This window comes from Ochlerotatus camptorhynchus, unplaced genomic scaffold, assembly GCF_037179485.1.
Source record: "Ochlerotatus camptorhynchus isolate MF236.1 unplaced genomic scaffold, CSIRO-AGI_Acam_v1.1 ptg000082l, whole genome shotgun sequence".
Classification (NCBI taxonomy): domain Eukaryota; kingdom Metazoa; phylum Arthropoda; class Insecta; order Diptera; family Culicidae; genus Ochlerotatus; species Ochlerotatus camptorhynchus.
Window position 1 is genome coordinate 1,408,656 of NW_027040572.1, and position 72,089 is coordinate 1,480,744.

Here is a 72,089-nt window from a genome sequence, read left to right on the forward strand (position 1 = left end):
AAGTTCGTTCCACATTTGTCAGCGCAGTTGAGTTGTTTGTATGCTTTATTGCGAAAAGACACAAGGTTCAATTGGAATGATAAGTGTCAAAAATCATTTGAAGAAAGTAAAAAGGCATTATTGAATGCAAATTTATTGGAATTTTATGATCCAGCTAAACCGATTATTGTTGTATCAGATGCATGTAGCTATGGACTTGGAGGAGTAATAGCGCATTTGGTTGATGGAATAGAGAAACCAATTAGTTTTGCATCATTTACATTAAACTCTGCACAAAAATCGTACCCAATTCTGCATCTAGAAGCTTTGGCATTGGTATGTACAGTTAAAAAATTCCATAAATTCTTATTTGGACAAAAATTTATAATTTACACAGATCATAAACCACTCCTAGGAATATTTGGAAAAGAAGGTAAGCATCAGCTATGTGTGACTCGTTTACAGCGGTATGTTATGGAAATGTCCATATATGAGTTTGAAATTCGTTACAGGCCCTCGTCTAAGATGGGAAATGCAGACTTCTGCTCCAGATTTCCCCTGGATCAAAGTGTTCCCAAGAAGCTTGACAGTGGTTGCATCAAAAGTATAAATTTTTTTGATGAGTTTCCGTTGGATTATTCTTTAATTGCAAAAGAATCTAGATTGGATTTATTTTTATCAAAAGTGCTAAACTATGTGGTTAATGGATGGCCAAATAAAGTCGAAAAAAGTTGGCAGCCCATATTCTCCATGCGTAATGATCTCGAGATGGTAGAAGGATGTGTGTTGTACCAAGACAGAGTATTTATTCCGGCATCCTTTAGAGATAATATTTTAAAGTTGCTACATTCCAATCATAACGGAATAGTTAAAATGAAGCAAGCCGCTCGTCGATGTGTGTTTTGGTTTGAACTGAATAAAGACATAGAGAACTTCGTAAAGCAATGTGAGTCATGTTTGAAAATGTCAGCTGTCCCAAAACCTGCATGTAATACTTTTTGGTTTCCCACAACACGTCCTTTTAGCCGCATTCATGCTGATTTTTTCTTTTTTGAATCAAAAACGTACTTATTAATAGTAGACAGCTACACAAAATGGTTAGAAGTTGAAATAATGAAATATGGGACAGATGCTAGTAAGGTCATTAAAAAGTTCACGGTAATGTTTGCACGATTTGGTCTTCCGGACGTATTAGTAACGGACGGCGGCCCACCATTCAATTCAGCACACTTTGTTTCATTTATGAAACGTCAAGGAATAAAAGTATTGAAAAGTCCCCCATACAACCCAAGTAGCAATGGGCAGGCAGAGAGAATGGTGAGGGTTGTAAAAGATATTCTTAAAAAGTTTTTATTAGATCCCAAGACGAGGACATTGGATGCAGAGGACCGAGTTACTTTTTTCTTGGCTAATTATAGAAATACATGCTCAGCTTCAGATGAAAAATTCCCATCTGAGAAGCTGCTAAGTTTCAAACCTAAAAATCTAATCGATCTTTTGCATCCCAAGCGCAGTTATAAGGAATATATTAACGTTAAACCAAGTAGGGAAGAACTTGATGTAGATAAGAATTTTACGCCTCTCCCAGATCCATTTCTCAACCTTGTGATAGGAGACAGAATTTTATATAAAAATCATGACAAGCAGGTGTTTGAGAAATGGATAGAGGCAAAGTTTGTCAAAAGAATTTCACTTAATGTATTTGAAATTTCTTTTGGTAGATACAATTGTAATGCTCACCGGAACCAACTAAGGATTATCCCGAAACAGACCAGCACGAAGATTCAAATCCCTATACAAAGAGAAAAGCGAAGAAGAGAATTCTCCGAGTCTGATGAGGAGGAATTTTATGGATTTCCAGAGGTTTCAACGACTCCCAAGAATTCAGATATTGAAAGTAGGCGTTTCAAGTATGCGAGACGTAGTCCGATTGCAACGCGCAGTTATTCGCGGGAAAAGAAACAAGATGTTCAAGCAGCAGAAGATCAACGGAAATTCCAGCAGAAATTACAATAGCCGTATGAGTCCTGGGATTCGTTCGAAAAAAAAAAAAAAAAAAAAAAAAAAAAAAAAAAAAAAAAAAAAAAATAACAAGAGAAAAGTGATACAATCAAATATGCTTCGCTAGCAAAATTACAACTTATCAGGTTTTTTGCTTAATGATTTATAAATTAATTAAATGTTATTAGTTAAATGTTATCAGAAAAACTGAGTTCAGAATTTAACTTAAATATGGACAGGAAATAATGTGGTGTAATGAGTTCGAATGTAATAAGTATAGAATTTTCATTTTGCTTCTATGTAAGAAAGATTATGAATATTATTGTCAAGACTAAAGGAGGAAGGATTGTTGTGTTCGATAAAAATGTCGGAATCCACCGTGACAGTTCGAGTAAGAGAACATGTATGAAGAGAGAGATGAGAGTTATCGTTTTATAGCAAACGAGTTGATTGAAATAAAATCGAGTACGAATCGGTCTCTTAGTCTTGGATCGTGAAAGGTGATAGACGTGTTTTTTTAAAGCTATAATCCGAAGTGGGGATTTGGTGGTAATACATAATAGCAGATGGTAATACTTAATACGTTGGTGGTAAAAAATGCCCATCTTAACGATCTCATCGCAGATCTGGCTTCGCTGGGCGTTAAAGCCGAATTCAAGTTGGGCAGAGTCGGCACCAAGGTTATGCTCCGCACGAAAGCGGAGTATGACTTGGTCGTTGCCCACCTGAGGACTACCAAGGTGGAATTTTTCACCCACGACATTCCCGGCGAGAAACCATTCAAGGTCGTCATCAGGGGTCTACCGAATTTTGACCCGAAGCTGATAGAAGCGGAAATCAAGAACCGCTACAAGCTGGCCCCAACTGCCGTCTTCCGGATGACAAGGAGGGACGAGAACGTCAAAAGGTATCCAGATTGTCTTTTCCTGGTGCATTTCCAGAAGGGTACGGTGACGCTCAATGCGTTGAAGGCTATCCGCTCCATCAATTCCATCATTGTCCGATGGGAGCCATACCGTGGCGGCCGTCACGACGTCACCCAGTGTCAACGTTGCCTGAATTTCGGGCACGGCACCCGAAACTGCTTCGTCAAGCCGCGCTGTGGAAAATGCGCCCAAAACCATATCTCCTCCGAGTGTGTTGTCGACGAGTCGGAAGCGGCCAAATGCGCCAACTGTAATGGCGCTCATCAAGGGTCCGACAAACAGTGCCCCAAACGCGAAGATTTCAAACGGATCCGAAAGCAGGCGTCCACAAGAAATCAACCAGGACGAAAGAAGGAAAATACGCCGGCATTCAGACTGGAGGATTTCCCGCCTCTTCCTGCTACGCAACACGGTCAAGCAAATCCACGGGTGCAATCCGGCCCCCGCCAAGAAACGTCTGGTGCCTCAGCTGGACAAAGCTCTCCATCCCCCCCTGGATTCTGGAGACAACCACCAGCACAAAACGCCAATCCCGATCTCTTCTCTGCGGATGAGCTGATGAAGATTTTCGTCGACATGACCAGCGCTCTTCGCCAGTGCCGCAGCAAGCCCGAACAGATCCAAGTGCTCGGTAAGTTTATTATTCAGTATGGTGTCTAAACCGATAACTGTCGTCACATGGAACGCATGCTCTGTAAGAGCAAAAAGACTCGAGCTTGCTGACTTCCTCCGCAAGCATAGTATCGACGTGGGCCTCCTAACAGAGACCCATCTTAAATCCGGTGACAGCTTTTGGTTGCCTGATCACCACATTATCCGGCTTGATCGTATTGACTCCAGGGGGGGTGGTGTTGCGATCATCATCAAGAAAGGAATCAAGTTCTGCACGCTGCCGCATATTCGCACTTCTATCATCGAGGCCCTTAGTGTCGAGGTGGAATCACCAACCGGAAACGTCCGGTTCGTCGCCGTATACTGCCCTCGTCAGTGTGCTGCCAGTAATGGATTAGGCATCCAATTCAAGCATGATCTGACCACCATCACTCGCACGAGCTCACGATTCGTCATTGGGGGCGATTTAAATGCCCGCCACGAAGCATGGCGGAACTATCAGCGGAATCAGAACGGACGTCTGCTCTTCGACCACTCGCAGCATGGGCTGTATACAGTGAAATTCCCTGATGAACCGACATTCATCTCTCCGGCGGGAAACCCTTCCACGTTGGACTTTTTTCTATCGAACATTGGACTATCCAAACCGATGGCGATCAACGATCTCAGTTCCGACCATCAACCGGTGGTGGCTGAAGTCGGCACCCACGTGGAACCTGCTCAAAGCCTGCGCAAAGACTACCATCATGTCAACTGGGTGCAGTTTGGGCATGTGGTCGACAGAAACATCGATGAAAATCCGCCACTTGACACCGTAGAGGACATCGACCGGGCACTGGAAGGGCTCCACCAGGCCATATCCGTGGCTGACGAGACGTGTGTTCGACAAGTTCCTGTGAGGGGTAAGTTTGTTTCCATTGATTCCCACACCCAATTACTGATTCGCTTGAGAAATGTGCGTAGACGCCAGTTTCAGAGGACTGGAGATCTAGCGAGGAAACGTGAAATGGCCGATCTGAACAGGCAGATTGCTTCCAGAATGGACTCACTCCGAAATGAAAGTTTCGGGCGTGTTGTCCAGAATCTGGATGACCGCTCCCGTCCATTCTGGAAGGTAGCCAAGGTGCTGAAAACTCATCCCAAACCCGTTCCACCTCTCAGAGTCGAAAATGATGACGATCGGCTTTTAATAACCCCACAGGAGAAAGCAAATGCGATCGGCGAGCATGTCGCTTCATCGCATTTGCTTGGCTCGTCTATCCAAAGTCAGCTCGAAGATCAGGTTGCGCAATGCGTTCAAAACCTAGATGCCTCCCCTTGTGTCGTGCCTCCGGTGGATATGATTACAGTACAACAAATTTGCTCAGCGCTGAAATGCACCAAGAACATGAAGGCCCCCGGGTTTGACGGCATATTCAACTTGATCTTGAAGAGACTCAGCATGAAAGTGCAGTCTCTTCTAACCGCTATCTTCAACAGATGTTTGGAACTGCACTACTTTCCAAACATCTGGAAAGTAGCAAAAATCATACCAATCCGCAAACCCGGTAAGGATCCAACATTGTCTTCAAGCTACAGACCAATCAGCCTCCTTTCAGCGCTGAGCAAATTGTTCGAGAAACTCATTCTCAATCGTTTGCTCAAGTTTGTGGAGGAAAGCAACATTCTCCTTCCGGAACAGTTTGGATTCAGAAAGGGGCACTCTACCAATCATCAGCTAGTACGGGTGATGAATAACATCCGAAGTAACAAAGCTGTATCCAAGTCCACAGCCATGGCCTTGTTAGACGTTGAAAAGGCGTTTGACAATGTTTGGCATGACGGACTTGTGTACAAGCTTTGTAACTTCAACTTCCCATTACATCTGGTTAAAATCACCCGTAACTACCTTCAGCAAAGGTCGTTTAAGGTATCGTTGAATGGTTGCCTTTCCGACACGTTTTCCATCCCAGCAGGAGTCCCGCAAGGCAGTCTGCTGGGCCCCTTGCTTTACAGCATTTACACTTCCGACATTCCTCCCCTTGGAGACGGTTGCGTGTTTTTCCTGTTCGCAGATGATACCGCAATAGCCGTCAAAGGAAGGATGCCTCGCGAAATAACGAACAAACTTCAACGATGCCTTAACGCCTTTGCTGATTATGCCACCATGTGGAAAATCAAAATCAATGCCTCCAAAACACAAGCGATCATGTTCCTCCATCGGCAATCGCCCAAACTGAAACCGGCTCCATCTTGTACTGTAATCATGGATGGCACAAGGGCTGAGTGGTCCGCCGAAGTAACCTATCTCGGGATGTTGTTTGATGAAAAGCTCCTCTTCCGTTCGCATGTAGAGAAAACAGTAGTCAAGTGTTCTGCCTTGGTTAGGTGTCTGTATCCGCTGATTTGCCGCAGATCTCGCCTCTCAAGGGTAAACAAACTGGCCGTCTACAAACAAATCATAGCACCTGCGATCCTCTACGCAGCTCCGGTGTGGGAATCATGTGCACAGACTCACAGGAACAAAATTCAGGTCGCACAAAATAGAGTGCTGAGGATGGTTCTTGATCGTCCTTTCGACACTAGAATAACAAATTTACACGAAGAGGCAAGAATTGCCAAAATAGATTCAAGAATTAACGAAATTAAGACTAAATTTGCAGAAAAATGTAATTTATCAGAACATGCTTTGATAAGCAACTTGTATATAGTAGGTTAGGTGCATATAGTAGTTGTAGGTTAGTTGTAGTTGTAAATAGTAGTTATAAGTAGTCTCCTTTTTCCAATTCAAATCAAACCAATCCCACCAAGGTGGTCATACTTTAAAATAGGCCTGATAGGACTAGTAACTGTAAATAATAATTAAAATCTCAAATGAACTAAAGTTGAAAAGACGCATCTGTGTCACTTGAAAAAATTCATAAATGTAAACCACACAAACACAAGAAATAAAGATCATTTTAAGTAGTAAAATAAAGTTCGTAGGTTACTCCAGATTCTTCATTTTTGAATCCGAAAGAACTTTCGGCCTAGAAGCGAAACCTTTTCTTCTTAACCGGAGAAAAAAGTAGCTGCTAGAATCAAAAATCGGTGTCTGAACCAAAAAGCGAAAGACTCTCTCTAACGGGAGAAGAAAGTAGCTTTTGTCCGTGACAATATAAGAATTTAATTTATTAATAATCCTCCTGAAGTGATTATTACACGCGTTACCTGCAAACTATCTCAATGCAATCGTTCAAGACGAAGTAGACTTGTTGCCAAAAACGGAACATGCGGAATGTGCTGAAATCGGAACGTCCAAAAAACGGAGCACTACTGTAATGCACAACTGTGCAAAACAAATGTTAAAGAAGTTGAATCTAGAACCGTACTACCGTTCATATACTAGCAACAACGCTCTGATGAGACAACGAAATCACACCCCAAGCCTCAATGTACCCCTATAGCCACGGGTATGCCGCGAGTATTCGGCCCAACTCCTATTAGACTCCAAAAAATGAACAATGAATTATCGACTCCGTAAAGCTAATGATCAAGCCTTTCTCACGCAAAAAAAAAACCGTTCCGATATTCGTGAACAAAAAATCACGATAATCTGAACAACTAGTTCTTTCGAATTTATGACTTAGTTCGCATAAACGTGAACGTGACGTTTATTTTGCGGACAACGTTCACGATTTCATGATTTTTATTCATGGTGTACTTTCGTAAACGAAAAATTTGACCGATAAAAACAAAATCTTTCTTTTACAAGCGAGGTAAGAAGGACCACCAATAGGGTAAGACGGACCATGATGGATTTGTTCCGTCCAATTTTATGCAATGGTGCCTCATGAATGGTACTATGGGCACAACTAGTGCCTCATGAATGGTACTATGGGCACATAGATCATAAATGAATATCTTTGGAATCGGTCATCGGTTCCATAGATATGGCCGGAACAGGTTCCAGTGACCATAAGTACAGATCTAGAAGTGATCAAAAATGATACAAACCTATATTGTGAAACAAAAAATCGCAAGATGATTAGAAAATATGTTCAATGTGAGTCATATTCTGATTCTACACCCTGACATGTTCCGGGTACAACCGGGGAAGTGGTCAAAATCATATTAAATCGAAATCCATCATCAAATCACATGAGAACTCTAAAAAAATTAAATTGAGTATGGTGGACCACACTCACGGACATGTTCCGGATATCACCCGGAAGCAAAACAAAATTTATTTTATTTTGGGAATATAAATTAATAAGAATAGTCACATCTCACCATATATGTATAAATGAATCCAGGTATTTATTCTTGGATATAGCTAAGAGAAACGAATGTCACTTACTACTTGATCTGGAAAACATCAATTCAGTTTTAAACAAAGTCACTACGCGAAAAAGAAGGGTGACGCTTTTACCCCGTTAAAAGTGATCCGTCTTACCCCTGGTTTACATTTTTCACAATATGGTATATTTTCACATGTTTCATGCATTTTTACATAACTTTATCTACCGCCACAGAAGCAGTACAACATACTGAAGGAAACAGGTACCAACAAACGTAAGAAAACATCGTTTGTTCATCAAAAAGTATCATACTTGTTGATTTCAAAATTAGATCCTGAGAGCCTCATCGAACAAGTAGTTTGCTTTTATTTATTGTTTTGAAGCTTCATAAGTTTGGGTACTACTAGGTGTTTCAGAATGATAAAAACATGTTGTTAATCTTTTCTGTATTGAGTATTGGTAAGAATCTTGAGATTTTCATATAGAACTAGCTGTGGTCCCTCTTACCCAGCCGAACGATCTTAGCGCGTCTTCCCCTAACAAGCTAAATGAAACCAAAAATGAACCCCAAATGAAACCAATACTCTGGAGAAACGAAGCCTCCAACAAATCACAATCACCACGTCGTATCCACTATGTGACGTCAAGTCAACGATGGGACACCAATCCGGAGCGGAATCCAGACTGACGCGTACCTTGCCTGTCCCTCATCATCCGTCAAGCTACGACCCTAATATGCTTGTATGGTTATTTTGATTAACGACGTGTTCGGAGTATCATCCAAATCATTTGTGAAATAGTTCTATAATTTGGGTTATCGTTCGTTTATGGTATTTTTTGATTAGGAGAACGACCAAGAAGTTACAACTCCGGAACGTAATCCGGACCGCATTGAACCTGCGGGACCGCTTCATCGGAGCGTAATGCACGATTGCCATTCCACATTCTGCTGAATCGCAAACATGCTAGCCAAACAATCGTACACCAACTTGCAACATCCTTACCGCCACTTCAGACTCCGCTGGACCGCAAGCTACCTGCGCTGACATTGCGATATTTGATGGACAGACAGATCAAAGACCACCAACTAGTACCCAGGGTCCAGACACGGATCGCCTACAGCTTCTACTTAGCCAAACCGGACAGCGCTGTACGAGCAAACCCCTTCAGTTCAGACTTAGACAGCCAGCAACGCTTGCACGACCTACCCAAGCAACCTCATGTACAATGACATGGAGGATTCCACACAAAGACGAAGATGAATTACCATTACAGAAATGATCCAGTCACCACGAAGAAGAACAGCAACTAAGTTGAATCCCGAAGAGATTCAAGGCGGGGAGTATATTCACGCTGAACGTGAACCGTATTTCGCTGCAATTATTTTGACCACCATGACAATCCTCCTCAACCCAGAGTGTCGTTTAATTCGAGGTATCTCGGCTGTAGCACCGGCACAGTGCACAGCTGATCGCAGTCTAGACGGTGCGAAACAATAGTTTTCTCGTCTCGGATAGTTCTACGCATTTTCGCACCAGACTAAACCGGCTGTGTAACCATCTACGGCAGCAGCTCATTGTTCCTCCATAAGCCAGATGATCTCAGAATATCCTTTGTCTATCCCACTCTTTCCTTCATACTTCCAACGTAGCAGCAGCAGCATCAGCATTAGAACCGAACAGTTAGTTTGTTGACAGGCGAAGCAAACGGTCCTCTTCTGCACAGACAGACTCCGGGTAACGCGCGCGATCGCTCACCCTGTCGCACCTGTTTTCCAAAAAGTGGTGATGGGTGCAGTTGATATACTACAAATGTTTGTAAATATTGTAAAAACACTTGAACTATTGACGTTATTTAATGTATTTTTCGTCTTGCATTTATCGAAAATGAAATTCACTATCAGTGACACTGTTCACGAATAGAATCCTCGCGTGATTATTTCTAATTACCCTTTCGTGTTAACTGCATCCCGGGTCCTGAGTATCGGCCAATCTATCCTGGCGTCAATAGAGACATTTCTTTATAAAATCCGTAAGTAGCAAATTAACGACAAATCAAGAAATGATTAATAATGTTAGGAGTAAATATTAAAAAATATATATCTTAGATTTTTATTCCCCGATTCAGAATTATGAGGCTCAGGTTTTTATTTACCTGGATGACATAGTCGTCACCTTTGAAACGTTAGAAGAACACTTGAAATTATTGAAAATGGTAGCGGAAAGACTGAGTAGAGCAAACTTGTCAATAAGTGTGGAAAAGTCTTAAAAAATCCATAAACGTATTTCCTATTTAGCATATATTTTGTCAGAGATCGATAGATAGTTCAAAACTAGAACCGATTCTTAGCTATCCCTCGCCAACAACGTTAAAAGAAGCATGAAGATTGATGGGAATCGTAGGTTCTACAAGCAACTTAAACAAAACTACAGTACCGTCCTGGCACTAATCACGAACCTAATAAAAAAAAAGTTGACAACTAAACTTATTGGGCCTGAAGAGGCAGACAAAGCATTTAATGAAATAAAAAGTGTACTCACTTTTCCACCAATCCTGAAAAATCCAGATTTCAATAGAATCTGATGCTTCCTTAGTGACCTCATTCTTTTCAAATTTGTTTCATCAGCTCAGAAGAAGTATTCTGCAACGGGACGATAATGCCTGGCTGTCAATTTGGCCATTGAAAAATTGCGCCATTACGTAGAGGGTACTCATTTATCACCGGACGCGCAATCCTTGAAATAGTTTAATTAAGTAAGCGTTGAGGGCAACTCAGCACGACTTGTTCCATGGGTCCTTAAACTGCAGCAGCATGATATAGTTCTAGAATACACAAAGGGAAATTAAATATTTTAGCACACGCGTTATCAAGAGCAGTAAATGAGGTAGATGTACTTACGGTGGACTTGAACATCAAAGTCAATTCTGCAAGTCAGCTGCACTTCAAAAGATCCTCGTTTTGAGTTGATATGCCGCCAAAAGCTGATCCTATTCAGATCCTCGACGACGAGCACAGTGTAACCCACTTTGGGTACTACAAAACGATGAGGGAAATCCGGGAAAAGCACTATTGGCCGCGTATGTGTGAGGAACTACAAAACGGCGAAACATCCACCTCAAATTGGGTCGTCCGAAGATAGCGTCGATGCCTTGGCAAGTTGTGTCCATCGACTATATGGGTCCATTCCCACGGTCCAAAAAAGTGAGTCGGGCTTTGGTGCAGCGATCAGAACGTACCTAAAAGAAAAAAAAAACAAACAGATCAGGATGAGAACCTACAGAAAATGCTTTATTTTTGTCAATTATGGAAGGAACTATATTAGCTCCGGAGACAAATAATCAAGAATGAACGAATTTGGAGAGAATGTGAATAATGAACCAAAGGAATTAAGTGATGAACAAAAGGAAATCTTGGAAAAAGCATACGAAAAATACGGGAAGTATTATAATTTGAGATCCACTGTAGAACCTATCGAATTTAAGGTGGGGAAACTGTATTGAAGAAAAACTATTTCCTTTCCAATAAAGCAAAAACTTTCAACGCAAAGCTGACAGACACGTATTCTCCTGCAAACACTATTATTCCTAAACTAGGTTCGAATTGTTATAAACTGGAGGATGTAAACGGACACAAACTAGGATTGCACAGATCAGCTGATCAGCAACATCCGGAATTAAAACGACTAAATCCTCATCACATTTTAACCACTAGGAATTCCGGCTGATTTGTAGATTCTAATAAGTACTCACCAGCAAGCACACTCCTGGTAAAAAATCACCTGACCTGTACAAGGAAGACCTCAACCATCCTACACCATTGTCCTTTACATTTTTATCAGTGTATGATGCGTCGTGAAAAAAGTTGACATTTCTATGAAGAAGAAAACATGCACGCCTACGTTGATCAAATTTTCCGATTTTCACGATTTTCACCCACTGCGCATCCCTTCCATAGTCGCTACCATAGCAACACCCTCGTAACCAAATTTTCACACGCCAGAAGTCTATATAAGGAAGCCTGCTGCTAAAAATCGTTAAGAGGCTTCTGAGGTGAATTCAAAGCGGACGTACGTTTGATAGCTCTCCCAATTTCTCCAATCAAGGCGGTTCAAGAAAAAATGTTTCCCAGTAAGATGAAAAATGGCCGCGATGCTCGGCAGACCCGGTCCAGTCGGAATGTTAGACCGGTGTCTTTGCCGGATTTCATGCGTGCCGACCCGGATGGTAAGCTAACGGCCATTTACCAGCGTATAAAAGCGGCTTCTTCAAAGCCGAAGCTGCCAAAAAGGCAGGATCGCTGGGAAATGCTTAAAAACTTACCGGTAACCGATGAGTATGACAATGTAAGGTCATCGGTCGGTGAGTATATCCGGGGGCCGTTTTTAGCATCTACTAGGAAACTAATGATTGGTGAGGGATTTGAGAGGAGCGGAATTACCCAGAATGCCTCAATCGCGGATAATGTTAAGGAAGATTTAGGTGATAATTGTGAGAGAGTAGGGTTAGAAATAAATGATGAATTAGGAGATAAGGTGGAAGAAAAGAAACTAAATTTTTGTGAGGAATTTAGGTGCAACAGAGCCGATGTAGATTCGGTTCTGACAGCAGGAATAGCCAGGGTACAGCAATGTACGACAACGGTAGCAGTGTTTGAAGCATACGCCAAGACACACCATGAACTTTTGGAGCGTGTGACGTATGTAGCGGACACTGCTAACGTTTATACGCAAACTACTTCTCCCAAACTGCAGCGTACTCAGTTGAATTTTGTGTATGCTGGATTTTGGGAGCACTGTACCCTGCGAGAAAATACAGGCATGCAAACCGAGGATGATCAAAATTTGACAGTTTCAAAGCAGCCTACTGTGCTGCTTGAAAAAATTTCCAGTGGGCCCAACCCAAATTTGGTAAAGAGAATGTTTAGCTGGAAATGTTTAGGATTGACTTTTTTGGTTTCGGCCATGGCCCTCGGTTTAATGGAAATTTCAAATTTCGTCTAGTAGTTTGGTATTCTTTTTTGTTATCAGATCGAGCTCACTGGTGGTCCAACGAATTTCATTAAAATTTCTTAGCTTCTCCGAGGTTTCCTGACGAGTAAAGGTGTTGTAGCCGGGTACTAATGAATACCTCGAGCTACCATTTTTACTACGAAGATTCCTCGGAACCCATTGACACCGGATAGGGCCTTTTTGGTGAATAAAATTCGTTTAGGAACCGTGCTTTCGAGCAAACCAATCGATGTGGCAGAATGCTATCATCGAAGATCTTTTTGTTTATGGAGTTCGAAGGACCACTACCGTGAGCTCGATCGTTGCATTTCAGAGTAGTAGTGATAGGGTTTAGATATAGTACCATATTTGTAGAAAAAAAATCAGTTAGATTGATAGGAGCTAGGGCAGGAGCACATATGTGATTGGCAGGGAATGTGGTGGGAGTTTAAAGGTACTGAAAAGTCAACCCTTTTGATGATTTTGATTGAAACTGAAAATCAGTTTCGATCGAAATTAGTAATAGAGGTGACTTTTCAGTACATTTAACGGGGCTTATCACATATGTGCTCCTTTTAGCTTGTTAGTTAGCTACCTCAAAATTTACCATTCACTTATAGTAGCTAGCTAGTAGAAAGAGTAGTATCATATTTCCCGGATTTTAATTTGAGATTGGGCCATTGATCAGTTTAACGTTTTCGGCAATATTTTCGTTTAAGAATTTTAAAAATAAGAAAGCTTTAAAAAATATATTGAAATGGGAATAATTTCTTCTTTGAGTGTTGATTGCGTTGTTTTATTTATTTTTTGTTTTTATCTTTTTTGTTTGCTTATTGTTGTTTTTTTAATATGATATTTGAATAAAGAAAACAATATTCCCATTAGCAAAATTTTGAATAAAGACATAACTTTTTCCGTTTTGAAAGCACATGATTTCATACTTTCATGTAAATGGTCCATTTTGGAAAATTAAGCTCCGGGAAATGTGATACCACCCTGAGAAGCATTTTTAATCAGTTAGGAGCTAGAACAGGAGCACATATGTGATTGGCAGGGTTTGTGGCGGGAGTTTAAGGGTACTGGATACTTTGTTCAGTACTTTTAACGGGGCCTCTCACATATGTGCTCCTTTATTCTTGAAACAAAGGATAGAAAGTAGATAGTTTGAGTGAAACTGTATTTAGTAGAAAAGAGCTAGGGTCGGAACAATAATTTAATGAGCAGGAAATGGAGTTCCATTTTTTTTTGTCGTTGTCAATTAAAATTTGTGCATTTCAGGGTACTATTTTCAAGTAAAAAATAATCCCATCCCATCTTTTGTATGAATGAAAGTGTATCAATTAAGCGGTGTTGCTTAATTTGGTTGAATTAAGTGTTTAAGGCTTCAAAAGATCCTGTTGACAAATGATAATTCAAATAGTATTACAAAACTAAAGCTAACCAAGACACCATTGTGGAATGCTCTTCGGCAGGGGAACTATGCCATTAGCGCGAAGCATTTTTAAACCACTGATGCTGGCGCCAACTAGTATTGTCTTTACTATCTGGTTATCACTTGGTTCAATAGGATCAGATCCACCGTGATCACAAGATGGGTAAGTGTGTCAGATTTTGATCAGGAGGTAAGATCGATTCTACGTTTGATCGCATTCTTACTGGAGAAAATTATAAACATGGATTGCCACTATATCTTGTTCAGACCTCATACCAATTTGACGCTATACATCAGTTTAAGATAAATCCAATAAATTTGAATTTAACAACATTAAATTTCAGATGACGACGTTTCGTTTGAGCTTATTGTCAAAACCATCAAACCCAATCTCGTAAGTTCAATGTTAAAACTGGTGCACAATGGCAATGCATAAAATCGGTGAGTAAATAACCTAGCTCTTACGTGAAGAAATGGAAGGACGAATGTCTAAGGTCGCACCTTTGAAACAAATAACTAAGCCCAGATTTAAGCTTTTCGTAGCACTAGAGAGGGTCTAGGATAAGAAAGAAGCGGACTGGTTGATTTTAAGCCAACCCAACTGTCAAAGCCAGAACCAATCGAGCAACGCACATTTTGATTGAAATGACAGTGTTGGTAGAAACCACTTAGGCATAGGGTGCCAAGGTCGTTTGTTTTGAATACGTTTCTCTCTTATCTTAAAACCCCTCTCTAAGTAGCACCTTTGGCTGTTGCGCTATAATAATAAAGGAACTCGTACCTTCGTCAGTCAAGATGCTGTTTAAACGAGAGATGCTCCGGTTCGACAGTCAACATTGTTCGGGTGGCTTGAATGTCCAAGTTCTGGATCAGCTTCAATGAACTTCAACTGGAAATGGAGAAGCGTTTGATCGTTTAGACAAGACTTGGTTGTAAATTTTTTTTATCTGAAGGTGTTTCCTAGCATTATATAAGAATTTAATTTATGAATAACCCTCCTGAGGTGATGATTACATGCGTAACCTGCAATCCAACTCTAGTGAGTGTAGGGTTACCATATGGTTTCCTAAAGGAGGACATGTCCTACTTTTCCAATAATTTTTCTACATCCTCCTTTTGCACGAAAATGTCCTCCTTTTAAATCCTTGCATTTTTTTTCCAGTAACATATTCATAAAATTGTTTTCAACGAGCGTTATTTGCAGAGCTTATTCGTTTAATTATGCCACAACCTCATCTTATCCAGCAAAAGCCATTCGGGTATATAAGACCTATTTTGATCTCACTCGATCTCTTGCGATCAATACCACAATGTACCCTTCCTTATCATTAGTCTTCGGATAACGAGAGAAGAGAATTTTGAATAGGCCTTTTGCTCTCTTATCAATCCACTGAATTCGCATTTATTACTATTACACGAACCAGAATTGTATCAGTCAAAAATAAACCTAAAATTAGAGGTGTGTAATAAATACAATTGAAGTTAAATAAAGTAACCTTTCTCTAAACGATAATTCAGTCGCGATTTTTCTAGTGTCTAATCCGAGCGTCTCGTAAGTGCCCGCGTCAACATTGTTGGTCCTTCGAGCCGGATCAACCATGAGAAATGCGGACCATAGTGCAATAATTGAAGCAATTAGGATCGCGCGTGAGTTTTCGATCACAGTTCTACTGTATAGAGCCTGTGGATCAACGCGGGTCAAAGTTAAAAGAACAATAAGTGCGCGGAAGATCACGTAATTAAACGTGATCTCGGAAGAATTTTGTAATCATTGGGAGTTTGTCGGTCTACGAGGGAGAAAGCTCCAGGCAAGCAGACGGACATTGCGTGGGAACGTTATCTTGGCTTGGCTTGGCTTGTGCACCACTGGACAATAGTACAAAAAGGTGGACGTTGAACTGACGCCGTTCTGGGTGAAGCGGAGCAACCGAAACTACCGCATGCGAGTTGAAGCTTCGAGTGATAACGGGCTCATTTGAAATGAAATAAAAGGATTTTACGTTATTTGACTTATTGCATACAGCTTTTTGTGCAATTCCACTGAAGCAATTATCGATTTTTTGGATTCGTTTGCTTTCATCCCTGCTAGTTGAGGTTGCATATTGTGCTCTGGTGGTTCAGGTTGGTCACCTGTGTCGTATTGTTGTACGAAATATTGTTCGCTGGTTGAAGAATGGCTTGAACTTTGAGACAGCTGAGCCGCCAAGAACGCTTTTATTTGGATACGATGGCCAACTTGAAGCAGTTTATGGATCGTTTTGATGCGGATAGAGATAAGAACCAACTGGAGGGATGGAAGCAACGAATTGAGGTTTTTCATAGGAAGTCTTAAACTCGAACTACTGTTGGATGAAACAAAGGCGGCAAACGCGGACGAAACCATTTGTGATGAGGAAACGGAGAATAGCAATAGTCTCATTCGCCAGAAATTCAAACTCGACTATATCCTCACATCTAATTTCGTAACTAGCAAAATTCGCGCTCAAGCTCTGTCTGTCGTTAATGCGCCAAATCTACCCCAGTCCCGAATCAAACTCCCTGAAGTGAAGCTTCCAACTTTTGATGGATCCATTTTGGAATGGATCACATTTAGGGATAAATACAAATATCTGATTAATTCAAACACTCAATTATCGCAGATAGATAAGATGTTGCATCATTAACCAAGGATGCCAGAAAGGTTATTGAATCGATTGAGCTGACCGACGCAAACCACGCCGTTCCGTGGCAGTTGTTGGAGAAGCGGTTTGACAACAAAAAGTTAGTTGTTAAAACTTACATAGATTCACTTTTCACAATTGAAATGATGCGAGTCCCTTATGCGTCTTATCGACGATTTTGAGCGCAATTTGTGCCTAATCAACAAACTGGGCGTCCAAACGGATGGTTGGAGTGTGCTTCTATCCCACATGATCTGCTGTCGTCTTGATTCGTTCACCCCAAGGCAATGGGAAGCTCATCACAAATCTACTGAGGTCCCACAGTATCGGGAGCTTATCGATTTCCTGCGTACACATTTAATGGTTCTCCAGTCGTTGGCACCTTTGAAGTTTCGCTCATCTGATTCGCAGAAAGCCGTTGAAATCAACGAAGGTTAATACAATCCACACCATTACTAATTCGACGCCTGGTTTCTGTTCGTTCTGTTCGAAGTCTCCATACTCACCATTCAAGTGTGGCGTGTTCCAGAAGCTGGCCGTTTCCCAATGATATGACCAAGTGAAGAAAAAGAATCTTTGCATTAATTGTTTGTCCTCCTCTCATCTTTTGAAGGGCTGTTCGTCCTGCGGTTGGAGGGGTTGCAACCAGAAGAACCATACTATGCTACACCAACCTCCTAGCGATCGTTTGTCATTACAACAAAAACCCAATATAATTTTCGTTTCTGGTTCGAATTCCTCATTCTCGAACCAAACGAATTCCTCGAATTAGTCTTCTTCGCAATCTCGGTTGAATTTTGAATCGATTGAATCCCAGTCACCCTCAACCTCTGCCCAAACAACTAGCCTTGTTTCCACCACTCTCGTTGAAAGCACCCAAACCGTTCCTGCTACTGTTCTGCTGCAAACCGCAATCGTCAAGGTTTTCGGTTTCGATGGAGATGCCCAATGGGACAGAGCGTTGTTGGATCCTGCATCGAAACTTTGCATAGTCACCGAGAATATGGTTCAGAAGCTGCAGTTAAGTCGCTATCCTTATCGTCGAGAAATTGGAGGCATTGGCAACACTCTCGTCGTATCGTATCACGCTGCTGATGTTAGGATAGGGTCCCATTGCACCAAATATACTGTCGAAGAACCTGTCACATACTGAAGAAGATCACCCGTGAGCTTTCTGTCAACGTGGTTGATTCTTCCTGCTGGAACGTTCCATCTGGAATCACACTAGCAGATCCCAACTTCCATGAACCGGGACCAATAGATCTTCCAATAGATTTAGAACTGGTCCTAGAAGGATTCATCAAGCTGGGTCCTGAAAAGCCAGTTTTACAAAATACCGTTTTTGGCTGGGTAGCATCCGGTAAGATAGGGATTTATCATTCCCGTAACCAACTCAAAGTGGCTCACGTGTGCAGCCCAGAACCACTAGATAGTCACTTTCAACACTCTTCCGTCGTACTACCTGCCTCATCATGGCGTCGAGAAAGCTGATTGCACAACCACTAAATTGAGGGTAGTGTTCGATGCCTCTTGTCGGACGGACAGCGGAGTATCGCTTAATCAGGCGCGAATGGTTGCCGATTGCGAAAAAATGTACCGGCAACTTCTTCTTCACCCTGTTGACTGTCCACTACATCGCATTCGCTGGCGTTTCTCTTCCTCAGAACCGCTGAAAACCTTCGAGCTTACCACCGTCACCTACGGCACTGCCTCGGCGCCATATTTGGCTGCTAGGTGTCTTCTGGAGCTGTCTAAGCAAGGAGCTGATCTGTATCCTCATGCTGCTCTAGTCCTCTCGAAGGATTTTTATATGGACGATATGCTGACTGTGCAAACAGTTGCGAAATTGTGCAAACAGTTACGAAATCTGCAGAAATCTTCCGGGCTTAGCTTACGCAAATGTGCGTCCAACTCGACGGGCATCCTTTCGATCATACCACCCAAACTACGTGAAGAACGAGTAGTCCTTGCGTTGGATTCACCATCGACTATCAAAACCCTTGGACTAATATGGGAACCATAAACAGATTTGTTTCACTATTCCGTTCCCAAGTGGTCTCAATCGGACACAATCACCAGGCGCACTGTATTATCAGATACAGCAAAACTTTTCGATCCGCTTGGGCTGATTGGACCAGTGATAGTTCTAGCAAAAATCTTTGTTCAATCTCCCTGCGAACGTCTTGGGATGATCATCTCGACGAAAATAAACAGCAGCATTGGCTTTCCTTTCGTTGCAGTCTAAATGCACTTTCTTCAATCCCCGTACCTCGGTGGGCAGCACTTGCTACTGCACCCGTTAACATAGAACTTTATGGGTTTTGCGCTGCGTCGGAACGTGCTTACAGTGCCTGCCTATATGTTCGTACCGTTTCTAATGATGAAAGCATTTCGGTTCGTCTGCTGACTACGAAATCCAAGGTGGCACCTCTCGGAGATTCGAAGAAGCAGAAAAAGGTTAGTCCTCCCAGGTTGAAGTTGTCTGCGGCTCTTCTCTTGAGCCACTTGTACCACAAGGTGAACTCTAGCATCGCACTGAACTCTCAACCATTCTTCTGGTCGGACTCAACGATCACACTCCACTGGATCAACTCGGTTCCGTCAAGGTGGAAAACTTTTGTTGCGAATCGAGTATCGGAAGTGCAACATCTAACAACCAATGGTGTCTGGGCTCACGTTTCGGGTATGGATAATCCAGCGGACATAATCTCTCGTGGAATTGAAGCAAGTCAGTTAGAGGAGTCGTCAGCCTGGTGGACGGGACCATCCTGGCTGCAACAACCATCCCGTTTCTGGCCTCCAGTCCTCCAAAGTGGCCTGCCTGAACTGACAGTGGAATCCCTCGAAGAACGATCGATATCGTTACCGGTCAGAGTTCACGAATCGAATGAAATATTCGGTCTACGCTCTACATTCCGTTCTCTACTTCGAATCTCTGAGATACTTCGTCGATTCATGCACAACTTTATACCGGAAAATCGATCTTCGCAAATATCAACCAACAAAATGCTATGGGGCAATTTTCATCTGCATTGTCACAAAAGCCATCCACATTGAGCTGGTTTACGATCTGTCGACAGCCGCCTTCATCGCGACAATACACCGTTTTATGTCTCGGAGAGGAAAACCACACATAATCCACTGTGACAACGCCCAAAACTTCAAGGGAACCCTCCGAGAGTTAGCAGAGCTGCGCAAAAAATTCTACTCGCAACAAAATAAAGCAGCAATGGTAAATCGTTGCGTTGGCGACGGGATCCAATTCAAATTCATACCACCCTGCAGTCCCAACTTTCCAGTGCCTGCGGGCCTCTAACCCCTGTAAGTATTTTTTTTCATTAAAATTTCAAAAAGTTGAAGATTTTTTTGTTCTCCTATATGCACCCTCGATCCATCGATGCCGACTCCAACCCCAACCACGAGTGCGCCCAACCAAGTGATGACCATCGAAAGCCGGTTACTATGACGATGACATCAATAGCAACGACCAACGATCGAGTACTGGTAGAGGAAACAGCTGATCAAGGATCAGACCGTGCGAAGGTCAACGACCCTTGCCGAGCAAAAGGATAATCAAAACAAACGACGTGGAGAGCGATCGACAACAACGAAGACGACCACACTCAAAAAATTTATCACATATCTAATGGATGAAAACCATGTGAATTTCACATAGCTTTCATGTGATCACATAGCTAAAAATCCCACCACAAAATCACATGAATATTATGCGGCCGATGAAATTCATATGAAAAATCATATAAAATTAACGTGATCGCATAAATGTTATGTGAAATTCAGATGAATTCCATTAATTTTGTTTATGGAAGAAAATCATTTGCGTTTCCAATGGAAGCTACATGACAACTATTTTCGGTGCAGATCATCCTTTATCATTTCACCTTCATGTCGGTTGAAAGGCTTCACCTTTCAACGGAGGCCAGCATATGTTAACGCAAACCCTAGCAATGGATACTCCTTAGTATATAAGACCTATATTGATCACACTCGATCACTTGCGATCAATACCAAGAATGTACTCTTCCTTATCATTAGCCTTCGGATAACGAGAGAAGAGAATCTTGAATATGCCTTTTGCTCTCTTATCAATCCACTGAATTCGCATATATTACTATACTCCGTGTAACGCGCGCGCTCGGTCACCCTATCGCACCTCTTGCCCACAGACTGGTAATGGGTGCAGTTGATATACTACAAATGTTTGTAAATATTGTAAACACACTTGAACTATTGACGTTATTTAATGTATTTTTCGTCTTGCATTTATCGAAAATGAAATTCACTATCAGTGACACTGTTCACGAATAGAATCCTCGCGTGATTATTTCTAATTCCCCTTCGTGTTAACTGCATCCCGGGTCCTGAGTATCGGCCAATCTATCCTGGCTTCAAAAGAGACATTTCTTTATAAAATCCGTAAGTAGCAACTTAACGACAAATCAAAAAATGATTAATAATGTTAGGAGTAAATAAAAAAAAATATATCTTAGATTTTTATTCCCCGATTCAGGGTTATGAGGCTCAGGTTTTTGTTTACCTGGATGACGTCACCTCTGAAACGTTAGAAGAACACTTGAAATTATTGAAAATGGTAGCGGAACGACTGAGTAGAGCAAACTTGTCCATAAGTATGGAAAAGTCCTAAAAAATCCATAAACGAATTTCCTATTTAGCATATATTTTGTCAGAGATCGATAGATAGTTCAAAACTAGAACCGATTCTTAGCTATCCCTCGCCAACAACGTTAAAACAAGCGATTTATACCAAACTACAGTACCATCCTGACACTAATCACGAACCTACTAAATAAGTTGAAAACTAAACTTATTGGGCCTGAAGAGGCAGACAAATCATTTAATGAAATAAAAAAGTGTACTCACTTCTCCACCAATCCTGAAGAATCCAGATTTTAATAGAATCTGACGCTTGTTTAGTGGTAGCGGAAACAGTTCTGGTACAGCATCTCTAATGAATGTAGGCGCCCAATCTCATTCTTTTCAAATATGTTTCTTCAACTCAGAGGAAGTAATCTGCAACGGGACACTAATGCCTGGCTGTAGATTTGGCCATTGGAAAATTCCGCCATTACGTAGGGGGTACTCATTTATAACTGGACGCGCAATCCTTGAAATAGTTAAATAAAGTAAGCGTCGAGGGCATCTCCGCACGACTTGTTGGATGGGCCCTTAAACTGCAGCAGCATGATATAGTTCTAGAATACACAAAGGGAAATTAAATATTTTAGCACACGCGTTATCAAGAGCAGTAAATGAGGTAGATGTACTTACGGTGGACTTGAACATCAAAGTCAATTCTGCAAGTCAGCTGCACTTCAAAAGATCCTCGTTTTGAGTTGATATGCCGCCAAAAGCTGATCCTATTCAGATCCTCGAAGACGAGCACAGTGTAACCCACTTTGGGTACTACAAAACGATGAGGGAAATCCGGGAAAAGCACTATTGGCCGCATATGTGTGAGAAACTGCAAAACGGCGAAACATCCACCTCAAATTGGGTCGTCCGAGAATAGCGTCGATGCCATGGCAAGTTGTGTCCATCGACTATATGGGTCCATTCCCACGGTCTAAAAGTTCAACACAACGCTGGGAGTCGTCACCTCTCACTTCGAAAAGTGTGTGGTCAAACAACCCATGTTTGTTTTTGGCATTCCGGAGCGGCTCACAGTTCAACCTTTTTGCTACTTGGTTGTCCAACAAATAATCCGACCGAACGGGTGAGTCGGGCTTTGGTGCAGCGATCAGAACGTACCTAAAAGAAAAAAAAAACAAACAGATCAGGATGAGAACCTACAGAAAATGCTTTATTTTTGTCAATTATGGAAGGAACTATATTAGCTCCGGAGACAAATAATCAAGAATGAACGAATTTGGAGAGAATGTGAATAATGAACCAAAGGAATTAAGTGATGAACAAAAGGAAATCTTCGAAAAAGCATACGAAAAATACGGGAAGTATTATAATTTGAGATCCACTGTAGAACCTATCGAATTTAAGGTGGGGAAACTGTATTGAAGAAAAACTATTTCCTTTCCAATAAAGCAAAAACTTTCAACGCAAAGCTGACAGACACGTATTCTCCTGCAAACACTATTATTCCTAAACTAGGTTCGAATTGTTATAAACTGGAGGATGTAAACGGACACAAACTAGGATTGCACAGATCAGCTGATCAGCAACATCCGGAATTAAAACGACTAAATCCTCATCACATTTTAACCACTAGGAATTCCGGCTGATTTGTAGATTCTAATAAGTACTCACCAGCAAGCACACTCCTGGTAAAAAATCACCTGACCTGTACAAGGAAGACCTCAACCATCCTACACCATTGTCCTTTACATTTTTATCAGTGTATGATGCGTCGTGAAAAAAGTTGACATTTCTATGAAGAAGAAAACATGCACGCCTACGTTGATCAAATTTTCCGATTTTCACGATTTTCACCCACTGCGCATCCCTTCCATAGTCGCTACCATAGCAACACCCTCGTAACCAAATTTTCACACGCCAGAAGTCTATATAAGGAAGCCTGCTGCTAAAAATCGTTAAGAGGCTTCTGAGGTGAATTCAAAGCGGACGTACGTTTGATAGCTCTCCCAATTTCTCCAATCAAGGCGGTTCAAGAAAAAATGTTTCCCAGTAAGATGAAAAATGGCCGCGATGCTCGGCAGACCCGGTCCAGTCGGAATGTTAGACCGGTGTCTTTGCCGGATTTCATGCGTGCCGACCCGGATGGTAAGCTAACGGCCATTTACCAGCGTATAAAAGCGGCTTCTTCAAAGCCGAAGCTGCCAAAAAGGCAGGATCGCTGGGAAATGCTTAAAAACTTACCGGTAACCGATGAGTATGACAATGTAAGGTCATCGGTCGGTGAGTATATCCGGGGGCCGTTTTTAGCATCTACTAGGAAACTAATGATTGGTGAGGGATTTGAGAGGAGCGGAATTACCCAGAATGCCTCAATCGCGGATAATGTTAAGGAAGATTTAGGTGATAATTGTGAGAGAGTAGGGTTAGAAATAAATGATGAATTAGGAGATAAGGTGGAAGAAAAGAAACTAAATTTTTGTGAGGAATTTAGGTGCAACAGAGCCGATGTAGATTCGGTTCTGACAGCAGGAATAGCCAGGGTACAGCAATGTACGACAACGGTAGCAGTGTTTGAAGCATACGCCAAGACACACCATGAACTTTTGGAGCGTGTGACGTATGTAGCGGACACTGCTAACGTTTATACGCAAACTACTTCTCCCAAACTGCAGCGTACTCAGTTGAATTTTGTGTATGCTGGATTTTGGGAGCACTGTACCCTGCGAGAAAATACAGGCATGCAAACCGAGGATGATCAAAATTTGACAGTTTCAAAGCAGCCTACTGTGCTGCTTGAAAAAATTTCCAGTGGGCCCAACCCAAATTTGGTAAAGAGAATGTTTAGCTGGAAATGTTTAGGATTGACTTTTTTGGTTTCGGCCATGGCCCTCGGTTTAATGGAAATTTCAAATTTCGTCTAGTAGTTTGGTATTCTTTTTTGTTATCAGATCGAGCTCACTGGTGGTCCAACGAATTTCATTAAAATTTCTTAGCTTCTCCGAGGTTTCCTGACGAGTAAAGGTGTTGTAGCCGGGTACTAATGAATACCTCGAGCTACCATTTTTACTACGAAGATTCCTCGGAACCCATTGACACCGGATAGGGACTTTTTGGTGAATAAAATTCGTTTAGGAACCGTGCTTTCGAGCAAACCAATCGATGTGGCAGAATGCTATCATCGAAGATCTTTTTGTTTATGGAGTTCGAAGGACCACTACCGTGAGCTCGATCGTTGCATTTCAGAGTAGTAGTGATAGGGTTTAGATATAGTACCATATTTGTAGAAAAAAAATCAGTTAGATTGATAGGAGCTAGGGCAGGAGCACATATGTGATTGGCAGGGAATGTGGTGGGAGTTTAAAGGTACTGAAAAGTCAACCCTTTTGATGATTTTGATTGAAACTGAAAATCAGTTTCGATCGAAATTAGTAATAGAGGTGACTTTTCAGTACATTTAACGGGGCTTATCACATATGTGCTCCTTTTAGCTTGTTAGTTAGCTACCTCAAAATTTACCATTCACTTATAGTAGCTAGCTAGTAGAAAGAGTAGTATCATATTTCCCGGATTTTAATTTGAGATTGGGCCATTGATCAGTTTAACGTTTTCGGCAATATTTTCGTTTAAGAATTTTAAAAATAAGAAAGCTTTAAAAAATATATTGAAATGGGAATAATTTCTTCTTTGAGTGTTGATTGCGTTGTTTTATTTATTTTTTGTTTTTATCTTTTTTGTTTGCTTATTGTTGTTTTTTTAATATGATATTTGAATAAAGAAAACAATATTCCCATTAGCAAAATTTTGAATAAAGACATAACTTTTTCCGTTTTGAAAGCACATGATTTCATACTTTCATGTAAATGGTCCATTTTGGAAAATTAAGCTCCGGGAAATGTGATACCACCCTGAGAAGCATTTTTAATCAGTTAGGAGCTAGAACAGGAGCACATATGTGATTGGCAGGGTTTGTGGCGGGAGTTTAAGGGTACTGGATACTTTGTTCAGTACTTTTAACGGGGCCTCTCACATATGTGCTCCTTTATTCTTGAAACAAAGGATAGAAAGTAGATAGTTTGAGTGAAACTGTATTTAGTAGAAAAGAGCTAGGGTCGGAACAATAATTTAATGAGCAGGAAATGGAGTTCCATTTTTTTTTGTCGTTGTCAATTAAAATTTGTGCATTTCAGGGTACTATTTTCAAGTAAAAAATAATCCCATCCCATCTTTTGTATGAATGAAAGTGTATCAATTAAGCGGTGTTGCTTAATTTGGTTGAATTAAGTGTTTAAGGCTTCAAAAGATCCTGTTGACAAATGATAATTCAAATAGTATTACAAAACTAAAGCTAACCAAGACACCATTGTGGAATGCTCTTCGGCAGGGGAACTATGCCATTAGCGCGAAGCATTTTTAAACCACTGATGCTGGCGCCAACTAGTATTGTCTTTACTATCTGGTTATCACTTGGTTCAATAGGATCAGATCCACCGTGATCACAAGATGGGTAAGTGTGTCAGATTTTGATCAGGAGGTAAGATCGATTCTACGTTTGATCGCATTCTTACTGGAGAAAATTATAAACATGGATTGCCACTATATCTTGTTCAGACCTCATACCAATTTGACGCTATACATCAGTTTAAGATAAATCCAATAAATTTGAATTTAACAACATTAAATTTCAGATGACGACGTTTCGTTTGAGCTTATTGTCAAAACCATCAAACCCAATCTCGTAAGTTCAATGTTAAAACTGGTGCACAATGGCAATGCATAAAATCGGTGAGTAAATAACCTAGCTCTTACGTGAAGAAATGGAAGGACGAATGTCTAAGGTCGCACCTTTGAAACAAATAACTAAGCCCAGATTTAAGCTTTTCGTAGCACTAGAGAGGGTCTAGGATAAGAAAGAAGCGGACTGGTTGATTTTAAGCCAACCCAACTGTCAAAGCCAGAACCAATCGAGCAACGCACATTTTGATTGAAATGACAGTGTTGGTAGAAACCACTTAGGCATAGGGTGCCAAGGTCGTTTGTTTTGAATACGTTTCTCTCTTATCTTAAAACCCCTCTCTAAGTAGCACCTTTGGCTGTTGCGCTATAATAATAAAGGAACTCGTACCTTCGTCAGTCAAGATGCTGTTTAAACGAGAGATGCTCCGGTTCGACAGTCAACATTGTTCGGGTGGCTTGAATGTCCAAGTTCTGGATCAGCTTCAATGAACTTCAACTGGAAATGGAGAAGCGTTTGATCGTTTAGACAAGACTTGGTTGTAAATTTTTTTTATCTGAAGGTGTTTCCTAGCATTATATAAGAATTTAATTTATGAATAACCCTCCTGAGGTGATGATTACATGCGTAACCTGCAATCCAACTCTAGTGAGTGTAGGGTTACCATATGGTTTCCTAAAGGAGGACATGTCCTACTTTTCCAATAATTTTTCTACATCCTCCTTTTGCACGAAAATGTCCTCCTTTTAAATCCTTGCATTTTTTTTCCAGTAACATATTCATAAAATTGTTTTCAACGAGCGTTATTTGCAGAGCTTATTCGTTTAATTATGCCACAACCTCATCTTATCCAGCAAAAGCCATTCGGGTATATAAGACCTATTTTGATCTCACTCGATCTCTTGCGATCAATACCACAATGTACCCTTCCTTATCATTAGTCTTCGGATAACGAGAGAAGAGAATTTTGAATAGGCCTTTTGCTCTCTTATCAATCCACTGAATTCGCATTTATTACTATTACACGAACCAGAATTGTATCAGTCAAAAATAAACCTAAAATTAGAGGTGTGTAATAAATACAATTGAAGTTAAATAAAGTAACCTTTCTCTAAACGATAATTCAGTCGCGATTTTTCTAGTGTCTAATCCGAGCGTCTCGTAAGTGCCCGCGTCAACATTGTTGGTCCTTCGAGCCGGATCAACCATGAGAAATGCGGACCATAGTGCAATAATTGAAGCAATTAGGATCGCGCGTGAGTTTTCGATCACAGTTCTACTGTATAGAGCCTGTGGATCAACGCGGGTCAAAGTTAAAAGAACAATAAGTGCGCGGAAGATCACGTAATTAAACGTGATCTCGGAAGAATTTTGTAATCATTGGGAGTTTGTCGGTCTACGAGGGAGAAAGCTCCAGGCAAGCAGACGGACATTGCGTGGGAACGTTATCTTGGCTTGGCTTGGCTTGTGCACCACTGGACAATAGTACAAAAAGGTGGACGTTGAACTGACGCCGTTCTGGGTGAAGCGGAGCAACCGAAACTACCGCATGCGAGTTGAAGCTTCGAGTGATAACGGGCTCATTTGAAATGAAATAAAAGGATTTTACGTTATTTGACTTATTGCATACAGCTTTTTGTGCAATTCCACTGAAGCAATTATCGATTTTTTGGATTCGTTTGCTTTCATCCCTGCTAGTTGAGGTTGCATATTGTGCTCTGGTGGTTCAGGTTGGTCACCTGTGTCGTATTGTTGTACGAAATATTGTTCGCTGGTTGAAGAATGGCTTGAACTTTGAGACAGCTGAGCCGCCAAGAACGCTTTTATTTGGATACGATGGCCAACTTGAAGCAGTTTATGGATCGTTTTGATGCGGATAGAGATAAGAACCAACTGGAGGGATGGAAGCAACGAATTGAGGTTTTTCATAGGAAGTCTTAAACTCGAACTACTGTTGGATGAAACAAAGGCGGCAAACGCGGACGAAACCATTTGTGATGAGGAAACGGAGAATAGCAATAGTCTCATTCGCCAGAAATTCAAACTCGACTATATCCTCACATCTAATTTCGTAACTAGCAAAATTCGCGCTCAAGCTCTGTCTGTCGTTAATGCGCCAAATCTACCCCAGTCCCGAATCAAACTCCCTGAAGTGAAGCTTCCAACTTTTGATGGATCCATTTTGGAATGGATCACATTTAGGGATAAATACAAATATCTGATTAATTCAAACACTCAATTATCGCAGATAGATAAGATGTTGCATCATTAACCAAGGATGCCAGAAAGGTTATTGAATCGATTGAGCTGACCGACGCAAACCACGCCGTTCCGTGGCAGTTGTTGGAGAAGCGGTTTGACAACAAAAAGTTAGTTGTTAAAACTTACATAGATTCACTTTTCACAATTGAAATGATGCGAGTCCCTTATGCGTCTTATCGACGATTTTGAGCGCAATTTGTGCCTAATCAACAAACTGGGCGTCCAAACGGATGGTTGGAGTGTGCTTCTATCCCACATGATCTGCTGTCGTCTTGATTCGTTCACCCCAAGGCAATGGGAAGCTCATCACAAATCTACTGAGGTCCCACAGTATCGGGAGCTTATCGATTTCCTGCGTACACATTTAATGGTTCTCCAGTCGTTGGCACCTTTGAAGTTTCGCTCATCTGATTCGCAGAAAGCCGTTGAAATCAACGAAGGTTAATACAATCCACACCATTACTAATTCGACGCCTGGTTTCTGTTCGTTCTGTTCGAAGTCTCCATACTCACCATTCAAGTGTGGCGTGTTCCAGAAGCTGGCCGTTTCCCAATGATTTGACCAAGTGAAGAAAAAGAATCTTTGCATTAATTGTTTGTCCTCCTCTCATCTTTTGAAGGGCTGTTCGTCCTGCGGTTGGAGGGGTTGCAACCAGAAGAACCATACTATGCTACACCAACCTCCTAGCGATCGTTTGTCATTACAACAAAAACCCAATATAATTTTCGTTTCTGGTTCGAATTCCTCATTCTCGAACCAAACGAATTCCTCGAATTAGTCTTCTTCGCAATCTCGGTTGAATTTTGAATCGATTGAATCCCAGTCACCCTCAACCTCTGCCCAAACAACTAGCCTTGTTTCCACCACTCTCGTTGAAAGCACCCAAACCGTTCCTGCTACTGTTCTGCTGCAAACCGCAATCGTCAAGGTTTTCGGTTTCGATGGAGATGCCCAATGGGACAGAGCGTTGTTGGATCCTGCATCGAAACTTTGCATAGTCACCGAGAATATGGTTCAGAAGCTGCAGTTAAGTCGCTATCCTTATCGTCGAGAAATTGGAGGCATTGGCAACACTCTCGTCGTATCGTATCACGCTGCTGATGTTAGGATAGGGTCCCATTGCACCAAATATACTGTCGAAGAACCTGTCACATACTGAAGAAGATCACCCGTGAGCTTTCTGTCAACGTGGTTGATTCTTCCTGCTGGAACGTTCCATCTGGAATCACACTAGCAGATCCCAACTTCCATGAACCGGGACCAATAGATCTTCCAATAGATTTAGAACTGGTCCTAGAAGGATTCATCAAGCTGGGTCCTGAAAAGCCAGTTTTACAAAATACCGTTTTTGGCTGGGTAGCATCCGGTAAGATAGGGATTTATCATTCCCGTAACCAACTCAAAGTGGCTCACGTGTGCAGCCCAGAACCACTAGATAGTCACTTTCAACACTCTTCCGTCGTACTACCTGCCTCATCATGGCGTCGAGAAAGCTGATTGCACAACCACTAAATTGAGGGTAGTGTTCGATGCCTCTTGTCGGACGGACAGCGGAGTATCGCTTAATCAGGCGCGAATGGTTGCCGATTGCGAAAAAATGTACCGGCAACTTCTTCTTCACCCTGTTGACTGTCCACTACATCGCATTCGCTGGCGTTTCTCTTCCTCAGAACCGCTGAAAACCTTCGAGCTTACCACCGTCACCTACGGCACTGCCTCGGCGCCATATTTGGCTGCTAGGTGTCTTCTGGAGCTGTCTAAGCAAGGAGCTGATCTGTATCCTCATGCTGCTCTAGTCCTCTCGAAGGATTTTTATATGGACGATATGCTGACTGTGCAAACAGTTGCGAAATTGTGCAAACAGTTACGAAATCTGCAGAAATCTTCCGGGCTTAGCTTACGCAAATGTGCGTCCAACTCGACGGGCATCCTTTCGATCATACCACCCAAACTACGTGAAGAACGAGTAGTCCTTGCGTTGGATTCACCATCGACTATCAAAACCCTTGGACTAATATGGGAACCATAAACAGATTTGTTTCACTATTCCGTTCCCAAGTGGTCTCAATCGGACACAATCACCAGGCGCACTGTATTATCAGATACAGCAAAACTTTTCGATCCGCTTGGGCTGATTGGACCAGTGATAGTTCTAGCAAAAATCTTTGTTCAATCTCCCTGCGAACGTCTTGGGATGATCATCTCGACGAAAATAAACAGCAGCATTGGCTTTCCTTTCGTTGCAGTCTAAATGCACTTTCTTCAATCCCCGTACCTCGGTGGGCAGCACTTGCTACTGCACCCGTTAACATAGAACTTTATGGGTTTTGCGCTGCGTCGGAACGTGCTTACAGTGCCTGCCTATATGTTCGTACCGTTTCTAATGATGAAAGCATTTCGGTTCGTCTGCTGACTACGAAATCCAAGGTGGCACCTCTCGGAGATTCGAAGAAGCAGAAAAAGGTTAGTCCTCCCAGGTTGAAGTTGTCTGCGGCTCTTCTCTTGAGCCACTTGTACCACAAGGTGAACTCTAGCATCGCACTGAACTCTCAACCATTCTTCTGGTCGGACTCAACGATCACACTCCACTGGATCAACTCGGTTCCGTCAAGGTGGAAAACTTTTGTTGCGAATCGAGTATCGGAAGTGCAACATCTAACAACCAATGGTGTCTGGGCTCACGTTTCGGGTATGGATAATCCAGCGGACATAATCTCTCGTGGAATTGAAGCAAGTCAGTTAGAGGAGTCGTCAGCCTGGTGGACGGGACCATCCTGGCTGCAACAACCATCCCGTTTCTGGCCTCCAGTCCTCCAAAGTGGCCTGCCTGAACTGACAGTGGAATCCCTCGAAGAACGATCGATATCGTTACCGGTCAGAGTTCACGAATCGAATGAAATATTCGGTCTACGCTCTACATTCCGTTCTCTACTTCGAATCTCTGAGATACTTCGTCGATTCATGCACAACTTTATACCGGAAAATCGATCTTCGCAAATATCAACCAACAAAATGCTATGGGGCAATTTTCATCTGCATTGTCACAAAAGCCATCCACATTGAGCTGGTTTACGATCTGTCGACAGCCGCCTTCATCGCGACAATACACCGTTTTATGTCTCGGAGAGGAAAACCACACATAATCCACTGTGACAACGCCCAAAACTTCAAGGGAACCCTCCGAGAGTTAGCAGAGCTGCGCAAAAAATTCTACTCGCAACAAAATAAAGCAGCAATGGTAAATCGTTGCGTTGGCGACGGGATCCAATTCAAATTCATACCACCCTGCAGTCCCAACTTTCCAGTGCCTGCGGGCCTCTAACCCCTGTAAGTATTTTTTTTCATTAAAATTTCAAAAAGTTGAAGATTTTTTTGTTCTCCTATATGCACCCTCGATCCATCGATGCCGACTCCAACCCCAACCACGAGTGCGCCCAACCAAGTGATGACCATCGAAAGCCGGTTACTATGACGATGACATCAATAGCAACGACCAACGATCGAGTACTGGTAGAGGAAACAGCTGATCAAGGATCAGACCGTGCGAAGGTCAACGACCCTTGCCGAGCAAAAGGATAATCAAAACAAACGACGTGGAGAGCGATCGACAACAACGAAGACGACCACACTCAAAAAATTTATCACATATCTAATGGATGAAAACCATGTGAATTTCACATAGCTTTCATGTGATCACATAGCTAAAAATCCCACCACAAAATCACATGAATATTATGCGGCCGATGAAATTCATATGAAAAATCATATAAAATTAACGTGATCGCATAAATGTTATGTGAAATTCAGATGAATTCCATTAATTTTGTTTATGGAAGAAAATCATTTGCGTTTCCAATGGAAGCTACATGACAACTATTTTCGGTGCAGATCATCCTTTATCATTTCACCTTCATGTCGGTTGAAAGGCTTCACCTTTCAACGGAGGCCAGCATATGTTAACGCAAACCCTAGCAATGGATACTCCTTAGTATATAAGACCTATATTGATCACACTCGATCACTTGCGATCAATACCAAGAATGTACTCTTCCTTATCATTAGCCTTCGGATAACGAGAGAAGAGAATCTTGAATATGCCTTTTGCTCTCTTATCAATCCACTGAATTCGCATATATTACTATACTCCGTGTAACGCGCGCGCTCGGTCACCCTATCGCACCTCTTGCCCACAGACTGGTAATGGGTGCAGTTGATATACTACAAATGTTTGTAAATATTGTAAACACACTTGAACTATTGACGTTATTTAATGTATTTTTCGTCTTGCATTTATCGAAAATGAAATTCACTATCAGTGACACTGTTCACGAATAGAATCCTCGCGTGATTATTTCTAATTCCCCTTCGTGTTAACTGCATCCCGGGTCCTGAGTATCGGCCAATCTATCCTGGCTTCAAAAGAGACATTTCTTTATAAAATCCGTAAGTAGCAACTTAACGACAAATCAAAAAATGATTAATAATGTTAGGAGTAAATAAAAAAAAATATATCTTAGATTTTTATTCCCCGATTCAGGGTTATGAGGCTCAGGTTTTTGTTTACCTGGATGACGTCACCTCTGAAACGTTAGAAGAACACTTGAAATTATTGAAAATGGTAGCGGAACGACTGAGTAGAGCAAACTTGTCCATAAGTATGGAAAAGTCCTAAAAAATCCATAAACGAATTTCCTATTTAGCATATATTTTGTCAGAGATCGATAGATAGTTCAAAACTAGAACCGATTCTTAGCTATCCCTCGCCAACAACGTTAAAACAAGCGATTTATACCAAACTACAGTACCATCCTGACACTAATCACGAACCTACTAAATAAGTTGAAAACTAAACTTATTGGGCCTGAAGAGGCAGACAAATCATTTAATGAAATAAAAAAGTGTACTCACTTCTCCACCAATCCTGAAGAATCCAGATTTTAATAGAATCTGACGCTTGTTTAGTGGTAGCGGAAACAGTTCTGGTACAGCATCTCTAATGAATGTAGGCGCCCAATCTCATTCTTTTCAAATATGTTTCTTCAACTCAGAGGAAGTAATCTGCAACGGGACACTAATGCCTGGCTGTAGATTTGGCCATTGGAAAATTCCGCCATTACGTAGGGGGTACTCATTTATAACTGGACGCGCAATCCTTGAAATAGTTAAATAAAGTAAGCGTCGAGGGCATCTCCGCACGACTTGTTGGATGGGCCCTTAAACTGCAGCAGCATGATATAGTTCTAGAATACACAAAGGGAAATTAAATATTTTAGCACACGCGTTATCAAGAGCAGTAAATGAGGTAGATGTACTTACGGTGGACTTGAACATCAAAGTCAATTCTGCAAGTCAGCTGCACTTCAAAAGATCCTCGTTTTGAGTTGATATGCCGCCAAAAGCTGATCCTATTCAGATCCTCGAAGACGAGCACAGTGTAACCCACTTTGGGTACTACAAAACGATGAGGGAAATCCGGGAAAAGCACTATTGGCCGCATATGTGTGAGAAACTGCAAAACGGCGAAACATCCACCTCAAATTGGGTCGTCCGAGAATAGCGTCGATGCCATGGCAAGTTGTGTCCATCGACTATATGGGTCCATTCCCACGGTCTAAAAGTTCAACACAACGCTGGGAGTCGTCACCTCTCACTTCGAAAAGTGTGTGGTCAAACAACCCATGTTTGTTTTTGGCATTCCGGAGCGGCTCACAGTTCAACCTTTTTGCTACTTGGTTGTCCAACAAATAATCCGACCGAACGGGTGAGTCGGGCTTTGGTGCAGCGATCAGAACGTACCTAAAAGAAAAAAAAAAAACAAACAGATCAGGATGAGAACCTACAGAAAATGCTTTATTTTTGTCAATTATGGAAGGAACTATATTAGCTCCGGAGACAAATAATCAAGAATGAACGAATTTGGAGAGAATGTGAATAATGAACCAAAGGAATTAAGTGATGAACAAAAGGAAATCTTCGAAAAAGCATACGAAAAATACGGGAAGTATTATAATTTGAGATCCACTGTAGAACCTATCGAATTTAAGGTGGGGAAACTGTATTGAAGAAAAACTATTTCCTTTCCAATAAAGCAAAAACTTTCAACGCAAAGCTGACAGACACGTATTCTCCTGCAAACACTATTATTCCTAAACTAGGTTCGAATTGTTATAAACTAGAGGATGTAAACGGACACAAACTAGGATTGCACAGATCAGCTGATCAGCAACATCCGGAATTAAAACGACTAAATCCTCATCACATTTTAACCACTAGGAATTCCGGCTGATTTGTAGATTCTAATAAGTACTCACCAGCAAGCACACTCCTGGTAAAAAATCACCTGACCTGTACAAGGAAGACCTCAACCATCCTACACCATTGTCCTTTACATTTTTATCAGTGTATGATGCGTCGTGAAAAAAGTTGACATTTCTATGAAGAAGAAAACATGCACGCCTACGTTGATCAAATTTTCCGATTTTCACGATTTTCACCCACTGCGCATCCCTTCCATAGTCGCTACCATAGCAACACCCTCGTAACTAAATTTTCACACGCCAGAAGTCTATATAAGGAAGCCTGCTGCTAAAAATCGTTAAGAGGCTTCTGAGGTGAATTCAAAGCGGACGTACGTTTGATAGCTCTCCCAATTTCTCCAATCAAGGCGGTTCAAGAAAAAATGTTTCCCAGTAAGATGAAAAATGGCCGCGATGCTCGGCAGACCCGGTCCAGTCGGAATGTTAGACCGGTGTCTTTGCCGGATTTCATGCGTGCCGACCCGGATGGTAAGCTAACGGCCATTTACCAGCGTATAAAAGCGGCTTCTTCAAAGCCGAAGCTGCCAAAAAGGCAGGATCGCTGGGAAATGCTTAAAAACTTACCGGTAACCGATGAGTATGACAATGTAAGGTCATCGGTCGGTGAGTATATCCGGGGGCCGTTTTTAGCATCTACTAGGAAACTAATGATTGGTGAGGGATTTGAGAGGAGCGGAATTACCCAGAATGCCTCAATCGCGGATAATGTTAAGGAAGATTTAGGTGATAATTGTGAGAGAGTAGGGTTAGAAATAAATGATGAATTAGGAGATAAGGTGGAAGAAAAGAAACTAAATTTTTGTGAGGAATTTAGGTGCAGCAGAGCCGATGTAGATTCGGTTCTGACAGCAGGAATAGCCAGGGTACAGCAATGTACGACAACGGTAGCAGTGTTTGAAGCATACGCCAAGACACACCATGAACTTTTGGAGCGTGTGACGTATGTAGCGGACACTGCTAACGTTTATACGCAAACTACTTCTCCCAAACTGCAGCGTACTCAGTTGAATTTTGTGTATGCTGGATTTTGGGAGCACTGTACCCTGCGAGAAAATACAGGCATGCAAACCGAGGATGATCAAAATTTGACAGTTTCAAAGCAGCCTACTGTGCTGCTTGAAAAAATTTCCAGTGGGCCCAACCCAAATTTGGTAAAGAGAATGTTTAGCTGGAAATGTTTAGGATTGACTTTTTTGGTTTCGGCCATGGCCCTCGGTTTAATGGAAATTTCAAATTTCGTCTAGTAGTTTGGTATTCTTTTTTGTTATCAGATCGAGCTCACTGGTGGTCCAACGAATTTCATTAAAATTTCTTAGCTTCTCCGAGGTTTCCTGACGAGTAAAGGTGTTGTAGCCGGGTACTAATGAATACCTCGAGCTACCATTTTTACTACGAAGATTCCTCGGAACCCATTGACACCGGATAGGGACTTTTTGGTGAATAAAATTCGTTTAGGGACCGTGCTTTCGAGCAAACCAATCGATGTGGCAGAATGCTATCATCGAAGATCTTTTTGTTTATGGAGTTCGAAGGACCACTACCGTGAGCTCGATCGTTGCATTTCAGAGTAGTAGTGATAGGGTTTAGATATAGTACCATATTTGTAGAAAAAAAATCAGTTAGATTGATAGGAGCTAGGGCAGGAGCACATATGTGATTGGCAGGGAATGTGGTGGGAGTTTAAAGGTACTGAAAAGTCAACCCTTTTGATGATTTTGATTGAAACTGAAAATCAGTTTCGATCGAAATTAGTAATAGAGGTGACTTTTCAGTACATTTAACGGGGCTTATCACATATGTGCTCCTTTTAGCTTGTTAGTTAGCTACCTCAAAATTTACCATTCACTTATAGTAGCTAGCTAGTAGAAAGAGTAGTATCATATTTCCCGGATTTTAATTTGAGATTGGGCCATTGATCAGTTTAACGTTTTCGGCAATATTTTCGTTTAAGAATTTTAAAAATAAGAAAGCTTTAAAAAATATATTGAAATGGGAATAATTTCTTCTTTGAGTGTTGATTGCGTTGTTTTATTTATTTTTTGTTTTTATCTTTTTTGTTTGCTTATTGTTGTTTTTTTAATATGATATTTGAATAAAGAAGACAATATTCCCATTAGCAAAATTTTGAATAAAGACATAACTTTTTCCGTTTTGAAAGCACATGATTTCATACTTTCATGTAAATGGTCCATTTTGGAAAATTAAGCTCCGGGAAATGTGATACCACCCTGAGAAGCATTTTTAATCAGTTAGGAGCTAGAACAGGAGCACATATGTGATTGGCAGGGTTTGTGGCGGGAGTTTAAGGGTACTGGATACTTTGTTCAGTACTTTTAACGGGGCCTCTCACATATGTGCTCCTTTATTCTTGAAACAAAGGATAGAAAGTAGATAGTTTGAGTGAAACTGTATTTAGTAGAAAAGAGCTAGGGTCGGAACAATAATTTAATGAGCAGGAAATGGAGTTCCATTTTTTTTTGTCGTTGTCAATTAAAATTTGTGCATTTCAGGGTACTATTTTCAAGTAAAAAATAATCCCATCCCATCTTTTGTATGAATGAAAGTGTATCAATTAAGCGGTGTTGCTTAATTTGGTTGAATTAAGTGTTTAAGGCTTCAAAAGATCCTGTTGACAAATGATAATTCAAATAGTATTACAAAACTAAAGCTAACCAAGACACCATTGTGGAATGCTCTTCGGCAGGGGAACTATGCCATTAGCGCGAAGCATTTTTAAACCACTGATGCTGGCGCCAACTAGTATTGTCTTTACTATCTGGTTATCACTTGGTTCAATAGGATCAGATCCACCGTGATCACAAGATGGGTAAGTGTGTCAGATTTTGATCAGGAGGTAAGATCGATTCTACGTTTGATCGCATTCTTACTGGAGAAAATTATAAACATGGATTGCCACTATATCTTGTTCAGACCTCATACCAATTTGACGCTATACATCAGTTTAAGATAAATCCAATAAATTTGAATTTAACAACATTAAATTTCAGATGACGACGTTTCGTTTGAGCTTATTGTCAAAACCATCAAACCCAATCTCGTAAGTTCAATGTTAAAACTGGTGCACAATGGCAATGCATAAAATCGGTGAGTAAATAACCTAGCTCTTACGTGAAGAAATGGAAGGACGAATGTCTAAGGTCGCACCTTTGAAACAAATAACTAAGCCCAGATTTGAGCTTTTCGTAGCACTAGAGAGGGTCTAGGATAAGAAAGAAGCGGACTGGTTGATTTTAAGCCAACCCAACTGTCAAAGCCAGAACCAATCGAGCAACGCACATTTTGATTGAAATGACAGTGTTGGTAGAAACCACTTAGGCATAGGGTGCCAAGGTCGTTTGTTTTGAATACGTTTCTCTCTTATCTTAAAACCCCTCTCTAAGTAGCACCTTTGGCTGTTGCGCTATAATAATAAAGGAAGTCGTACCTTCGTCAGTCAAGATGCTGTTTAAACGAGAGATGCTCCGGTTCGACAGTCAACATTGTTCGGGTGGCTTGAATGTCCAAGTTCTGGATCAGCTTCAATGAACTTCAACTGGAAATGGAGAAGCGTTTAGACAAGACTTGGTTGTAAATTTTTTTTATCTGAAGGTGTTTCCTAGCATTATATAAGAATTTAATTTATGAATAACCCTCCTGAGGTGATGATTACATGCGTAACCTGCAATCCAACTCTAGTGAGTGTAGGGTTACCATATGGTTTCCTAAAGGAGGACATGTCCTACTTTTCCAATAATTTTTCTACATCCTCCTTTTGCACGAAAATGTCCTCCTTTTAAATCCTTGCATTTTTTTTCCAGTAACATATTCATAAAATTGTTTTCAACGAGCGTTATTTGCAGAGCTTAATCGTTTAATTATGCCACAACCTCATCTTATCCAGCAAAAGCCATTCGGGTATATAAGACCTATTTTGATCTCACTCGATCTCTTGCGATCAATACCACAATGTACCCTTCCTTATCATTAGTCTTCGGATAACGAGAGAAGAGAATTTTGAATAGGCCTTTTGCTCTCTTATCAATCCACTGAATTCGCATTTATTACTATTACACGAACCAGAATTGTATCAGTCAAAAATAAACCTAAAATTAGAGGTGTGTAATAAATACAATTGAAGTTAAATAAAGTAACCTTTCTCTAAACGATAATTCAGTCGCGATTTTTCTAGTGTCTAATCCGAGCGTCTCGTAAGTGCCCGCGTCAACATTGTTGGTCCTTCGAGCCGGATCAACCATGAGAAATGCGGACCATAGTGCAATAATTGAAGCAATTAGGATCGCGCGTGAGTTTTCGATCACAGTTCTACTGTATAGAGCCTGTGGATCAACGCGGGTCAAAGTTAAAAGAACAATAAGTGCGCGGAAGATCACGTAATTAAACGTGATCTCGGAAGAATTTTGTAATCATTGGGAGTTTGTCGGTCTACGAGGGAGAAAGCTCCAGGCAAGCAGACGGACATTGCGTGGGAACGTTATCTTGGCTTGGCTTGGCTTGTGCACCACTGGACAATAGTACAAAAAGGTGGACGTTGAACTGACGCCGTTCTGGGTGAAGCGGAGCAACCGAAACTACCGCATGCGAGTTGAAGCTTCGAGTGATAACGGGCTCATTTGAAATGAAATAAAAGGATTTTACGTTATTTGACTTATTGCATACAGCTTTTTGTGCAATTCCACTGAAGCAATTATCGATTTTTTGGATTCGTTTGCTTTCATCCCTGCTAGTTGAGGTTGCATAGTGTGCTCTGGTGGTTCAGGTTGGTCACCTGTGTCGTATTGTTGTACGAAATATTGTTCGCTGGTTGAAGAATGGCTTGAACTTTGAGACAGCTGAGCCGCCAAGAACGCTTTTATTTGGATACGATGGCCAACTTGAAGCAGTTTATGGATCGTTTTGATGCGGATAGAGATAAGAACCAACTGGAGGGATGGAAGCAACGAATTGAGGTTTTTCATAGGAAGTCTTAAACTCGAACTACTGTTGGATGAAACAAAGGCGGCAAACGCGGACGAAACCATTTGTGATGAGGAAACGGAGAATAGCAATAGTCTCATTCGCCAGAAATTCAAACTCGACTATATCCTCACATCTAATTTCGTAACTAGCAAAATTCGCGCTCAAGCTCTGTCTGTCGTTAATGCGCCAAATCTACCCCAGTCCCGAATCAAACTCCCTGAAGTGAAGCTTCCAACTTTTGATGGATCCATTTTGGAATGGATCACATTTAGGGATAAATACAAATATCTGATTAATTCAAACACTCAATTATCGCAGATAGATAAGATGTTGCATCATTAACCAAGGATGCCAGAAAGGTTATTGAATCGATTGAGCTGACCGACGCAAACCACGCCGTTGCGTGGCAGTTGTTGGAGAAGCGGTTTGACAACAAAAAGTTAGTTGTTAAAACTTACATAGATTCACTTTTCACAATTGAAATGATGCGAGTCCCTTATGCGTCTTATCGACGATTTTGAGCGCAATTTGTGCCTAATCAACAAACTGGGCGTCCAAACGGATGGTTGGAGTGTGCTTCTATCCCACATGATCTGCTGTCGTCTTGATTCGTTCACCCCAAGGCAATGGGAAGCTCATCACAAATCTACTGAGGTCCCACAGTATCGGGAGCTTATCGATTTCCTGCGTACACATTTAATGGTTCTCCAGTCGTTGGCACCTTTGAAGTTTCGCTCATCTGATTCGCAGAAAGCCGTTGAAATCAACGAAGGTTAATACAATCCACACCATTACTAATTCGACGCCTGGTTTCTGTTCGTTCTGTTCGAAGTCTCCATACTCACCATTCAAGTGTGGCGTGTTCCAGAAGCTGGCCGTTTCCCAATGATTTGACCAAGTGAAGAAAAAGAATCTTTGCATTAATTGTTTGTCCTCCTCTCATCTTTTGAAGGGCTGTTCGTCCTGCGGTTGGAGGGGTTGCAACCAGAAGAACCATACTATGCTACACCAACCTCCTAGCGATCGTTTGTCATTACAACAAAAACCCAATATAATTTTCGTTTCTGGTTCGAATTCCTCATTCTCGAACCAAACGAATTCCTCGAATTAGTCTTCTTCGCAATCTCGGTTGAATTTTGAATCGATTGAATCCCAGTCACCCTCAACCTCTGCCCAAACAACTAGCCTTGTTTCCACCACTCTCGTTGAAAGCACCCAAACCGTTCCTGCTACTGTTCTGCTGCAAACCGCAATCGTCAAGGTTTTCGGTTTCGATGGAGATGCCCAATGGGACAGAGCGTTGTTGGATCCTGCATCGAAACTTTGCATAGTCACCGAGAATATGGTTCAGAAGCTGCAGTTAAGTCGCTATCCTTATCGTCGAGAAATTGGAGGCATTGGCAACACTCTCGTCGTATCGTATCACGCTGCTGATGTTAGGATAGGGTCCCATTGCACCAAATATACTGTCGAAGAACCTGTCACATACTGAAGAAGATCACCCGTGAGCTTTCTGTCAACGTGGTTGATTCTTCCTGCTGGAACGTTCCATCTGGAATCACACTAGCAGATCCCAACTTCCATGAACCGGGACCAATAGATCTTCCAATAGATTTAGAACTGGTCCTAGAAGGATTCATCAAGCTGGGTCCTGAAAAGCCAGTTTTACAAAATACCGTTTTTGGCTGGGTAGCATCCGGTAAGATAGGGATTTATCATTCCCGTAACCAACTCAAAGTGGCTCACGTGTGCAGCCCAGAACCACTAGATAGTCACTTTCAACACTCTTCCGTCGTACTACCTGCCTCATCATGGCGTCGAGAAAGCTGATTGCACAACCACTAAATTGAGGGTAGTGTTCGATGCCTCTTGTCGGACGGACAGCGGAGTATCGCTTAATCAGGCGCGAATGGTTGCCGATTGCGAAAAAATGTACCGGCAACTTCTTCTTCACCCTGTTGACTGTCCACTACATCGCATTCGCTGGCGTTTCTCTTCCTCAGAACCGCTGAAAACCTTCGAGCTTACCACCGTCACCTACGGCACTGCCTCGGCGCCATATTTGGCTGCTAGGTGTCTTCTGGAGCTGTCTAAGCAAGGAGCTGATCTGTATCCTCATGCTGCTCTAGTCCTCTCGAAGGATTTTTATATGGACGATATGCTGACTGTGCAAACAGTTGCGAAATTGTGCAAACAGTTACGAAATCTGCAGAAATCTTCCGGGCTTAGCTTACGCAAATGTGCGTCCAACTCGACGGGCATCCTTTCGATCATACCACCCAAACTACGTGAAGAACGAGTAGTCCTTGCGTTGGATTCACCATCGACTATCAAAACCCTTGGACTAATATGGGAACCATAAACAGATTTGTTTCACTATTCCGTTCCCAAGTGGTCGCAATCGGACACAATCACCAGGCGCACTGTATTATCAGATACAGCAAAACTTTTCGATCCGCTTGGGCTGATTGGACCAGTGATAGTTCTAGCAAAAATCTTTGTTCAATCTCCCTGCGAACGTCTTGGGATGATCATCTCGACGAAAATAAACAGCAGCATTGGCTTTCCTTTCGTTGCAGTCTAAATGCACTTTCTTCAATCCCCGTACCTCGGTGGGCAGCACTTGCTACTGCACCCGTTAACATAGAACTTTATGGGTTTTGCGCTGCGTCGGAACGTGCTTACAGTGCCTGCCTATATGTTCGTACCGTTTCTAATGATGAAAGCATTTCGGTTCGTCTGCTGACTACGAAATCCAAGGTGGCACCTCTCGGAGATTCGAAGAAGCAGAAAAAGGTTAGTCCTCCCAGGTTGAAGTTGTCTGCGGCTCTTCTCTTGAGCCACTTGTACCACAAGGTGAACTCTAGCATCGCACTGAACTCTCAACCATTCTTCTGGTCGGACTCAACGATCACACTCCACTGGATCAACTCGGTTCCGTCAAGGTGGAAAACTTTTGTTGCGAATCGAGTATCGGAAGTGCAACATCTAACAACCAATGGTGTCTGGGCTCACGTTTCGGGTATGGATAATCCAGCGGACATAATCTCTCGTGGAATTGAAGCAAGTCAGTTAGAGGAGTCGTCAGCCTGGTGGACGGGACCATCCTGGCTGCAACAACCATCCCGTTTCTGGCCTCCAGTCCTCCAAAGTGGCCTGCCTGAACTGACAGTGGAATCCCTCGAAGAACGATCGATATCGTTACCGGTCAGAGTTCACGAATCGAATGAAATATTCGGTCTACGCTCTACATTCCGTTCTCTACTTCGAATCTCTGAGATACTTCGTCGATTCATGCACAACTTTATACCGGAAAATCGATCTTCGCAAATATCAACCAACAAAATGCTATGGGGCAATTTTCATCTGCATTGTCACAAAAGCCATCCACATTGAGCTGGTTTACGATCTGTCGACAGCCGCCTTCATCGCGACAATACACCGTTTTATGTCTCGGAGAGGAAAACCACACATAATCCACTGTGACAACGCCCAAAACTTCAAGGGAACCCTCCGAGAGTTAGCAGAGCTGCGCAAAAAATTCTACTCGCAACAAAATAAAGCAGCAATGGTAAATCGTTGCGTTGGCGACGGGATCCAATTCAAATTCATACCACCCTGCAGTCCCAACTTTCCAGTGCCTGCGGGCCTCTAACCCCTGTAAGTATTTTTTTTCATTAAAATTTCAAAAAGTTGAAGATTTTTTTGTTCTCCTATATGCACCCTCGATCCATCGATGCCGACTCCAACCCCAACCACGAGTGCGCCCAACCAAGTGATGACCATCGAAAGCCAGTTACTATGACGATGACATCAATAGCAACGACCAACGATCGAGTACTGGTAGAAGAAACAGCTGATCAAGGATCAGACCGTGCGAAGGTCAACGACCCTTGCCGAGCAAAAGGATAATCAAAACAAACGACGTGGAGAGCGATCGACAACAACGAAGACGACCACACTCAAAAAATTTATCACATATCTAATGGATGAAAACCATGTGAATTTCACATAGCTTTCATGTGATCACATAGCTAAAAATCCCACCACAAAATCACATGAATATTATGCGGCCGATGAAATTCATATGAAAAATCATATAAAATTAACGTGATCGCATAAATGTTATGTGAAATTCAGATGAATTCCATTAATTTTGTTTATGGAAGAAAATCATTTGCGTTTCCAATGGAAGCTACATGACAACTATTTTCGGTGCAGATCATCCTTTATCATTTCACCTTCATGTCGGTTGAAAGGCTTCACCTTTCAACGGAGGCCAGCATATGTTAACGCAAACCCTAGCAATGGATACTCCTTAGTATATAAGACCTATATTGATCACACTCGATCACTTGCGATCAATACCAAGAATGTACTCTTCCTTATCATTAGCCTTCGGATAACGAGAGAAGAGAATCTTGAATATGCCTTTTGCTCTCTTATCAATCCACTGAATTCGCATATATTACTATACTCCGTGTAACGCGCGCGCTCGGTCACCCTATCGCACCTCTTGCCCACAGACTGGTAATGGGTGCAGTTGATATACTACAAATGTTTGTAAATATTGTAAACACACTTGAACTATTGACGTTATTTAATGTATTTTTCGTCTTGCATTTATCGAAAATGAAATTCACTATCAGTGACACTGTTCACGAATAGAATCCTCGCGTGATTATTTCTAATTCCCCTTCGTGTTAACTGCATCCCGGGTCCTGAGTATCGGCCAATCTATCCTGGCTTCAAAAGAGACATTTCTTTATAAAATCCGTAAGTAGCAACTTAACGACAAATCAAAAAATGATTAATAATGTTAGGAGTAAATAAAAAAAAATATATCTTAGATTTTTATTCCCCGATTCAGGGTTATGAGGCTCAGGTTTTTGTTTACCTGGATGACATAGTCGTCACCTCTGAAACGTTAGAAGAACACTTGAAATTATTGAAAATGGTAGCGGAACGACTGAGTAGAGCAAACTTGTCCATAAGTGTGGAAAAGTCCTAAAAAATCCATAAACGAATTTCCTATTTAGCATATATTTTGTCAGAGATCGATAGATAGTTCAAAACTAGAACCGATTCTTAGCTATCCCTCGCCAACAACGTTAAAACAAGCGATTTATACCAAACTACAGTACCATCCTGACACTAATCACGAACCTACTAAATAAGTTGAAAACTAAACTTATTGGGCCTGAAGAGGCAGACAAATCATTTAATGAAATAAAAAAGTGTACTCACTTCTCCACCAATCCTGAAGAATCCAGATTTTAATAGAATCTGACGCTTGTTTAGTGGTAGCGGAAACAGTTCTGGTACAGCATCTCTAATGAATGTAGGCGCCCAATCTCATTCTTTTCAAATATGTTTCTTCAACTCAGAGGAAGTAATCCGCAACGGGACACTAATGCCTGGCTGTAGATTTGGCCATTGGAAAATTCCGCCATTACGTAGGGGGTACTCATTTATAACTGGACGCGCAATCCTTGAAATAGTTAAATAAAGTAAGCGTCGAGGGCATCTCCGCACGACTTGTTGGATGGGCCCTTAAACTGCAGCAGCATGATATAGTTCTAGAATACACAAAGGGAAATTAAATATTTTAGCACACGCGTTATCAAGAGCAGTAAATGAGGTAGATGTACTTACGGTGGACTTGAACATCAAAGTCAATTCTGCAAGTCAGCTGCACTTCAAAAGATCCTCGTTTTGAGTTGATATGCCGCCAAAAGCTGATCCTATTCAGATCCTCGAAGACGAGCACAGTGTAACCCACTTTGGGTACTACAAAACGATGAGGGAAATCCGGAAAAAGCACTATTGGCCGCATATGTGTGAGAAACTGCAAAACGGCGAAACATCCACCTCAAATTGGGTCGTCCGAGAATAGCGTCGATGCCATGGCAAGTTGTGTCCATCGACTATATGGGTCCATTCCCACGGTCTAAAAGTTCAACACAACGCTGGGAGTCGTCACCTCTCACTTCGAAAAGTGTGTGGTCAAACAACCCATGTTTGTTTTTGGCATTCCGGAGCGGCTCACAGTTCAACCTTTTTGCTACTTGGTTGTCCAACAAATAATCCGACCGAACGGGTGAGTCGGGCTTTGGTGCAGCGATCAGAACGTACCTAAAAGAAAAAAAAAAACAAACAGATCAGGATGAGAACCTACAGAAAATGCTTTATTTTTGTCAATTATGGAAGGAACTATATTAGCTCCGGAGACAAATAATCAAGAATGAACGAATTTGGAGAGAATGTGAATAATGAACCAAAGGAATTAAGTGATGAACAAAAGGAAATCTTCGAAAAAGCATACGAAAAATACGGGAAGTATTATAATTTGAGATCCACTGTAGAACCTATCGAATTTAAGGTGGGGAAACTGTATTGAAGAAAAACTATTTCCTTTCCAATAAAGCAAAAACTTTCAACGCAAAGCTGACAGACACGTATTCTCCTGCAAACACTATTATTCCTAAACTAGGTTCGAATTGTTATAAACTGGAGGATGTAAACGGACACAAACTAGGATTGCACAGATCAGCTGATCAGCAACATCCGGAATTAAAACGACTAAATCCTCATCACATTTTAACCACTAGGAATTCCGGCTGATTTGTAGATTCTAATAAGTACTCACCAGCAAGCACACTCCTGGTAAAAAATCACCTGACCTGTACAAGGAAGACCTCAACCATCCTACACCATTGTCCTTTACATTTTTATCAGTGTATGATGCGTCGTGAAAAAAGTTGACATTTCTATGAAGAAGAAAACATGCACGCCTACGTTGATCAAATTTTCCGATTTTCACGATTTTCACCCACTGCGCATCCCTTCCATAGTCGCTACCATAGCAACACCCTCGTAACCAAATTTTCACACGCCAGAAGTCTATATAAGGAAGCCTGCTGCTAAAAATCGTTAAGAGGCTTCTGAGGTGAATTCAAAGCGGACGTACGTTTGATAGCTCTCCCAATTTCTCCAATCAAGGCGGTTCAAGAAAAAATGTTTCCCAGTAAGATGAAAAATGGCCGCGATGCTCGGCAGACCCGGTCCAGTCGGAATGTTAGACCGGTGTCTTTGCCGGATTTCATGCGTGCCGACCCGGATGGTAAGCTAACGGCCATTTACCAGCGTATAAAAGCGGCTTCTTCAAAGCCGAAGCTGCCAAAAAGGCAGGATCGCTGGGAAATGCTTAAAAACTTACCGGTAACCGATGAGTATGACAATGTAAGGTCATCGGTCGGTGAGTATATCCGGGGGCCGTTTTTAGCATCTACTAGGAAACTAATGATTGGTGAGGGATTTGAGAGGAGCGGAATTACCCAGAATGCCTCAATCGCGGATAATGTTAAGGAAGATTTAGGTGATAATTGTGAGAGAGTAGGGTTAGAAATAAATGATGAATTAGGAGATAAGGTGGAAGAAAAGAAACTAAATTTTTGTGAGGAATTTAGGTGCAGCAGAGCCGATGTAGATTCGGTTCTGACAGCAGGAATAGCCAGGGTACAGCAATGTACGACAACGGTAGCAGTGTTTGAAGCATACGCCAAGACACACCATGAACTTTTGGAGCGTGTGACGTATGTAGCGGACACTGCTAACGTTTATACGCAAACTACTTCTCCCAAACTGCAGCGTACTCAGTTGAATTTTGTGTATGCTGGATTTTGGGAGCACTGTACCCTGCGAGAAAATACAGGCATGCAAACCGAGGATGATCAAAATTTGACAGTTTCAAAGCAGCCTACTGTGCTGCTTGAAAAAATTTCCAGTGGGCCCAACCCAAATTTGGTAAAGAGAATGTTTAGCTGGAAATGTTTAGGATTGACTTTTTTGGTTTCGGCCATGGCCCTCGGTTTAATGGAAATTTCAAATTTCGTCTAGTAGTTTGGTATTCTTTTTTGTTATCAGATCGAGCTCACTGGTGGTCCAACGAATTTCATTAAAATTTCTTAGCTTCTCCGAGGTTTCCTGACGAGTAAAGGTGTTGTAGCCGGGTACTAATGAATACCTCGAGCTACCATTTTTACTACGAAGATTCCTCGGAACCCATTGACACCGGATAGGGACTTTTTGGTGAATAAAATTCGTTTAGGGACCGTGCTTTCGAGCAAACCAATCGATGTGGCAGAATGCTATCATCGAAGATCTTTTTGTTTATGGAGTTCGAAGGACCACTACCGTGAGCTCGATCGTTGCATTTCAGAGTAGTAGTGATAGGGTTTAGATATAGTACCATATTTGTAGAAAAAAAATCAGTTAGATTGATAGGAGCTAGGGCAGGAGCACATATGTGATTGGCAGGGAATGTGGTGGGAGTTTAAAGGTACTGAAAAGTCAACCCTTTTGATGATTTTGATTGAAACTGAAAATCAGTTTCGATCGAAATTAGTAATAGAGGTGACTTTTCAGTACATTTAACGGGGCTTATCACATATGTGCTCCTTTTAGCTTGTTAGTTAGCTACCTCAAAATTTACCATTCACTTATAGTAGCTAGCTAGTAGAAAGAGTAGTATCATATTTCCCGGATTTTAATTTGAGATTGGGCCATTGATCAGTTTAACGTTTTCGGCAATATTTTCGTTTAAGAATTTTAAAAATAAGAAAGCTTTAAAAAATATATTGAAATGGGAATAATTTCTTCTTTGAGTGTTGATTGCGTTGTTTTATTTATTTTTTGTTTTTATCTTTTTTGTTTGCTTATTGTTGTTTTTTTAATATGATATTTGAATAAAGAAGACAATATTCCCATTAGCAAAATTTTGAATAAAGACATAACTTTTTCCGTTTTGAAAGCACATGATTTCATACTTTCATGTAAATGGTCCATTTTGGAAAATTAAGCTCCGGGAAATGTGATACCACCCTGAGAAGCATTTTTAATCAGTTAGGAGCTAGAACAGGAGCACATATGTGATTGGCAGGGTTTGTGGCGGGAGTTTAAGGGTACTGGATACTTTGTTCAGTACTTTTAACGGGGCCTCTCACATATGTGCTCCTTTATTCTTGAAACAAAGGATAGAAAGTAGATAGTTTGAGTGAAACTGTATTTAGTAGAAAAGAGCTAGGGTCGGAACAATAATTTAATGAGCAGGAAATGGAGTTCCATTTTTTTTTGTCGTTGTCAATTAAAATTTGTGCATTTCAGGGTACTATTTTCAAGTAAAAAATAATCCCATCCCATCTTTTGTATGAATGAAAGTGTATCAATTAAGCGGTGTTGCTTAATTTGGTTGAATTAAGTGTTTAAGGCTTCAAAAGATCCTGTTGACAAATGATAATTCAAATAGTATTACAAAACTAAAGCTAACCAAGACACCATTGTGGAATGCTCTTCGGCAGGGGAACTATGCCATTAGCGCGAAGCATTTTTAAACCACTGATGCTGGCGCCAACTAGTATTGTCTTTACTATCTGGTTATCACTTGGTTCAATAGGATCAGATCCACCGTGATCACAAGATGGGTAAGTGTGTCAGTTTTTGATCTGGAGGTAAGATCGATTCTACGTTTGATCTCATTCTTACTGGAGAAAATTATTAACATGGATTGCCGCTATATCTTGTTCAGACCTCATACCAATTTGAGGCTATACATCAGTTTAAGATAAATCCAAGAAATTTGAATGTAACAACATTAAATTTCAGATGACGACGTTTCGTTTGAGCTTATTGTCAAAACCATCAAACCCAATCTCGTAAGCTCAATGTTAAAACTGGTGCACAATGGCAATGCATAAAATCGGTGAGTAAATAACCTAGCTCTTACGTGAAGAAATGGAAGGACGAATGTCTAAGGTCGCACCTTTGAAACAAATAACTAAGCCCAGATTTGAGCTTTTCGTAGCACTAGAGAGGGTCTAGGATAAGAAAGAAGCGGACTGGTTGATTTTAAGCCAACCCAACTGTCAAAGCCAGAACCAATCGAGCAACGCACATTTTGATTGAAATGACAGTGTTGCTAGAAACCACCTAGGCATAGGTTGCCAAGGTCGTTTGTTTTGAATACGTTTCTCTCTTATCCCAAAAACTCTCTCTACGTAGCACCTTTGGCTGTTGCGCTATTTTAGTAAAAAACGTCGTACCTTCGATACACGGAACCGAAAAATTACCCAAAATTAAGTTCTTTTCACTCATCTCCCATGTTCCGTTCAATAAGCTAATTTTCAGTAAACCGCTACGGCAAAAATAATTACTTACTCGTATGTATTTTCTACCCAAAATTAAGTTCAATTGACTCAAATTTGAGAATATCTCATATACTCACTAGTAGCTTATTGAACGATAGTCATGAGAAAGTCGAATCTCTCGTTCCGTTTTTGACAACAACAAAAAGTGAGAAGGGGATGCAAAACTCAAAATTACCCAAAATTAAGTAAAAAGAACTTAAATTTAGGGTAATTTTTTTTCTCTGTGTAGTCAAGATGCTGTTTAAACGAGTGGTGCGACAGTCAACATTGTTCAGGTGTTAATATTTCTTCGACTCCGACTTGGAGACCTGATGCTCAAAAATGCTTCCGATTCTGACTCCACAGCCCTGATTGTTGGTTATTTGAGTTGTATTTAATTAAAGGCGTCTTTTAAATAAATATTGTGCATTTCTTAAATTTTCTACTACTAAACATTTGGAAAATTAAAATCAATTATAATTTTGACCAAACATAATAGGTAACCATCATGACTAACCCTCCTCAATTCAAATCAATTCCGTCCCGTTACATCATTTACCACCGGAATCACGAGAACGGTGCCAAGTTTGTCACGTTTTGTGGTGTGACGGTAAGATATAGGCCACTAATGGCAAACAATGCAACCTCTCAGCTTCCTCCGCAGAGCCTGATTTCCTTCTGCATTAGGGTGGGTCATCTTCACAACCCCCTGTTCCCGATTGCTCTTTCAATACGAATTGAGGTTCCCAGCAAATGTGCTAAATTAGTACAAATTTGGTTATGATCTTGATTTGCGGTGATTTTTGTATGGGAAAATGTGTGGGAAACGGATCGATCTTATTCATTTGTTTACCAAAAGTCCACATATTGCTCAAAATTCACCATCCCTATGCCCATCGCAACCCACCTACATCGCCGGTTGGTCAGTTTTACACCACCTCCCAACGAAGACAAAAACATAGAACAGAATTCAGCGTAATAAATAAGGTAAATGTTAAAACTTTGTTATAAAATGGTCGTAAAAAATAGTAATATCTTTAAATATAATTATTTTGAAGGTATCTTCCGCTTTTCAGACTACAAGAAAGCCAAACGGGAGTCACTTGTATATATTTGGTGATTTTTGAATTAGAGCGCTATGATTGGCGAGAATTGGAAGCACTTATTTGAATCCGATCGTGAAGCAAGACATATCGCTGCGATTTGATCGCAGATAGTATAGCCAATGTTTAAAAAATAAAATGATGATATGCAAATTGTGAAGTAAAATTTACTGTATTACGTAGTAGGGATCCCCGCGTTGCGTAATAGTTTGATATGAAGGTTATCTTCAGTTATCGTTCTTTTCTCGTTTAGATCGGCATAGTGGTTGGCCGTAGTTCCGAAAAATTTATAATTTGTGAACAGTGGTTAGCCTACCGAAATAGTTATATAACCGGGAAATTTTTGAAAAAAAATCATTAGTGGTTGATAACGTTATTATTGGTCCACGCCTGGCAAAAACTAATAAAAAACCTACACATTATTAGGCTAAAGTGTTTCAATAAGAAAAACGGTGAAACATATGAAAAACTCTGCTCGAGGTCCATGACCAAATATCCTTCAAGCGAAGGCGTTTCGTCTAAATAGGTAGCTGTAGTTGGTCTCGTTGGCGGGTTAGTGATATTCCCCAGTGCTCCTACGGGTCATCGGAAGTCACCGGGGTTGTATACCGGGGTAGCGGGCCCTCTAAAAATAAATGAAAATTTGTACACGTGTGGTGACTGTCTCTAGGAGAAAACCGCCGTAGCCGAGAAATGCATCACTGGCAGCATCATCATCGAGAGGTACTATATGGCTGACGTCCAGCGTGGAAAAAAGGTGGGATCATTCCATTGTATCTATAAATAGAACAAGATGCAACCACACACACCCACACACACAAGCTAAGAAGACCACTCGCTGAAAAGCTCTTGAATTATTCCAGAGTAGCAATAAATGGGACAACAAAAGCGAATTTGTGTTTAGACCACTGATTTTAGGATAACCGTCGTTATAGCTGAGCCGATAGCTAGAAACCAAAACCTTTCAAACCCGAATATAAAAATTATGAAAAATTAAACCAACCATGATTTTTGTGAGTAAGAGGGAAAATCATGATAATTGAATATTTAGTTCGTGCGATAATTTAGTTTGGGTCCCCGTTGATAACAATATCTAGAGGTCATATTGGGGAAGCGTTGGCTGTGGTATGATCGGAAATCGGGATAGTTAATTGAGGGACTCGCCTTGAGAAGTCTCGCCGGGTATGTGCAAGTGACTCTTTTGCATGCCTGGCGCTTAAGTGTGGAGGTTGAAACACATAAAATCGAACCTTTTGGCCAGTAACCCGTTACATTTGGCGCACAACAAGTGGGTTAGACGCGTTAAATTAGATTTCGCTAAATTAAATTGAACGTTGAAATTAGGGGTTTAGGTACTTACGTTTGATTAAAGTATTGATTTGGTTGGAATTCTGAAATAGGAAAAAAAATGGATTAGTTTTGTATTATTAGATAGAAAAGGATTGTTAGAGATCACACATAAAGTTATTTTTGTACATCTTGGCTAATATTTTATCTTATCATTTTTATTAAATTTTTGATTTACTACTTTTGTTTTGCTCATTATTATTTTTTTAAATAGGGGAAAGGGATGTAATTTCAGCCTAAACGCCTCTAATTTGGGACCATACATAAATTCAGGAATCGACTAAATTTTCAATACCGACCAAAAATATCCATTAGTACCGTCCCAATGACGCGTTCATCTAGATAAAATTGATTTATAGCAGATATTTAGCGATGGGTTCAACCTTAGATCCACAGGCCAACATAAGAGCCGTTGCCCCTATCAGGAATTTTGATTTTATTGAATTTGATTTGCATTGAATTGTATTGATTTACTAAGATGGCTTATTATACAAATCAAGTTGGTTTGTGATCGTACATAAAGCCAAGTGACCTGATGCGAGATGAAGACGACTACGAGCTCAACCTTATGGGTCCGTTAAAGAACCAGAGGGAAGCATGTCGGATAGTTCAACTCCGTGAAATACAAAATACAAGGATATTAAATACAAAAAAATCATTATTGATAAGCTCACAACTATCCATATTAACTAAATCAACTACGATACAGCAAGAATTCGAGATACACGGGCCTAAACGAGAATTAATGTCGACGTTAAGACACTAACGACTTTGTGTTCGTGTTCGCATGCTCCCAGTCCCAGTTTCTCCATTATCGAAAAATGAAGCGTTTCAAACAGTAATTGAGTATTCTATATTTGAGTCGAAAATGCCTTTGACTACAAGAATGCTAATTTTCATCATCATTTTCAATCACAGAAGAGGGTCATCGGGCCAGGTCTCCAGTGAAACATCACTGTCCATACAGCACAAGGATATAGGTAAAGATTTGGCACCACAGAATAATAATCACAGGGATCAAGTGATTCCTGCTTAAGATGCCGGATTGGGAGGAATAGTGTTTCAAGTATAAGATAGTCGGAGTAACAGTAGTAATAGTAAAAGTTATAAAGTAAACGTACAGAGTACATTGTTTTGCAATACCTGTAAATCTTGTTTTATGATGTCTGGAAAATCTATCAAATCACCGAAGATAATTAAATTAAAATGAGGGAGAGTTATGTTAGTTTTGATCCGTATTTAGCCCTGCTGACCATTCTAGCACTATTTGCAAGGAAATTGTTGTTAGATCGTGTGACAAATACTGTTTTAAAACGCAATGCAATGTTTCAATTAAGGTGTACTGCTTGTCTTTCAACAAATTATTCAATTAGTGTTGCTTTCCTGTAAAGTTTATGAATTGATTTTCGAAAATTTACTCTCACATAACATACTCAAGCACAACAGTCCTAATTCTCACCTTAAATATATCAACATAACATATCATAAATAGGAAGATTTATTCTACAACTAATCGCCACCCTAAGCGGACCTCCCGCATCGTAATTCTTTTGTTAATGTAGTTAATGTTATTAGACTTTCTGAAGTTTCTTATTTAAGTTCATTTGATGATTATGATATCTCATTAATCTAATTTAATAAATAATTGAAATCTCTATTTTACCTAGTCAATCTTAATTCATGCTTTATTAAGTACCTGCACTTGTGCTTGTAATCTAAAATTTAACGTGTTTCAAGTACTTTTGACTTTGACCTATATTTATTATATCTTAGTTCGGCCCAGGTGACACCTTCAAGTGACTAAAATGCTTCACTTGAAGTTTGTTTCCTAACTGATTTTTAAATTTTATAGGGTATATGCTCCAACTACGCTCACACGTTTTCACTATGTCGTCCCACAAAATAACGTATGGATATATCACAGTAGAAGCACGCTACAGTGGAAATCCCGAGTCATAGTTCAACCACTTATCCCAAATTTAAATGAAGCATATATAAGATAAGTTACAATACCATGTACACAAATGGTTTACCATTGTTCCCTGAGTAATACTTCAATGAAAACAACAATGAAAGCCCGTCACGCTAGTAGAAGGAGCACCGTTGGGCACCTACTAAAATACTTAAATAGTATAACTCCCGTACAAACCCATGTGTGTAAAAATAAATAAAATAACAGTGATTTGTGGAAAAAACCAGCCAGTATCGCACCCAATGTCAGTGCCTATACGCAAGTGTACTACGACGTGGCTTTTAAAAAAAAGGAGTAACAAGAGTGATACTATCACTGACATGCTAGATCTTTGGTTCTCTCATGCAGTGGTTCATCAGAGAGGGGAAGCTTAGTAATTCCCATCGCCTGCCCATGGCACCATTCTATCGCGGAATGAGCCAGCAACGCTGGCCATAAACCTACCGACTCCAACACTCCACTATAAAGCATGAAATTAAGCCCAACCACCAGCTCCAAAGTGTAAAAACTAGCCACGGGGAGGGTCTTTGACTACAAGAATGCTAATTATGACAATATTAAGTATAAATTCAGTATTACTTACTGGCAATCAATTCTGAGAAACTAAAAAAAAAATTGATTGTGCAGAAGACGTCTTATATAACATTGTATTGGAAATAAAAAAAAGAGGAATTTCCTTTTAGAAGAAGAAGACGTAGTTATCGTTTTAAAAATCCAGTTTGGTTCAATAAGAAAATCATTAATTAAAAAAATCGGAATCAAAAGGCTCAGAAAATAATAGAAAATACAATAATCAGGATAATTTGGAAAAGTATTTGAATATTTGTGACCAGCTTAATATTTCTGTACTTTCTACTCTTATTGAGTATAACATTAAAGCTGAAAATGAAATAAATCATGTCCAAGAGTCTTCTTCAATTATGTAATTTGTAATCTTTTTGTCACATTTTTTCAAGAGACATACTTGAATTTCTCGGATAATTATCGTGATTAACATTTATGTTAAAGATATTTTGACATGTTTAAGAGATTTGGACGCCACTTAAGGCTCGGGACCAGATGGAATCCCGCCAGCTTGTATGCACAATTTAGCAATAGAACTCCCAACCCCTTTATACTGGTTGTTCAATACTTCACTTGTCTCCAGTACATTCACGCAGGACTGGAAAAAATCGTTTTTATTATCCATTTATAAATCCGGTAAAAAATCTGATATCTGATAATTATCGTGGGATTTCCATCAACCAATGCACGAAATTCAAAAACTATTCAAATTAATCATAAACAAAAATATCTTCAGTCAAATAAAACATAGAATGACAAATACACAAAGGTCGTTCAACCACAACAAACCTCCTGGCATTTATTGATTACTCACAACGGACAAAGGAAAAATAGAAGCTCTTTAGACTTGACATTCCATGTTGATTTTTAAATTAGAAAAAAAAATATATTGAGATGGAAATCCACACCTGTCATTATAAATAACGGACCGTCAGAAAATTGTTAGATTCAGCTAGAAAAAATCTTTTCTTTTCTTTTTGTACGTTAACGATATGTCTCTTATTTTGAAAAATCTTAGAGTGCTTATTTATGCTGATAACATGAAACTATTTTTAGAGATAAGAAATGATGATGATATGAATACGTTTCAGAATGAAGTTCATGTTTTTATACGGGGTGTTGTAAAACTTTGTTGGAACTAAATGTTAAAAATTGTAATCTCATAACGTACAGTAGAAAGCTAATCAAACAAATTAGATATTCGTATTTCATTAGGCAATCAAAATGTTCAAAGATGCGATAAACAAAAATAGGAGTTATTTTGGATTCTTAGCTAACATTTGTGGATTATTAAAGCATTATTGTTCACAGAGAAGGAAATTTGCTTAATTTGCCACACTTAAAACACTTTATGTTGCTTATGTGATTTCATTTCCTTGTGTTATTGATTTGAAATTTGAAATGAGTTATTTAATTATATATGAAATCATTATTGAGAGTTCTGCTCTGCTTTGCATCAAATTTGAGAATAATATTATGATGCTTTCATATCGTTGGCGTTGTTACGGTATACTTTGTATGTTTGATTTAATGTTTGTGCATTTTAAAACTTATGGTTATTGAGAGGTAAGAAATAGTTCCAATGCGATAATGATTTAAACATTTCAGCTTTTGGTTATTACGGCGCTTTATGCTCCCGAAACCCGGCGAAGACGGTTTATTCTGATTTGGAAGATCGTCGGGTCATCGAGCATCTCAAAACCACAACACTCCACGACAAAATGTGATTAAGTTTTCGCTAGGTTTGTAATGAACAACAATGATACGCGATAATTCATATAGTTTCAGAGGTTGAAACTTGACTAGACCACACAACCTTCAAAAAAAAGATCTTTAAATTCAATCTCCTTATTTAGATCAGAAATGTGCCGGATGTCTAAATTTGCTTCCGTATCAAATATGCACAGCCCTGAGTGATCTACGTTTTCAGAAATGTATCTTTCATCTGAGTAGATTTAACGGCCGTGCCTGTGAAAGTTAAAAGAACTTAAAGTAGTACGAGTTTCACATAGCCAGATATTTCTTCTTTGACATGCACCCAATGAATATTTGATGACAATGACTTGCTTGTTGCATTATTCTGTATTACGGAGAGAACCTTCACTAAATTCCAAATTATACTTGTTTATAGTAAACCGATGAACCGTTGAAGCGGTCAACCGTTCCAGCGCTTCCCACATCTGGTCCAATTGCCAAAAGAGAATCAGCCGACCGACATATCCTCCCCAATGCTAAATCATCACTGGAGGAGGTCTTTTGCCGTTAATGCCAGCCACGCGATTTTCCGGCGGGCCATCCCGCCAATCTACAACGGCGGCCATTCATACCAGTCCGTTTTACAACCAGTGGCCATCAAGAACCTTAAGGTTTGTTTCGTTCAGCCGATCCACCATGCGGCATTGTGTCGGTGCCTCGTATTACTGTCGTTCGTATTCAACCGTAGCCATCGAAGGTTTGTCTCAACCGACGACCACCCTTGTTTTCCAAAGCCAAGGTCCTACATTGCCGGTTGGTCAGTTTTACACCACCTCCTAACAAAGTCGAAAGCGATGAATAAGGAAAAAGTAACATGCTTCTATTTATTTAGGATTCCCAACACCGAAAACTTCCTCTCGCTAAAACGCCCTGGGAACCGGAACCAAACGAGGCCGTGAGTGCACACCCCGACCCCAACCAGCAACTTGGCTGCTTAGGCTGACTCCTTTCTGGGACCAAGTGGTTCCGCGGTCAAAAGTAGTTTCACAATATATTTTATTTTAGTGAATCTGATACCTAAATACCTATTCCGAACAAAAGCTCTTTTCAATGTGTAAAAACCGGACTTGGGCCACCTACTTTTAGCTCGATGATAAAAGAAGAGATGGACTACAGAAATGCTATCTGCAGCTGTTAATGTCTCTAATCACTTTTTAACTTATTAATCAAGGCTCAAGTTACCCGCATAAATGTCCTCAATTCCATCCCGATCGCCGAAAAGTTCTTCCGATAGAAAACCAGCTGAATATACTGCTTGATCTGCAGCATTTCCACCAGAAGTTCTTCGTACAGCACATCTGCTCCAATCCTTGCAAGTGATCCTGAAAAAAAATGTAATAACAAACGTTACTTCGCTCTGACGACCGATACAAATGCAGTCAACGCACTTCTTTCCTAGCTCTTTGGCAGCCACCTGCCAAGTTTTCTGCTTCTCAAGCCAACGAAGCTTCAACTTCTTCAATACTTCGGGACTTTTTCCCTCTTCAACCTAGCAACTGATTTTCACAAACTGAGATCGTTGTGTCAGACGTCAATCAGTGCTAACTTGATGGGGTTTCAACATTTTCCGCTCACGCGGAAGAGCAAGAGGAAGAGGTGATAATTGGCTTCTTCCTCTTTTATTTCTATCTCTATCTCTATCTTTATCTATTTCTATCTCTATCTTACGCACATGAAATCGGCCAATCAGGAGCTGGTTCACGTTTGACAGAAAAGTGGTTCTTTTTCACTCCCGTATTGTCACCTCTTCTCTTGGCTCACGCCCAGTTTGTGATAAGTTTGTGTATAGTTTATCAATGTTTCAACCCGATTGCAGACGAAGAAACGTTTCAAGACCAACAATTGAAATGGCCTTAACTCCATTTTGTAAACAAACCTTTTAAGGCCAGTTTCTCGCGAACCGAATTCCGCAAAGGCAAACCAACATAATGAACAGAAAGGGGAAATTCTCCTCTACCCGATTATGGTTTAGGTTTGCGAATGAAGGTTTCGGTTTGCGAGAAAATGTCCTTACAAGGTTTGTTTACAAAATGGAGTTAAGGCCATTTCAATTGTTGGTCTTGGTTTGACCGTTTAGGCTGGACTTGGAGGCATGTTTTTTTTTATCTGATGGTGTTTCCTAGCACTATATAAGTAATTAATTTATTAATCACCCTCCTGAGGCGATCATTACACGCGTTACCTGCAACATTATCAACCCCATTGATGTGAATCATCTGTTCATGTATCTCTAGTGAGTGAGGAGAGTGGATGTAATAAAATGAAAGTAACTATTTATAATTCCCTCCACGGAAGTCTGCTTCATTGAGAAATGTAAATGCAACGCATCATCATCGTCATAAAACAAGACGGGACAGGGCGTATCACTAGACCTGGTCATTTGATCTCGACTACCGGTTATCTGCAGGGTAAAATTAGTCACTGATCAGCCAAGTTCACTACTACGGGTGCAGAAGATTGATTAGCTTAATCCACATAATTATGATGCGACAACCTTGAGTTGAGCTTCCCCTGAAACAGGTTTTCCAATCTGAATATCATCCGAGTGTGGTGTAAGCGATGCCGATTTTTTTTTTTGTAGCAGGGCATCAACATAATAATTTCCAGCTTACTTACGAGCGTTAATTGTTACTGACAACATTCAAAAAGCGCTCGGAAAATGTCACATTACTTAGAAAAAATTGATAAAACCGACTGATAAAATGATGTAATTCGTGCTGTTTCTCTGGGATTTGGCTTGTTTTGGCGGTTTTAACACTTGCTTGCTACTAAAAAAGAAACACTGCAGAAGAATTGCGAAGAAAAGCAATCTTATCTGACATTTGGTGGGAATCAATCTTTTAGGGTTGGACAGAGAAGCAAATTTTAAGCTGGCTAATTAAAGTGCCCATTACACATGTCAATATATTGAAAAACATCGTATTGTCAATTTTCCTTACAATATTATCAATACATAAATATTGACAACAATAATGACAATACGCTAAAGCGCTCGTTACACGGTTCAATATATTGACAGTAAATTGACATACTGACAATATTATTGAACAGGTAATATTGATGACGATGGATTGATGACGAGTATTGTTGAACAACTGATTTTCATTTCACTTTGTCAATATTCTTCCCCTACCCGAGAGGAGGGAGAACGTACGTCATTTAGATCGACTAACTCACAAAGCACCTTCGCGCATGCAGTGTTGCCATTTGTTACAATTTTCGTGTGTCATATGCAATCGATTTCAAACTGAATAAAAAATGTATCTTTTTACAGTCACCAATCACCCAGGCTTCGTTTATATGGATGTACATTTTCTACAAAATCACAAGCATAATCATGTTATTTTTTTACTTTAAAATAAAATAAATACTATCAGCGTTTCACATGCCTACATGTAACGTAAATTAATTATTATATGCATGATTTTCATTTATTAATGTTTACCAAAACATCAGCATGGTAGTTTCTATTTGGGAAACTGCGTACCGTTAACGTGGGGTATTCCACACGTATAGTAATTCCGCGCACTCGACAATCGATTTGATTAAAGTCGATCAATTTGGAAGTACATGTCCTGTGTATTCTCTGTGTCCTGTCAAAAAGTTACAACATTTGGTATACCAATTTGGTATTTGAAAAAAAAAATTGTAATTAATTTGAAATGAGCAAGTATAAGTAAATGTTGGGTGAAAGTTGGTTTCTATGTATGTATATCCACTAAATCAGGACTCCGCTGTTTGGTAATTTTTGAACTACGGAACTGTTCGGTAAAAGTTTACAAATCAGTGAAAAATTAAAAAAAAAAATGGAAATTTATACCGACCGTTAATGGTCGGACCTAGTTAACCCCTTTTGAACGATACAAAACCAATTTGTCGATTTTATTGATTTCCTTCGAGTAACGGTCATTTTAAATTTTTCCAATTTTTTCAGCTGTTCAAAAACCCGGCAAAATTTACCGAATTCAGTGTGTAGCTCGAGTGTAGCTAGTATTTTCAATACATACAGGTTCAGCAATCGTTTCTGTTTGGACTCGAATGCAAACATGAACTCTAAACACACTTTCTTTCGCTGATTCATGTTTCTTGTGTGGGGAAATTGAGACAAGTAATATTGACTTCAATACATTAAGGTAAAAAAGACTTCTAACGTATTGCCATTAATGTTGTCAATATTTGTGTATCGATGATATTGATGGCGAAATTGAAGGATTTTTGTCAATACATTCTGAGTATTGACAAAGTGAAATTGAAATCAGCTTTTCGACAATACTTGTCATCAATCATCGTCTTCAATATCACCTTTTCAATAATATTGTCAGTATGTCAATTTATTGTCAATATATTGATATGTGTAATGGGCGCTTAAAAGATTTGGCTTAACCGATTGATGAGGATCGTTCGGAACAATGAAGTGATGGTTTCAGTGCGATATGGTATGATTGACATTTAATACGGCTGGAGAAAAATATTGTGCAACATTATTTTAATTTAAAAATTCTACGGTCTTGCAACAAATTGACCTTGGAATTTATATTTGCTAATGCCGACGCAGTCAATCAGTGTAACGTAATTCAAACATCCGAAGCTCTCATTGATGCTGATCCGTTTCAACCTCCAGTCTTTGTCAAACTTAGCTGTCCGCCACTAGTGAGTTTGATTTTCACCGTGCTGATTATGCTGGTCTTAATGAAGCTCTACGGACAACTGAGTGGTCATTTTTGCTGGTAGATGACGTGAATACGGCTGTAGCACTGTTCAACGAAATGTTTTTGTCGCTTCTTCGTGAATATGTTCCTCGATCCAGGCCGAAGCAGAAGCCATCCTGGTCAAATTATCGGCTCCGTCGACTTAAACGTAAGAGATTTGCTGCGTTGAAGAAATACTCCCGTGTGTTGCATGTGCTCAATAAACGCGATTTTTGTAATGCCAGCCGTCGATATAGAAACTTTTTTTTTTTTTTTTTTAACTCTTTATTTGTTCCAAATTCAAAATAAATTACATTTCATTTTAACCTAGGTGCTCCAGTTACTGCAGTAACGTACCAGCCTTAATTGTTATGATATATATCTAAGTGTTTTTACATTGTTCATGTCTTGGCAATTCAGTATTTTAAACAGGTTTTTTAACCTGCATGTCAGTATAACAATTGATATCTTAAAACTAAAAACTAAAACTAAATCTTATCTAAGTATAAAGGGAATTAATCGTTGCAATTGAGGATTGCAACGATTTTTGCCTGAAATTATTAATTATTTTGTTGGAAATTTGTGCTAAAGTCTCAACATTCGAAATTCTATGTACTTCGGTAGTACTGCACCAGGGAGGCAACTTCAAAATCATCTTCAGAACTTAGTTCTGAATCCTTTGAAGTGCTTTTTTCCTGGAAGTGCAACAACTAGACCATATTGGAACAGCGTAAAGCATGGCCGGTCTAAAAACTTGTTTAGATATTAGAAGTTTGTTCGTCAGGCAAAGTTTGGTTTTCCTGTTTATAAGAGGATACAAACATTTTATATATTTGTTACATTTGGCTTGAATGCCCTCAATGTGATCTTTAAAAGTTAATTTTTGGTCAAGTATTAATCCAAGATATTTCACTTGGTTTGACCAGGAAATTGGAACTCCGTTCATAGTGACTATGTGACTACTACTAGGTTTCAAAAACGAAGCTCTAGGCTTATGTGGAAATATTATAAGTTGAGTTTTGGAAGCGTTGGGAGAAATCTTCCATTTTTGTAAATAAGAAGAGAAAATATCTAAACTTTTCTGCAGTCTGCTGCAAATAACACGAAGACTTCTTCCTTTAGCGGAAATGCCTGTGTCATCAGCGAACAAAGATTTGTGGCAACCCTGAGGCAAATCAAGGAGGTCCGAAGTGAAAATGTTATACAATATAGGCCCAAGAATGCTATCCTGAGGAACTCCTGCACTAACAGGTAGTCGATTGGATTTGGAATTTTGGTAATTTACTTGAAGAGTTCTGTCAGTTAAATAATTTTGAACTAATTTCATAATATAAAGTGGAAAATTAAACTTTTTCAATTTAGCAATCAAACCTTCATGCCAAACACTGTCGAATGCTTTTTCTATGTCTAGAAGAGCAACTCCAGTTGAGTGGCCTTCAGATTTGTTTGAACGAATTAAATTGTTAACTCTTAAGAGTTGATGAGTAGTTGAATGCCCATGGCGAAATCCAAACTGCTTATCTGCAAAAATTGAGTTCGTATTGATGTGAAGCATCATTCTATTCAAAATTATCTTTTCAAAAAGTTTACTTATTGAAGAAAGCAAACTTATTGGACGGTAGCTAGAAGCTTCAGCTGGATTTTTATCCGGCTTCAAAATTGGAACAACTTTTGCATTTTTCCATTTATCAGGAAAGTATGCCAAATGGAAACATCTGTTAAATAATTTTACCAAGAAAGACAATGATGTTGGACTGTTTGGATATTGAATAGTGTAATAACCTGCAGAACAATCATCAAACAGAATATTACCATTGGAATTGCTTTGAGCATTATTCCATGAGCGGTGTTTTGCATTAAAATCACCAATAATGAAGAATTTAGACCTATGACGGGTAAGTTTCTGGAGGTCACCCTTGAGAAAATTCTTTTGCTGGCCTACGCATTGGAATGGCAAATAGGCAGCTATAAACGTAAGTTGTCCAAATTTTGTTTCAACAGAAAATCCCAAAGTTTCAAAAACTTTGGTTTCAAATGAAGAAAGAATTTTATGTTTGATTAGTCTATGAACAATGATGGCAACGCCACCACAGGGTCCATCAAGACGATGATTTCTATAAATCAAGTAATTTGCGTCCTTCTTAACCTTATGGCCAGGTTTAAGGAACGTTTCAGTTATAACGGCAATATGCACGTTATGTACTCTCAAAAAATTAAATAGCTCGTCTTCATTATCTTTAAGAGATCGAGCATTCCAATTTACAATTTTTAATGCTTTAAAATCCATTACTGAATTTTAAAGTCATGACAATATTATTTGCAAATTTTACTCCAGTTTGAATAGCATCAAACATGGAGTTAGATTTAAGCATATCAGAAATCATGTCAATTAATGATTTCTGTAAAAATTCCATTTTAGGGGCAGTAATGCTTCCTAAGTCAAAATTGTCAAAATTTCCGTTAGAACGTTGGTTAGTATTTTGATTTCTACCCGTTGCAATAGCAGCATAGGTAGCTCCATTAACTCGCTGTACATTGTTAGCAGCGAGGGGAGTAGGTACAGATGAAACATTTGAAGCAGGGGAGATATTTGTACCTACGGGTACGAATGTAGAATTTGTTCCTCGCTGACCGTTGTTTACAGCAGAGGAATTTGTACCTGGTCGGAAACGTGGAGCGTTTCCTACCTGACGGTTAGAACGAGATTGTAGGATCGCTTTGCGAGTCTTACATTCCCAAAAATTGGATTTGTGGTTTTCACCACAATTTGAACATTTAAATTTCTTAGGATCTTCCTTCACAGGACAGTCGTCCTTTGCGTGAGAGGAATCACCACAATTCATGCATTTAGCTGGCATGTAGCAATTTTTAGTTCCGTGACCCCATCCCTGGCACTTACGGCACTGGGTGAGGTTTTGGAAATTTCCTCCAGTCTTCCTGAAGTGTTCCCACTTCACTCGGACATGGAGCATAAGGCTAGCTTTTTCTAAGGCCTTAAGGTTGTTTAGTTCACTAGACTTGAAGTGAACTAAATAAAAATCATTAGAAATCCCGTTGCGTGAATCGCCAGGACGGGATTTCATTTTCATTTTGATTACTTGGAGTGGCACAACTCCAAGTAATTTTGCCAGTTCATCTTTGATCTGATCCAGGGATTCACCACTGGGCAGTCCTTTCATGACAACCTTGAACACACGTTCAGTTTTGGTGTCGTAAGTAAAAAATTTGTGCTTCTTCTCAGTAAGATACTTGAGAAGACATTTAAATCCGTCCAAGGTTTCAGCCAATACACGGCATTCACCCCGACGTCCAATTTGTAGTGAAAACTTAACTTTCACGAAATTCAAAAGTTCCATGCGAAGAGCATGGAAATCGGTAGTGGTTATCACAATAGGGGGAATCTTTTCCTTCTTGGCATTAAGCCGGGAAAGTTTACTAGAATTTTTCTTGGATGATGGATCATTCTCATCATCCGTGAGCAAATCAAATTGATTACTCAAATTAATTTCATCAGAAGGGGGGTCAAGAGTTTGCCCCTTTCTTTTGCGTTTAGGCGCCATGGCGGCAGTAAATTTTTATCCAAATCGACTTCCAAGCAGATTACTATAAGAATCTGAAGGATCGAAGAGGAATTTTCCAAATCGATATCCAAGAAGGATTACCTCGGGTAGGGTCTAAACAAGGATCGAAGAGGAATAAGAGTTGAACAAGGTAGAAAATTTTTTACAGGTTGAGCACTGAAAAGTGCTGTTTAAATTTGTTGTAGCTTTAGGTAGTAGTAACACTTCCTTCAGCAAAAAGCAAATAGATCCGCACGGCAAGAGAGCACGATGCGGACTGATATAGAAACTTTAACCGTCATCTCTATTCGAGCTATGTTTTGCGAAAGCAAAATGGTCTAACAGAAAATCCTAAACGTGTCTGGTCTTTCATCAACGAACAACGCAAAGAAACTGGTCTTCTGGCGCAAATGATTCTTGATGCCCAATCATCCAGCACTCCTGAGGATATATGTAATCTCTTTGCCGAGCAGTTCCCAAGTGCCTTCGCCATTGGCAGTGCATGAATACAGGAGGTGCAGGGTTCCCGGAAATTCGTTCCTAGAAATGTATTTGATACAAGCATAACTAGCTCTGTGAAGTTGAAATTGCTGAATGTTCTCAATACGATTCACCCCATCGCTGTAAAATGGAGCCCATACTACGGAGCAGTAAAGGGTGATACGGTCAAAATTTGGTCAAGGGAAAACGCGTGTAAATCGGTGAAATCATTTATTTAAAAAATCAAATTAAATTTCTTTTTCAAGTTCAATTAGTATAAAATTCAGGAAAAATATTCAGTTAGGCTTCCGCTTTTCCAAATCCGAATTGCCGGGCCTTACGCTTGACCCCTGCCATCAGATTTTGTACAGCCACCTTGTCCACCTTCTTCGCCGCAGAAAGCCAGTTTGCCTTGAACTGCTGCTCGCCCTTAGCAGTTTTTTGGTCTTCTTTAGGTTCCGCTTGACAATAGCCCAGTATTTCTCAATTGGGCGGAGCTCTGGCATGTTGGGAGGGTTCTTGTCCTTGGGAACCACCTGCACGTTGTTGGCGGCGTACCACTCCATGGCCTTTTTACCGTAATGGCAAGATGCCAAATCCGGCCAAAACAGTACGGAACAACCGTGTTTCTTCAGGAAAGGCAGCAGACGTTTATTCAAACACTCTTTCACGTAAATTTCTTGGTTGACAGTCCCGGAAGCTATGAAAATGCTGCTGTTCAAGCCACAGGTACAGATGGCTTGCCAAACCAGATATTTCTTTGCGAACTTTGACAGTTTCATGTGCTTGAAAACATCTGCTACCTTTCCCCTTCCTTTTGCCGTATAAAACTCCTGTCCCGGAAGCTGCTTGTAGTCGGCTTTGACGTAGGTTTCGTCGTCCATTACCACGCAGTCAAACTTCGTCAGCATCGTCGTGTACAGCCTCCGGGATCGCGCTTTGGCCGTCGTATTTTGTTTATCATCGCGATTTGGAGTCACTACCTTCTTGTAAGTCGATAGTCCGGCTCGTTTTTTGGCTCGATGCACGGTTGTAGACGATAAACCCAGCTTATTTGCGGCATCTCGGAGAGAGAGGTTAGGGTTTCGCTTGAAACTACCGGCAACTCTCTGTCGTCTCAGCGGCTTCCGGTTTTCGATTTCCCCCCGATCCAGACTTCCTGGCTGTCGACAAACGTTCCCCAAACACTTTAATTACATTTGTAACGGTTGATTTGGCAACTTTTAGCGATTTTGCCAACTTTGCGTGCGAGTAGCTCGGATTTTTGCGATGCGCGAGCAAAATTTTGATACGCTGCTCTTCTTGCTTGGACGGCATTTTGACAACTGAAGAGTGAATTCCAAAATCAAAATAGGAGCAACATTCTACACACACACACCTTCAAAATGAGGGGTGTTCAGGTTTTTTAAATGCAAAATTGAAAGAAATACGTCAAGTTGATATTGACCAAAATAAGTAGGAGAACGGTTACTGCTGCAGCTGGTTCTTGTTAAATTTGCGTTTTTTGACGTACAATTACGTCTTTTGGCAACATATTGGGGGTGCAATTTCAAAAACCAAAATTGACCGCATTACGAAAGTGGTCAGGTGTTGACCACATATAACTCTGCCAATAGCGGATGGATTTTAGTTCTAAACAATCCAATCGAATAGACATTTTGCCACGAATCTGCTAAATTGAACACTTTATTAATTTTCAATAGGTCACTGCTGAAAATTACACAAATGTCCAACTGTTGCAATAGTAATCAAAATTATCACCGATTATCTGCAAACAGCGCATTCCCTAGCACAGATGTCAAAATCGAATTCAATCCTCCTGTCTCACCATCAGTGGTGGTGTCCGGTCGGTCGTCAGCAGCAGTAGCAGCAGTGCTTTCGGCGCACAGCGTTGAACATTATACACAACGAAAGGCTGCCCACAAGCAGCGAGCTGCAGCCCACATGAGCGACCATTCACCGAAGAAGGAGGAAGAAGCCTCACCACTACTGTTCGGGATCCATCTTCGTGAGTCGCTGTGGGCCATCTATGCCAAGCGCGTCACCCTCGTTCCAAACAGCGCCTTTTCGCCGTCTAGCAAGGCCATGGCTGTGGACTTGGATACAGCTTTGTTACTTCGGATGTTATTCATCACCCGTACTAGCTGGTGATTGGTGGAGGGCCCCTTTCTGAACCCGAACTGTTCCGAAAGAGGAATGTGAAACTTGACCAAACGATTGAGAATGAGTTTCTCGAGTAATTTGCTCAGCGCTGAAAGGAGTCTGATTGGTCTGTAGCTTGAAGGCAATGTTGGATCCTTACCGGGTTTGCGGATTGGTATGATTTTTGTTACTTTCCAGATGCTAGGAAAGTAGTGCAGTTCCAAGCATCTGTTGAAGATAGCGGTTAGAATAGACTGCACTTTCATGCTGAGTCTCTTCAAGATCAAGTTGAATATACCGTCAAACCCGTGAGCCTACATGTTATTGGTGCATTTCAGCGCTGAGTAAAGCTGTTGTACTGTAATCGTTTCCACCGGAGGCATGGCACAAGGGGAGGCATCTAGGTTTTGAACGCATTGCACAACCTGATCATCGACCGGACTTTGGATAGTCGAACCAAGCAAATACGATGAAGCGACATGCTTGCCGATCGCATTTGCTCTCTCCTGTGGGGTGATTAAAAACCGATCGTCATCATTTTCGACTCTGAGAGGTGGAACGGATTTGGGATGAGTTTTCAGGACCTTGGCTACCTTCCAGAATCGTCTGGAGCGGTCGTCCAGATTCTGGACAACACGCCCGAAACTTTCATTTCGGAGTGAGTCCATTCTGGAAGCAATCTGCCTGTTTAGATCGGCCATTTCACGTTTTTTGTCCAGGTCTCCAGTCCTCTGAAACTGGCGTCTACGCACATTTCTCAACCGAATCAATAATTGGGTGTGAGAACCAATAGCAACAAACTTACCCCTCACAGGAACTTGTCGAACGCATGTCTCGTCAGCCACGGATATGGCCTGTTGGAGTCCTTCCAATGCCCGGTCGATGTCATTTACGGTGTCGAGCAGTGGATTTTCATCGATGTTGCTGTCCACCATTCGTCCGTACTGCACCCAGTTGACATGGTGGTAGTCTTTACGCAGACAACTTCTAGCAAGACCCACGTTGACACCGACTTCAGTCACCACCGGTTGGTGGTCGGAGCTGAGATCGGGGTGGAGGGATTTCCCGTCGGAGAGATAAAAGTTGGTTCGTCCGGATACTGCACAGTGTAAAGTCCATGTTGTGCGTGGTCGAACAACAGACATCCGTTCCGGTTCCGCTGGTAGTTCCGCCAAGCTTCATAACGGGCATTCAGGTCACCCCCAACGATGAATTGGGAGCTAGTACGGGTGATGGCGGTCAGGTCGTTCTTGAATTGGATTCCTAGTCCGTTGCTTGCAGTACACTGACGTAAGCAGTAAACAGCGATGAACCGGACGTTTCCAGTTGGTGATTCCACCTCCACACTAACGGCCTCGATGATTGAAGTGCGGATGCGATGCGGAGCTGGTGCGATCAAGTCGGATAATGTTGTGGTCAGGCAACCAGAAGCTGTCACCGGACTTTAGATGGGTCTCGGTAAGAAGACCCACGTCGATGCTGTGCTTGCGGAAGAAGTCGGCAAGCTCAATCTGATTAGCTCTTACAGAGCAAGCGTTCCAGGTAGCGATTATAAGCGGTTTAGACACCATACTGGATGATGAACTTACCGAGAACTTGGATCTGTTCGGGCTGATTGCGGCACTTACGTAGAGCACCGGTCATGTTGATGAAAATCTCCATCAGTTCATCCGCTGAGAACAGATCGGGATTATTTGGTTGAGTTGTTGGTTGTCTCCAGAATCCAGGGGGGATGGAGAGCTTTGTCGAGCAGAAGATCCAGACGTTTCTTGAGGGGGGGGGGGGGCGCAGACGCACCCGTGAATTCACTTGTTCATGAAGAAGCGAAAAGTCCTCCGCCCTGAAAGCTGGGGCCTTATCCTTCCTTCGTCCTGGTTGATTGTTAGTGGACGCCTGTTTTCGGATGCGCTTGAAATCCTCGCGTTTAGGGCACTGCTTGTCGGATCCTTTGTGAGCACCTCAACAGTTGGCGCATTTAGACGACACAGCTTCATCCGCAGCACATTTGGAGGTGGCGTGGTTTTGAACACAATTGCCACAGTGTGGCTTAATGTTGCAGTTTCGGGTGCCGTGTCTAAAGTTCAGACACCGTTGGCACTGAGTCAGATCGCGATGGCCGGCACGATATGGCTTCCAGCGGACGATGATGGAATTGATGGAGCGAATGGCTTTCAGTGCGTTGAGTGTCACCGTTCCCTTCTGTAAGTGTACCAGGAGAAGGCAATCCGGATACGCCTTCACATTTTCGTCCTTCCTTGTCATCAGATAGACGGTGCTTGGGGCCAGCTTGTACCGGTCTCTGATTTCATTTTCTTTAAACTTCGGGTCGAAATTTGGTAGGCTCCTGAGGACGACCTTGACCAGTTTTTCACCGAGGATGTCATGGGTGAAGAATTCCACCTTGGAAGTCCTCAGGTGGACGATGACCAAGTCACACTCCGCTTTGGTACGAAGCACCACCTTGGTGCCGACTCTGCCTAATTTGAATTTGGCTTTGACGCCCAGCGACGCCAGATCCGCGATGAGCTCGTTAAGATGGGCATTTTTCACTACCAGCGGAGGTAGCTTCACTCTTGCCGGGCTCATGTCGGCAGCATTTTTTTTTCGGCAGCGTCACCGAAATCTCCGTTCGTCGCAGAGGCATCGTCGCGACCAATCATGCCATCGGACTGATCCCGATTCTTCTTCCTCTCCTAACTGCGTTTTTCCGTCTCAGTTGACTGGATATTCCCATCCATGTGGAGAACAGCAAACCTGTTGGATGTAGGTAACCCGAGCTTCCTTCACCGGCGTTCTTGTCCTTCACCGGCGTTCTTGTCCTTCACCGGCGTTCTTGTCCTTCACCGGGCTTCGCGAGTGATGCTTCTCCTTTTCGGGGCACGCACACACAAAAAACCGCGAAAGAGAGAGAGCGAACACTATCGCCACGAACTTTTCGAACAACTCGAGAGAGCGAGCTAACACCGACCTGAACTGCTTGACGATCAAGCAGAGAATGCCGCACTGAGCATGCCAGATCGTAGCTATGTTTATACCTTTAGATGCAAGTTTTAAGCTCCTACTATTAGGAGAATTATGCCAAAAAAAAAACCTAGCTGAATGAAAGCTTGCACGATTTTCCGGTTCAGATTTCGGTCAGCAGAGTTCGGTTTACGTCCATATTTTTGCTTGTCCTAGAAAGTTGCTTCCTCGACATCATTCCGAATCGCAGAACACAGAAAAATGTGAAGGATAATGCGAGGGGGACGACTCTATCTACGATGCAAAAAAGATTGTGTTTTGCTGTGGCTAGCTGCGCGCACGCTGAGTAGATAGAAAGAAGATTGATGACGATTCTGAAGATTTCCTGCAAAAAATTGATGGGCGATGCAAGTAGATGCGACAAATGAAAGAAGATTGATTCGCTAGTGTGAGATTTGTTGACCATCTAAATTTGAGATTTAGATGTGTCGCCCCCCTCGGGATAATGCACCATTTGTGCTTGTCACGGGAATGAAAAGAACCGACACTTGTCATACACGGAATTGTTGTTCGAAATTTAAACAATGATTCACGTGATAATCAGCCGTTTAAACGTCATCTGAAACATTCCAGGGGTGTTCCAAAATCGTGCTTAGACATTCTGGGACACCCTATAATAGCTTGCTTTAGTCGACATCTCGACTAGATACAAGGTTGCTGTCCACACGGCTTATTGTATAGTGGACAGCTCAGTTCTGAATCCTCACACCAGGCCGAGTGAGTATACGATTTGACTTATAATTACTTGCTCTAACTTGAAAGCTCAACTTGATAGATGGTTACTGTTTTTGATAAAGTTGATCAGATTTATAAGACCTATTGTATGGTGGCCAGTTTCGTTGAAAATTTCTTCACCAGTGTATGAACTGACTTGCTACCTTTGGCCGAGTTGTTCAGATGCGCAAGACTTATTGGATGGTGCACAGTTTGGTTCAAAATTCTGTCACCAGAAAAGTAAAGGTGCCTTTGAAATAAGAATACTTTAAATCGAAATTTTGATAATTTCTTCTTATTGTTCATAGTTTTTACGTCCCAACTGGAACTTTGCTTTTGTCTTCAACTTTCATTTTATTTTCTGTTTTGGTACTGCCGTGGTTACTTGTGAAATGGAGATTACACGAATGTAACGTATTGGCTTGTAACTTATTGATTTGTAAGTATACAATTTGCAACCTTCATCGCATACAATTGCGAAACAAAACCGGACAAAGACTTATCAACATCCATAATGTTTGCAGATTCAAACATAGCCCTATGCCTTGTGTAAACGAGGATATATCCGATCAAACTCTCTAAAATATATTAATATGAATAAATTTATTGAATTACAGCGACACAGATAAAGGACAAACTCAAATGATATTCAGATTTTGCAGCATTAAAATGTTATAATATGGTGTGACGTACTTATATGTATTTTATACCGGTTTGTTGTATGAAATGTATTTTAAATTGCAAATTTTCACTCTGGTTACTGTAAATAAACATTATTCAG

General features: G+C 40.8%; 2 protein-coding genes and 1 long non-coding RNA gene across 3 annotated transcripts in view; 1 reads left to right on the forward strand and 2 right to left on the reverse strand.

Annotated features, from left to right (window-relative positions):
* Positions 1-1,729, forward strand: part of LOC135698075 (uncharacterized) — a 3,007-nt gene extending 1,278 nt beyond the window's left edge. The window contains exon 3 of the mRNA XM_065217933.1: positions 1,701-1,729. Within this exon, the coding sequence (XP_065074005.1) occupies positions 1,701-1,712 (12 nt within the window). The 3' untranslated portion in view covers positions 1,713-1,729. The remainder of the gene's footprint in view (positions 1-1,700) is intronic.
* Positions 1,730-10,344: 8,615 nt separating this feature from the next.
* LOC135698076 (uncharacterized) lies at positions 10,345-45,130 on the reverse strand. Its single transcript, XR_010517458.1, has 7 exons — positions 45,026-45,130; positions 33,801-34,280; positions 33,393-33,724; positions 22,168-22,647; positions 21,760-22,091; positions 10,677-11,014; positions 10,345-10,600 (listed from the first exon to the last, which is right to left on the reverse strand). It is a non-coding gene; the product is annotated as an uncharacterized LOC135698076 (long non-coding RNA).
* A 24,402-nt stretch (positions 45,131-69,532) lies between these two features.
* Positions 69,533-70,159, reverse strand: LOC135698063 (uncharacterized). Its single transcript, XM_065217924.1, has one exon. The coding sequence runs from the start codon at positions 70,157-70,159 to the stop codon at positions 69,533-69,535; it is 627 nt and encodes a 208-aa protein (XP_065073996.1).
* Between the last annotated feature and the right edge of the window lie 1,930 nt (positions 70,160-72,089).

Excerpts from the sequence above, each read along its gene's own strand:
- LOC135698063 (XM_065217924.1), bottom strand. The coding sequence starts at position 70,159 with ATGAGCCCGGCAAGAGTGAAGCTACCTCCGCTGGTAGTGAAAAATGCC.